This window comes from Drosophila kikkawai, chromosome 2R (genome assembly GCF_030179895.1).
Source record: "Drosophila kikkawai strain 14028-0561.14 chromosome 2R, DkikHiC1v2, whole genome shotgun sequence".
Classification (NCBI taxonomy): Eukaryota; Metazoa; Arthropoda; class Insecta; order Diptera; family Drosophilidae; genus Drosophila; species Drosophila kikkawai.
The window spans coordinates 5,905,672-5,977,404 of record NC_091729.1 but is presented as its reverse complement, the minus strand read 5'-3'; the positions used below and the strand labels follow the sequence as shown (position 1 = coordinate 5,977,404).

At 50.2% G+C, this 71,733-nt stretch overlaps 3 protein-coding genes across 3 annotated transcripts; all 3 read left to right on the top strand.

Annotated features, from left to right (window-relative positions):
- Positions 1-31,004: 31,004 nt before the first annotated feature.
- Gpb5 (Glycoprotein hormone beta 5) lies at positions 31,005-31,981 on the top strand. Its single transcript, XM_017180939.3, has 2 exons — positions 31,005-31,302; positions 31,368-31,981. Exons 1-2 carry the CDS (start codon positions 31,280-31,282, stop codon positions 31,852-31,854), a joined length of 510 nt encoding a protein of 169 aa, XP_017036428.1. The 5' UTR covers positions 31,005-31,279; the 3' UTR covers positions 31,855-31,981.
- A 17,445-nt stretch (positions 31,982-49,426) lies between these two features.
- LOC138928084 (nucleolar protein dao-5-like) lies at positions 49,427-51,487 on the top strand. Its single transcript, XM_070284368.1, has one exon. The coding sequence runs from the start codon at positions 49,427-49,429 to the stop codon at positions 51,485-51,487; it is 2,061 nt and encodes a 686-aa protein (XP_070140469.1).
- A 15,210-nt stretch (positions 51,488-66,697) lies between these two features.
- On the top strand, positions 66,698-69,139 carry LOC138928083 (uncharacterized). The gene has a single exon (XM_070284367.1). It carries the CDS (start codon positions 66,698-66,700, stop codon positions 69,137-69,139), a length of 2,442 nt encoding a protein of 813 aa, XP_070140468.1.
- Positions 69,140-71,733: the final 2,594 nt, after the last annotated feature.

Sequence of the window (71,733 nt, the reverse complement as noted above, 5' to 3'; positions counted from 1 at the left end):
GGGGCGGCAGCGTGTGTCGAAGTGTCCCTAATCTAGGAGTGGACTCGGGCGCGGATGCCCTCGTAGTCGTGGCGGTACACGGTACGCGGGAAACCAGCGTTAGTGTGGCGCGGTGACTACGGGCACAAGAAGGGGGGGTCCCTAGTGGGGCGAACGCGGAGGAGCACGTATTCTCTAGTCGCGGCGGCACGTTGAGCACGGAAGGAGCCTGTGCAGGCGTGGCGCTGCGGCTGTAGGTATGACCGAGGGTCCTAAACTGTGGGTGGACGGAGGAGTATGTGTACTCCAGTCGCGGCGGCACGCTGGGCACGGAATAAGCCTGCGCTGGCGTGACGCTGCGGCCGTGGGCACGGGAAAGGATCCCTAAGCTGGGCGTGGGCGGAGGAGCAGGTATCCTCCAGTCGCGGCGGCACGCTGGGCGCGGAAAGAGCCTGCGCTGACGTGACGCTGCGGCTGGGGACACGGGAAAGGATTCCTGAGCTGGGCGTGGGCGGAGGAGTAGGTGGCCTCCAGTCGCGGCGGCACGCTGGGCACGGAAAGAGCCTGTGCTGGCGTGACGCTGCGGCGAGGAGCACGGGAAAGGATTCTTAGCGGCGCGGGGCAGAGGAGTAGGTGACCTCCAGTCACGGCGGCACGCTGGGCGCGGAAAGAGCCTGCGCTGACGTGACGCTGCGGCTGTGGGCACGGGAAAGGATCCCTAAGCTGGGCGTGGGCGGAGGAGTAGGCGACCTCCAGTCGCGGCGGCACGCTGGGCGCGGAAAGAGCCTGCGCTGACGTGACGCTGCGGCTGTGGGCACGGGAAAGGGTCGATGGGAGGCTGGATGGCCGTAAAACACGTGCGAATGGTAAGGCCGAAACGCAGTAATTTTGGGGCCGCCAGCGGAGCAGAGATCGGGGAACCTGAAAACAAATACTACCAAGGAGATACTACGACGGGTCAGTTCAATTGTTAATTTATTGGTTATTTGGTTATCTAGGGGGTGTAGCCTACTACTGCCTTACAGAATTGACTCCTGTAAACTTACGAAACTAGCCCACGTGTCGGCGGGCGTGGGGGCTGTCGATCGTGGTGGTTCTCTTGCCACTCTGTTGGTTTGTTTCACTTCGTTGATATCGCGGTGCGGGCGTCTTCGTCGCGGGATGGGGCGAGGACGCGATATACTTTGACTGTTTGACTCGATCGCGGAGGCGCGGCGATGGGCACGTCTGCCTCGGTGCACAGTTGTCGACGGAAGAGAGCGAATGCCGGAAGACGCGAGCTGTCATAGCTTTTGAGTGAACCGGAGCCTCGAACCGGTTTCACCGAGAACGGGTCTGGTTCGACTAGTTCGACTAGTCGATAGTTTTCCCGGTTCGGCGACTTCTAAGGTGCCGAACTTAGCTTAATATTTAAAAATTAACTATTTCTACTTTTAGTATACTCCAGGTGTGCGTCTGTTACGGCTTCAATGCCAACTAAAGAAGTTTTAATGATAATGTATTGGCTTCAGTGCCGACTTACTCCCTAAACTTAGACTATGGCTATAATATGGGGGGGAATATCTGTATACTTAATCGCTAATTCTTAAATTATAGCAAGTTGTTGTGCGCCTGTAGGATAGAGGCGTCACACTCCCTCCTTAATCCGCCCGGCCGAAACGGATCTGCACTTCTCCTGTCGTCTTCATCGTTATCTGGTATGGTCCTTCCGGCGTGCGGACGCGGAAGCGCTGACGGGAGTACTGCGCTGCATGGCTCCGGCGCTCTACCTCTTGCCAAACCGCCAGCGGAACTCGCTGGTCATGCGTGTTCGTCCACCAAGCGGATGGTATGGCAACTCGCTCGGGCGCTGGGTCGTCGGTGGTGAAATCCTCCGCCGGAGGGGCTCGACGAGCGAAGCGTGGCGCCGGAGGTGGAACCTCGTCGGCGGTAGGGTCCACAGGGGCTGGACGCGGGAAGCGCGGCGCCGGAGGGGGGACCTCGTCGGCGATGGTGGCCGTAGTAACTGGGCGCGGGAAGCGCGGTGCCGGAGGTGGGACCTCGTCGACGGTGGCGGTCGTAGGAATTGGCGCGGTTGAAGGTACGCCCGGGTCCCAATCTGGGATTAATCCTTGGACCAGACCCTCCACTCCCGGCTCGAGCTCCTCCATGAGTATGTCCATGGTGCCTGGGGAGAGATCGAACCCGCGATCTCCTAAGCCGACACGTGGGGTGGCTGGGGGAGTGACCTCCTCGTGGGTAGTGGAGCGGCGAGGGTTGGCGGCCCGGCGGTTGGTCTCGGCAGCGTGGTGTAGCGCGTTCATGGCCGTGGCTATCCCGCGGCGGTGGGCCGAGGATCGCTGGTCAGGCCTAACGAGGTTCGGCGCTGGTCGTGGTTGCGTCTCCTTACGACGGAATTTTTGCTCCGTCTCTGTCTCGCTGTCGCTGCTCTCCGACTCCCATAGCATTGCCTTCCCGGTGGGCTGGTAGGCATGCTCGGTGGTCTCGTCGGCGATGGGGATCGAGCCTTGGCTGGATGAGGTTAGCGGCGCGTTGTCATCGATCTGGTCATTGATGTTGTGGAACGCTTGTCGGCTTGTGGATGCTCGTGGGGCGTTATCGTAGGCTTTGTCCGTGATGTGGCGGAGCGCTTGTTGGCTCGTGGATGCCCGTGGTGCGTGGTCGTCGGCCCGGTCGCCGGGGAAGATGGGCAGGACCGCATCCTCCCCCAGTGCTGGCGACGGCGGGCGGACCCCGGGGTTGTCTCCCAAGTCCATCTCCCAATCTTCATCCGGGGCCATTATACACAGCCTCTCCGGTGACGGGGGAAAGGTAACGATTGGGTCCGGGGTTGGCCGGAAGGGTGCCTCAATGAGGATGGAGGTGTAGCGGGCGTGGATCAACTGGATCCATGATCCCCGCCAGCACCCGTACCGCTCCTCTCCTTCCCATTGATAGTGGGCGGCCCTCGGGACACCATCGTCGGGCTCGCTGTCGCTACTGATGGTTTGCGCGTCGTCGTTGCTCTGTTCGCCGGCTTCCTCCCCGTGGTGTCCGGGGTACAGAGGGGTGGCGTCGCTGTCGGTGGCATCCTCCAGTACATAGTCCTCGTCGCGTGTCGGGGCAGCTGGACTGGAGGATCGGGAGTCTCCCTCCTCGTCGTCGTCCTCGTCCGACTCCGGGTCCTGCTGGCGAGGGCTGCATGGACTGTAGTGCCCTGCAGGTGGTGGAGCAGCAGCGGTCGGGTCAGGGTGTCCTGGAGCGGGGCGCGGGTTGTGGAACCAACGCGAGTGGCCCGGCGCGTCCGGATTTGGCGGGCCCGGGTTGTAGGAACCTTGGTAGGGTCCCGACGGCGGAGCTTGGGAGCAGGGGATCCTGCGTCCCGTTCTGTCCGTGTAAAACGGAGAGATTGAGCGGCCCGAGGGTCGTGGAGGCGTTGGTGGCGCGGCGCGCCGTGGTGGCGAGGTTGACGGAGACTCGTCCGACGACTCGGACATTGGGTGCGGCGTGGCCCGGCGCGGTGGCGCTCTGGACATACTTGGGCGCATCGGGGGCGACGGGGCTCGGGAGCGGCCCGAGGGTCGTGGCGGCGTTGGTGGCGCGGCGCGCCGTGTTGGCGAGGCTGAAGGCGACTCGTCCGACGACTCGAACGTTGGGTGCGGCGTGGCTCGGCGCGGTGGCGCTCTGGGCATGGTTGGCTGCCTCGGGGGCGACGGGGCTCGGGTAGGGCCTCGAGCCTGTCGGATCCCGGTTGGGCAGGCTCTCGTGGGTCTGCCGGCGTAGTATGCGCCAGGGCGTAGCCGGGGGTCGCGGCCGGTCGTTGGCCTGTCGTATGCTCCATTGGGAGCCGTGTTCTCCTCGTCGCTGGAGTCGATTGTGATGGGCTCCATCCTGATTCGCTCGTGGCACGGGCGTAGATACGTGAATGAATGAATGAAACTATGGGAGAAAGAGAACTATCCAAACTTAAACTAACCAGTACTTAAATGTTAATGTCCTAACGGGCAGTAGTAGGCAAAAGTTCTAATGTTAATCTAATTGCTAACAATGGTCTTAGGGTTAGAAAACTTAGTGGGCTGCTTAAATTCACCCCTCGCTGATATCGTGGTCGGGTGACCGTGGCTTGTCGGACCCGGGTTGAACGCCGGTGTTGTCCTCCGACATGGCGTCGTCGTCAGTGTCTGCATCACCTGTGGGAAGAGAAGAATGGAATTCTTTTAAGTCGGCGATATTGGCAAGGCGGCCCTTTCGTTTCCCGGGCAAGCGGATTCGGGCTATGTTTGGGGACGGAAGGGCGACCACTTTATATGGCCCGTCGAACTTGGGCGCGAGTTTGGCAGCGAATCCATCCACGGCCTTGGATAGGTGATGCTGGCGCACGAGGACCAGGGAGCCGATGGTGGGCCTCCATGCCCGACGCCTGAGGTCGTACTGCCGTCCTTGGTCGCGGCTTGCCTTCTGGATGTTTGTCTGGACGATCTGGAAAATTTCCTTCAGTCGCCCAGCTCGGTCAGCAGGGGTCTCCGGAGCGACGCCTGCTCCCGGTGTCACTTGATCGTACCATGAGCCTGGTAACCGTGGCTCTCGCGCCTGTAGTAGGTAAGCCGGGCTGTATCCTGTGGTCTCCGAAACGCTGGTATTGATGGCGAGGCTCAGCTCAGGTATTAGCTGATCCCACGTACTCTGATCGCTGCCGACGTACTGAGAGATCATGGTCTTGACTGTGCGGTTCGCTCGCTCCGTGGGGTTCTCGCGTGGGCAATAGGGGGCCGTGTATTGCAGTTCTACGCCCATCTCCTTAAGGAATCCTCTGAAGGCCTTGCTGGTGAATTGGGTGCCATTGTCGCACACCAGTTTCTTTGGGGCTCCAAACCTCCCAATGATTCTTTCCCGGAACGCCTGTATCAGCGTGGTGGTAGTGGCTTTTCGCAATGGGACCAGTTCCACCCACTTGGTGAAACTATCGAAGAAGACCAGCAGCATTGTGTTTCCGGCCTTGGAGCGCGGTAGTGGTCCCACGAAATCTGCACATACGATGCCAAAGGGTTCGTCGACCTGCCTCGTCAGCATCCTTCCTGCTTGTGCCTTTTGCTCTGCTTTATATTTCTGGCAGGGGACGCATTGACGGACGTATTGTTTCACGTCGCGGAACATTCCGGGCCAGTAATATTTTTGTGAGATCCGCAGAATCGTCTTCCGGGTGCCAAAGTGGCCAGCCGTGGGCGCGTCGTGGCACTCTTGGAGAATCCGTGCTCGATGCTCAGCCGCAACGCAGAGTTTCCAAGGAATATAATCTTGGTCGTCTGGGCGGTGTCCGAGGTGTCGATACAGCTCTCCGTTTTCGATCACGTAATCTGGAAATCGCTGGGGATCGTCCTGAACTTCAGTCAGTTTTCGTTTCAGCCATTTGCACAAGCGTTCGTCTGGCATTAGTCGTTGGAGGTGCTCCAGTGGTTGCCGGGATAGGGCATCGGCGACCACGTTATATTTCCCGCGGCGATAGTGGACATCGTATTGGTACTGTTGAAGTTCCAAGGCCCACCTGGCGATCCTTCCGGTCGGGTTCTCAATTTGATCTAACCATTTCAGGGCCAAGTGGTCTGTGATCACGTCGAAGCGATAGCCCTCGAGGTAGCATCGTAGTTTACGAATTCCCCAGACGATGGCTAGGCATTCCTTTTCCGTAGGAGAATAATTGAGTTCGGCAGCGTCTAGCTTCCGACTCACGTAGGCGATGACCCGTTCTTGCCCCTCTATTTCTTGCGTCAGCACACCTCCGAGTCCATAGTTACTCGCGTCGGTCTGGAGCGTCATCTTGACGGAAAAGTCTGGACATGCCAGCACCGGAGCATCTGTTAGTAAACTTTTGAGGAGCTCGAAGGCTGTCTGTTGTTCTTGCTCCCACTTCCACCGCTGGTTTTTGCGCAGCAAGTTCGTCATGGGCTGAACAACAGACGCGAAGTTCGGTACGAACCTCCTATACCATGAGGCCATGCCTAGGCATCTGCGTAACTCTCGAAGACTCGTGGGTGGACTGAGGTTCCGCACGGCGGCTATCTTTTCAGGGTCCGTGTGAATGCCCTGGTCGCTAATGACGTGGCCGAGATAAACCAACTTCCGTTTGAAGAAGGAACATTTATCTTGGTTTATCCGCAAGTTCGCCCTCCTGAGGCGCTTGAAAACTCTCCGCAGATTCTCCATATGCTCTTCGAGGCTGGCACCGATGACGATTATGTCGTCTAGATAAGCGAAGGCATATGGGTCCAAGTCTGGCCCGATCACGCTGTCGAGCGCTCGTTGGAAGGTGGCTGGAGCCGAATGGAGCCCAAAAGGCATGACCCGCCACTGGAAAAGGCCGCGGCCAGGGACCGTAAAGGCGGTACACGCCCGACTGCCTGCTTCCATTGGGATCTGCCAATAGCCATTGCGCAAATCCAGGGTGGAAATATATTTTGCGTTTCGAAGCCGCTCAAGGATATGGTTGATACGCGGCAGTGGGTACGCGTCGGGGATCGATTTGGCATTTAGCTGGCGATAATCTACGCACATGCGCCATTGTCCAGTCTTTTTCCTGACCAGGACCAAGGGAGCGCTGTGCGGACTGCGCGATGGCTCGATACAATGCTGATCAAGGAGGGCGTCCACCTGCTCGTCGATGATCTTCTGCATCGCTGGGTTCTTTGGGAAATACCGCTGCTTGATGGGCCGATCGTCTCGCATGGTAATCCTATGCTCGGCGATGTTGGCCACTCCGGTCATTCCCTCGAACTGGACCAGCTGCTCGTATAAAAACTCCTGGATACGAGGGTCTTGTTCCTCGTTGGTGGCCTCGGGGGCGCCCTCAAGATTCTCCTCGGGTGTCTCGTGGTGTGTGTCGATGTGTGCCTCGGTGTGCTTGTCCTCGGTGTTTACCATCTCATGTAGGTTCATGAGATTACTCTCAGAGGTTCCTATGCTTGGGTTCCTGTGTGCCTCTGTGTACTTCCCTTGTGTGCCCGCGCTGGGGCTCTCGTGTGTCTCTGCGTGTCTTCCTTGTATGCCCGCGTCGGGGCTCCCGTGTGTCTCTGTGTGTCTTCCTTGTGTGCCCGCGTCGGGGCTCCCGTGTGTCTCTGTGTGTCTTCCTTGTATGCCCGCGTCGGGGCTCCCGTGTGTCTCTGTGTGTTCATTGTATTGCTCTCCGGCGCTAGTATTCTCGTGTATATTGTGTTGCTCTCCGGCGTGTGTTTCCGTGAAATGGTCGGCGATGCCCAGGCGGGGGTCTTCCGGGCGAGTAGGCGGTGCTTCCTCCGTTGGATGTATGCTGCGTCTCGCGTCTCTGGGTGGTCTCATGTCCCGCTCTTCCGGCTGTCGTCTCGACAGGATGAGTTTGGCCGTCCCACACTGGATGGTGGTGCCGATCGTGGCCAGGAAATCCATGCCCAGGATCAGGGGTTCCAGCATGGCCGGCATAACGAAGAGGGGCACCTGGATAGTCTTCCGAGCGAGGGTGATATCGGCGCGCAGGAGTTGTCGGACCTCGACTCGCGAGGTGTCGGCCAAGTTAATTTGGGTGCGGATCTCCTGAAACTGGTGTCGTTGGCCAACTAGGTTGGCGACTTCCTGGCTGATGAAGCTCTTCGATGCGCCAGTGTCGATGGTGGCCAGACGTCGATGGCCACCGATCTCGACTTCTGCGGCGATCCTCCCTCTCTCGATTCTTAGCGGCGCGTTTACAAGGTGTTCGTTGCGGGATTGGTCCCCAACGGACTCCGCCGGTCGTGGGGACCCGCTCCGTTTCCCGGCTGGGGTCGGCGACAGCACTCTACGGTGCGAACATCGCGTCGCCCGCAGTCCCAGCAAAAGTATAGCCGAGGGTTCCGGCATTCGCGACTGAAATGCCCGGAATCCCCGCAATTTCGGCACGCATCCTGCACGTTGATGCGGCGATCTGGTGTCGCTACCCGGTTTACTCGCACGGGCGCGGGTGGCCGTGCCTGGCCTGGCGTCCGCGGGACGTCGTTTGACCTGGTGCACCCGGGAGAAAATGTTTGACCCCCGCTGTGGGGAGGCGGACGGAAGGAGGGGCTACTCGGAGGCGTTGACATGGCTTGGGATCGCCCTAGGCTGCGACGGCTTCGAATTCGGTCGCCAGTTGAGCCAGCTCTCCAATTGTTTGGAACTCGCTGCGCCGAATGTACATCTGATAGTCGGGTGCGATATTCTCGTACAGGCGGTCGAGCTCCTGAGTCTCGTTATAGCCCGCGTGGCGCATGAGAACGCGAAGGCCGAGCATGTAATCTTTAAAAGTTTCTTCTCCTAGCTGCTCTCGACTCCGGATTCGGTCGTCCAAGCGCTGGAGGTATCTGGGCGGGAGGAAAAACTCGAGGAATTCCCGTCGGAATGTAGCCCAATCAGCCTCTTGGAGGCGGCTGGTTTGAAACCACTTGTCGGCCCTGCTCGTCAGCAGTTCCGCCATGGCTCGAGGGAGGAGTCCTAGGTCGATTCCATAAGACAAGGCCCGACTTTCGACCTGTTCGATGAAGGCCAATGGGTCGGAGTACCCATCAAATTGCAAACCCCATTTGCGGATCCGCTCTGGGACGCACACAAAGTCGCGGCGGGGCCGGTCGTAGCTCGGTTCAGCGTAGGTTTCTCGAGCGGTAGTGAAAGTAGGAGGGGCGGCGACGGCGAGGCTTGGGGCGGTAACAGTAAAGCTGGGAGTGGTAACAACGAAGCTAGTTAGAGGAACTGGAGTAGCGGAGCCGGGGGCGCTACGTGGGCGTCCAGAATTGGCATTTTTGCCGGCGGAGAGACCACTGGGTCCCGGCCGCTCTTCTCCCTGAGGCACAGGGCTCGGGCCCCGAGTGGTATATCGACGCTCCAGGTCGGCGAGTCGAGTCCACACTTCCTGTGGTTGCTCGGATTCCTTGATCAAGGTGACGAAGCTCCGTCGTAGGTCATCGACGACCCCGTCGGCAGAGAACCCAAATTCCTCCGCGAATGCTAATAATTCGGCCTTCGGGCGGGAATAGATCCACCGCGAGGAGACCCCAGGGTTTTTAAGTAAACGTGGAACGAACTCACCGGCAGGTTTCTGGTCCGAATCCATGGTTTCGTTTGGTCCCGCTTGGCTGTCTTCTCGTGGGTCGGTGATATCAGGAAGCCTTGGCCGCTGGGGCACTTTGCGTGAATTAACTGTTTGTTGGCACTAACACTCGTTCGCGTTGACTTGGCGGAGACGCGGATGAGCTCGTGGGCTCCTGCACGCGGCTACTGGTGGACACGGTTGTCGCTTGTCGCGGTTACTGAGCGAGGCGGTTTTAATTTCGCGGTCGCGGGCACTTTTCGGTGGATTTTCACTCGCGGAATTCGGCGGAAGTTATTTTCCGGCTTCGGCCCGGGGCCACACGGCTGTTATATAGGTGTTATTTTTCCTGGTTTTTAACCCAATCCCGTCCCTGTTCGGGCGCCACTTGTAACGAATCTCTCCGGCCGGGATAGACCTCAGCCGTGACCAGGGATCCTCTTCAAGAAATTTTATTTAGAGGGGACGGAAATATTTATAGGAATTTATTACAGCAGCGTGCGGGGCCCGGGTGGCGAATTTACGCGCACTAAAATCCGATCACCGAGGGTTGGCACCGTGGCTGCCGGGTGCGGTGGTCACTGGGTGCTCTAGAAGCAGGCGGGGCACACGCACTGCTTATCAATGACTGGCTATCGCGCTGCTTGTATCGACCCGTCGATCTGCTTGATCGGTCGGTCCCTGACACAAAGCTGCTTGTCGCGAACTGCTTTTAGGCACTGCTTGCGCCCACTGCTTGTCTGCACTGCTCTCGCAGATGCGCGGGGTGGCAACTCCGGCGGACTCCTGGCGGAATTGGCGTGCTCTCGCCCAGAATTCGGGCGACGTGGGTCGAGGGAATGGCCAGGGCGTCAGGGAGGTGTTAGTCAACTCCGGTTAGGCACGGAGGCTGGCTACGGGTCGGGCAGGCAGAGGTTCTGGTGTCACCGCGGTGATGTACGGCGTGGGGGAATGGCCCTTGCAGGCGGGGCGGCAGCGTGTGTCGAAGTGTCCCTAATCTAGGAGTGGACTCGGGCGCGGATGCCCTCGTAGTCGTGGCGGTACACGGTACGCGGGAAACCAGCGTTAGTGTGGCGCGGTGACTACGGGCACAAGAAGGGGGGGTCCCTAGTGGGGCGAACGCGGAGGAGCACGTATTCTCTAGTCGCGGCGGCACGTTGAGCACGGAAGGAGCCTGTGCAGGCGTGGCGCTGCGGCTGTAGGTATGACCGAGGGTCCTAAACTGTGGGTGGACGGAGGAGTATGTGTACTCCAGTCGCGGCGGCACGCTGGGCACGGAATAAGCCTGCGCTGGCGTGACGCTGCGGCCGTGGGCACGGGAAAGGATCCCTAAGCTGGGCGTGGGCGGAGGAGCAGGTATCCTCCAGTCGCGGCGGCACGCTGGGCGCGGAAAGAGCCTGCGCTGACGTGACGCTGCGGCTGGGGACACGGGAAAGGATTCCTGAGCTGGGCGTGGGCGGAGGAGTAGGTGGCCTCCAGTCGCGGCGGCACGCTGGGCACGGAAAGAGCCTGTGCTGGCGTGACGCTGCGGCGAGGAGCACGGGAAAGGATTCTTAGCGGCGCGGGGCAGAGGAGTAGGTGACCTCCAGTCACGGCGGCACGCTGGGCGCGGAAAGAGCCTGCGCTGACGTGACGCTGCGGCTGTGGGCACGGGAAAGGATCCCTAAGCTGGGCGTGGGCGGAGGAGTAGGCGACCTCCAGTCGCGGCGGCACGCTGGGCGCGGAAAGAGCCTGCGCTGACGTGACGCTGCGGCTGTGGGCACGGGAAAGGGTCGATGGGAGGCTGGATGGCCGTAAAACACGTGCGAATGGTAAGGCCGAAACGCAGTAATTTTGGGGCCGCCAGCGGAGCAGAGATCGGGGAACCTGAAAACCAATACTACCAAGGAGATACTACGACGGGTCAGTTCAATTGTTAATTTATTGGTTATTTGGTTATCTAGGGGGTGTAGCCTACTACTGCCTTACGGAATTGACTCCTGTAAACTTACGAAACTAGCCCACGTGTCGGCGGGCGTGGGGGCTGTCGATCGTGGTGGTTCTCTTGCCACTCTGTTGGTTTGTTTCACTTCGTTGATATCGCGGTGCGGGCGTCTTCGTCGCGGGATGGGGCGAGGACGCGATATACTTTGACTGTTTGACTCGATCGCGGAGGCGCGGCGATGGACACGTCTGCCTCGGTGCACAGTTGTCGACGGAAGAGAGCGAATGCCGGAAGACGCGAGCTGTCATAGCTTTTGAGTGAACCGGAGCCTCGAACCGGTTTCACCGAGAACGGGTCTGGTTCGACTAGTTCGACTAGTCGATAGTTTTCCCGGTTCGGCGACTTCTAAGGTGCCGAACTTAGCTTAATATTTAAAAATTAACTATTTCTACTTTTAGTATACTCCAGGTGTGCGTCTGTTACGGCTTCAATGCCAACTAAAGAAGTTTTAATGATAATGTATTGGCTTCAGTGCCGACTTACTCCCTAAACTTAGACTATGGCTATAATATGGGGGGGAATATCTGTATACTTAATCGCTAATTCTTAAATTATAGCAAGTTGTTGTGCGCCTGTAGGATAGAGGCGTCACAAAACAATAATCTATTCTTAAAAAAAAACTAATTAAATTTCTTATTTTCCTTCTTCCGGGTTTCTATTTCAAAGTTCAATGCCCTCAAACGCACAACCACCTGTTTTATTTATTTTATATCAGCTTGAACTAAAAGCGAATCAAGATTCTAAGCGCTGAAGAGAACTACTAAAAACAAAACAAACGCTTAAAACAAAATCGAAAACAAAATTCAGAAAAAATAGTTTGCCTCTAGCGAGACTGATTCCCCTGCAAAAAACCAAACTGAGACGTCGACCAGACAAGTGTATAAAGGAATTGATAAAAAATATGTTTGACAAAGGGCATGCATATGGGCTGCCCTTATCTCTAAAAAACAACAACAACATAACTAGTCGAATTGCACATCGTGGTCCGCGAGCGGTCTGCTCGAGCGGCGTTCCAAACGACTTTGCCCTTATTACCTTTTATTGATTTTATCAGCTGGCCTTAGAACGTGGTCACTTAACTTAAATAATTTAACCATTTTTTTGTAGGTTTTTTTTTTGTTTAAACGCTCACAAAATTTTTTATCACCTGAAACTTGCTGCGAAAGGTTTTATGGGGACATGGGGATTTTTATTTCTGATTAATTTCTTTTAACCTTTAACTTTTTTTTTTTGGTTTGGGGTAAGTCGCCTGCTAAGATGTAAATATATGCGGGCTCACTTATTAAAATTGTAGCTTTAGAAATTTTCGCAGAACTCAAACACATTTCACAAAATTACACGTTAAAAAAAACATCAAACCAAATTAATTTGCAATATATAAAACAATTAAATTAATACGGCGAAAAAATAAAAAAAAAAATCTACATCTTTTTTTTCTTCTCCCTTTTATGTTTTCTATCCTCTTTTTTTTTCTCTTTTCTCTTTAATCCTCTTCACCAGTTATGTTAGGTTAAATTTTCTTTTGCGGCCGACACTTTATCCCGCTTTTTTTTCCACTTAATACTCTGCTTATTTTTCCCTTTTCTTGGGCGGATTTTCACGATTTACATATGGAATTTTTAGCGCGAGAAAACCGAGATCAGGGGCAGGGACACAACCAAAAAAATAACGCCCGCAGCGGTTGCCCTTTATTTATCCAAGCTAGGACGATCCCTCGACGTTGTTTGACGACTGTAAGTTCCGTAGGCACTGGTCCCCCTCTCCGCCGCCAAATCGCTCCAATGCGAACTTTGTAGGTTCTCGGCTAGTCGGTCTTCAATATCGTACTTCGAGTTATTCTTTTTTTTCCGCTGCCGAACCCCTACAAATTGCACAGATCTTCGCTGATCGGACTACCTTTATTTTTTTCCTTTTCCGACTCACCTAATCCATAGGAATCGGCCACAAAAAAAAAAAAAAAATTAAATTCGATGGCCTCTTCCGTTTGAACGCCAGCAATTAAATCTTTCACTTTTTCCGGATCAGCACAACTTTTACTGCGAAACGTTCAAAGGGAATAGAACGCTACTGCCGCTTGCCCATGGCGCCAAACCCCTTAACAGCCGATCTGGAACCCACTCTCACTAGAACTCATCTGACAATTCGCCCTGTTGACCTATGCTGCTTTCTCTTAGCCAGCGAATAGAGTTTATCAACCGACCCACAGATGGCGCTTGCTCTGCCTATTCTACATTGTCTTCCAGCGCTACAAAATCCCCCCCCCCCCCCCCCCCCCCCCTTAAGATCTGGAATGGGGTTTGACATCCCAAAACGGATCCCAACAAAGCTGGTAGCTAAACCTGATCACTGCTGTAAGTCCTTTGCGTGATAGCGTCCCAAGGATCGACCTTGCAGATCCTCTAGTTCGTAGCATGAGTTTCCAAGCCTTTTCTGAATCCTGGCTTTAAGATATAACGGGTCTAATTTAGCACTATAGCCTCCTGAAAAATTACTTTGCCTGAAGTTTTTGCGTTAGACCTCCTGACCGTCGTGATACACTACATCTCGAGCTCTAAGATTATACTGACGTTCATTTTTTTCATTTTGTTTTTTTTCATAACATCTCGAGCCTTAGAACGCATTAATTCCAACGAATCCTCCTGAGTGAACCTGGCTGTTCTGTCTTCAAGCATACCTAGAGCTCTCAATAACTTACAAGTCGAACCAGACGAAATAAAATGCTGGCCAAAAGCCATGTAATAGGGCGTTGCTCCAACTCCCGAATGTACGGATGTACGCAAGGCACAGCAGATACTGCTTAGGTATTCGTCCCAATCCTTCTGGTCCTCTCTAATATATGACCGTATTGCGCTTATTACCGACCTATTCACCCTTTCGGATGCATTTGCCTGTGGAGCATGGACGGCAGTTAAGCTGTGGGCAATTTGGTACTGTTTCATCAACTTTTGAAATGGCTCGGACTTAAATTGGGAGCCATTGTCAGATACCACTGTTTCCGGCACCCCAAAAGTATGAAACAATTCTTGCTGCAAATACTTAACAACCGAATCCGCTGTAATTTTCTTCACAGCTTTCAGAAAGACAAACTTTGAATAGTGGTCCAAAACTATAAATATCCCCACATTTCCCGAACGGGATCGAGGATGTGGGCCAATAAAATCTATGTAGAGTCTCTGGAAAAATCTTTGCGACTCTGGAGCAATTCCTATTGGTGGCCGCTGCACTCTGTTTGGTGCCTTTGTTTTTCTACAGATATCACATTTGCCTATGTATTCCTTGACATCCGCCACTAATCCTGGCCAAAAATAATATCTGCGAATACGTTCTAGAGTCTTGTGCACTCCACCATGAGACGCAAGCGGATCATCATGAGCTTTATTTAAAATATCAGGCACTAATTCACTTGGAATCCACAACTTCCATTCGAAAGTATCGTCTAGTAAGTACCCAGTTGCATGATCAGTCCTGCGATACAATAAACCATCAGCAATCCTTAGATCCGGAAACTTATCGCTATTTGCACTAACTTTTTCCTGTAGTTCCGTATATTCGCTTCCCTTAAACGCTGCAGATTGCATATCGACCAAGAGACCATGACTGGCATCTGTTGCTGCCAATTCCTCCTCATTCACACGCGATAACGCATCGGGAACCACATTAAGCCTGCCACTTCTGTGCTCAATTTTAAAGCTAAACCCTTGCAACTTTAATGACCACCGCGCTAGACGACTGTGCAAATCGGTCTGAGACATGAGTCATTTCAGAGACGCGTGATCCGTAATCACAGTGAAATCATGGCCTTCAATATACGCTCGGAACCATTTTATGCTAATTATGGCTGCCAAACATTCTTGTTCTGTCACTGAGTAATTCCTTTGGGCCTTATTCAACTTTTTCGAAACGAATGCGATGGGATATTCATCGCCTTCGTCTGTTTTCTGAACAAGGACACCACCGACACCAGATTTACTTGCATCACATTGGCCAAAGAAAAGTCTAGAAAAATCAGGGCTTCGAAGGACTGGCGCTGAGCAAAGCATATCTTTTAGCGCTTCCAAGGATTTTTTGCCTTCAGGTGTCATTTTAAACTTTTTCTTCGGCTTTAACAAATCTGTGAGTGGAGCTGCCACCGAAGCGAAATTTTTGATAAATTTTCTATACCATCCGACCATGCCAAGAAAACTTCGAATAGCCTTTAACGATTTCGGCAGTGGAAAGTCCTTCATGGCTGATATTTTTTCAGGGTCTGTACGAATGACTCCTTCTCCAACAATCTGGCCCAAATACTTAACCGACTTCATGCAAAACTTGCTTTTGCCAACTAAGCGTTAAGCCAGCGGCTCGTATTTGGTCAGCAACCAAACTTAAAGCCCTCATATGGCCTTCGAAGGTATCTGATACCACCAGCAGGTCATCCAGATATACGAATACCTCATTTCTCAAGGACGCTGGAATAACTTTGTCCATAAGACGGGTCATAGTTTGGGACGCATTCGTTAGTCCAAACGGCATCACCTTGTACTGGTAGAGTGGTTTCCCGGGAATAGTGAATGCAGTCTTTTCGCGAGAACTGGGTTCCAAAGAAATCTGCCAATAAGCGTCCTTTAAATCCAAACTCGAAATATAGACTGCTTTAGGAAGTCTACTTAATATTCCATCGATTTGCGGAAGTGGATAAGCGTCTTTCTTAGTGACAGCGTTGACTTTTCTGCTGTCGAAGCAGAGTCGAACCTTTCCAGGCTTCTGTACCAACACCACAGGAGACGACCAAGGACTATCCGATTCCTCTATAACCCCAAGTTTAAGCATTCGCTCTATCTCCGCATATAACAATTTTTCAATGGCCAGGGACACCGGAAAATGCCGCTGTTTGACTGGCTTAGCATCTCCTGTGTCTATTGAATGAGATATAAGAGTTGTTTTTCCAAGTCCTGACACCGCAAATGAGGGAAACTTAGCAATTACTTTCTCCAAAACCGAATTCTGCTCGCCAGATAGTTCGTGTGAATCTGACGCAATTTCACTAATTTGCATTGCAGACGGTAGCAACTCAAATTTGGACCAAAAGTCAATCCCTAAGTAGAGGTCTTGGCTCAGCGATGGTATTATATTAAGATCCAAATCTTTGACGACTCCCTTATATTGGATTGGAGTACTAAAACGTCCAAGAACTTCTTGTCTTTTACCATCAGCTGTGCCCGCTGCAGTCGCTACTGGTTTAAACGGATGATTGCTTAGAATTAACTGCTTTGCCAAATTTCCTCCTAAGACACTGATTGCTGCCCCTGTATCCAAAAGTCCTATAACTATTCTATCTAAAAGTCGAACCTCAGCATAGGGTCGCTTATCATTTCCTTCAAATCGAATTGTATTTATTGTTTTTATGGATTTTCAATAAGATCTCATGCGTTTTGCGTTTCTTGATATAGGTCTACATGGAGCCTTAGGAATATTACTGGGAAACTGCCAATATTTGTTGGTTTCTATAAGAGAATATAATAAAAAAATATTTAAGCAAATATAAAATAAAATACAAAAATACAAAAAAACATATAAAATATATAAAATGTAGGCAACAAAAAAATATAACAAACAAAAAACCACATTTACATTAAGTACAAAAAAATATATAAAAAGATTAAAAAAATTAACTAAGGAATGACAATTAACAGAAATATAAAGTAAAGGAATCTTACTTCGGCACGCCGAAATTTCTATACCCGTGCAGATTGCAATTTGATTATTAAGAATCGAACCTTTCTGGTGAAGTAATTAGACAAAAATATAAGAAAATATATAAAAGGTGTATACATAGCATATAATAATTTGGTTTTAATATATATGACGGGGATGGGGGGTCAATGTTGTCGGCCATTGTCGTTTCCTTAAATTTTGTACCAAGCGCAGTGAGTCGCAATGACTGAGTAGTCCGTCCGCTTTCCCTGACAGTCTCGCTGGAACTGACTTGCACTTTTCCCTTTCTCTACTTTCCTCGTCCTTCTCTACTCGTCATAGCGCCACACTCGGTAGGGAATACTCTCTTCATCCCCACCACGCTCTTTCTTAATAAGTTCTCTTCCTATTCTCTCGTTGTTACTTATTTTACTCTTCATTTATTTCCATATTCGATACACTTGGAAGCTTACAAATAGTAATTACATCTAACATTTCAGGGTAATCTCCGACACGGCCTTCCTGACTATAACACGACCTCGTGTTGCTTAGTTCTACATAAAATTGGCCTCAACCTTCATTGCCATAACTTCGCAATAATCATCACTTAGCTTCTTTACTCATACTGCTCTACAAACTCTTCAATATCAATTAGCTTACACTGCAAGTGTCTTCAAACTTTGGTTTGGCGGGATAATCTTTCACGACCATAGAGTACACGCTCTCTTCCGCACAAACCCAACAGTTTGGATATCAATTTTGCATTCCATCAGACATTAACTTAGCAGGATATTCCTTAACACACCGTTTAGAGTACACGCTCTCTTCCGCTCAAGTTCAATCGTCTGGTTACCACTGTACCAAACTCTTGGCATGCTCTTGCTGCACACTTTGCAACGCTCACACGCACCTTTTGCGTCACGGTCTCTCTGGACCCTCATAGCCTTATATTCCACCAACGAGTGCCTCAATCGGCGATCTCTCGCTTACACTTCCAGTGTCTTCAAATGTTAGTTTGGCGGGATAATCTTTCACGACCATAGAGTACATGCTCTCTTCCGCACAAACCCAACAGTTTGGATATCCATCAGACATTAACTTAGCAGGCTATTCCTTAACACATCAATTAGAGTGCACGCTCTCTTCCGCTCAAGTTCAATCGTCTGGCTACCACACACACATACCACAGTACCGGACTCTTGCCGCACCTTAGCGACGCTTCACACAATCATTCAAATTTAGTCCCTGTGTATGGCACCACCTCAACCATCTTAAAATACAGATCTCTTGCTTTGATTTTATGGTACCTACGAGTGCCTCAGTCGGCGATCTCTCGCATTCATCTGCATCTACCTCAACAGGCATCGCAGGCAACTACTTAAAATTTCGCTTACTCGACAAATATCTCAAAACATATCGGCCACCATCAAGCTTTTCTATAATGACAAAGGGTCCTCTTCGGATCCAGCTCTGTTTGGTGCCGTTCTTCATCTTAATTTTCCATCTTCATTCCTTTATCCTTTTCTTTCTTTCCTTTCTTATTCTTAACAGCTCTTCCATTTTAAATTGATCTTGCTTTCAATCTTAGTGCTCTTCCTTTTGCACCATTTTACCGACAGCTCAGCATAACACAACTTTAAACTTTTCTTTGTCTATACTTTTCTCTGTCATGTGTATCAAGCCCAGAGGATGGGTCCGATTGGCATCTCTTAAGGACTTGCATTGATTGCACTACTAACTGTGCAGTTCGCCGCAAGTTGCACCCTGCCAAGAGCATCTTGCCATTACCTCTGATGTCCTGGTATCCAGCCAGATGACTACTTTAGACCTTTACACATTATACAACTTTCAACAATCTTTAAACTTAGTCATTTCCAACAACATTGATTAATCTTACTGAGTCTATTTTTTTTCAACCCAAATACATAACGGATTTATAACTTTGATTAATAATCAACCAACAAAATTTAAGTGACACTACTGGCACACAACACTACCTCACACCTCTCTGTATTTTTTTTTTTAAAACCTCTCTTCGTAACTCAATTTAATTTCAGTTATCTTTAGTTGTTTATAAACTATATCAATAAATCCTGAAATCAGTCACGTGAATTCTGGACACAAAAATAAATCCACATACTCTATTTTAAAATCATGCGATTTTAAGTATGGCCACCGATGATGCACTTAATTTCAATATTATCCGCAATGATTACATTTGCAGTCAGTATAGACTACGAACTCTCATCTGAGCAAATAATGTCAAAAATGTTAGAATAATAGTACGCCAACCAATGTTTCCAATTCATATGAAGGCTACTCAAGGACTCCACAAGACACATAGTTCTACCAATATACTGCACCAACATAAGGATCTCCATTAATTAATTAATTATTACTATTGAAACATATACACAAGAGCATACACATGTCAACCAAATAACGATTACAGGTTCACTTGCAATAGCACTAAAAAACGTTCGTTATAATTTCTGAAAATCGTAATTTCACGTAAAGGTACTTGAAGTAAAAGAATCGGTTTCCCGATTTGAGAAAATCGAGGCACAAATTTTTGAAAATATGACGCCAATTCAATAAATGGTCTTACGCCTAATTACACCGATTGAAAGGACGAATTTTTAACGTAAGAATTTTCTAGGAATTGGGTCTGATTTCTGATTTCCGCGCACCTCATAGCCCAGACTGTGTAGTAGGTTCGAGAAACCCACATTTGGCAACTAGTGATGCTAGTTCGACAGAAAACATCTATGTCGATGCCCATCGATGTATAACTTAACATCGGTATCAAAAAAACATCGAAAAACATCGGAAAAGAGCGCTAAAAATAACATCGATGTTCGATGCATCGATGAATTTTGTAATAAATTACAAAGGGCTTATTTTTATTATCTTATGTGTGATTAAAAACTGAAAATAAGCTACCGTAGTAATTATATATATTTTTCTTATTTTTTAGATATGAAATGACATAATTAAAAATTATATCAATATTGATGCTTCCATAGCACTCTTTCATTTTGTTTAAAATTATAAAAAGGGCAAAAAAAAAATATAACAAATCTTTTATAGCAGTCGTTCAATTTGTAAGTAGTTATCCATAGGCACAAAAAATTAAAAATAAATAAATAATAAATATTGTGGAATCAGAGACCGATGTTTTGTCAAACATCGATGCATCGGTTAACATCGACATCAACAAAAACATCGAAAATCATCGGAAAACATCGCTAAAAAAAACATCGATGCTCGATGCATCGATGTTTTTAGCATCACTATTGGCAACGTTAAATGAAAACCCTGGTACAGTCAACATATAATACCATTTTCAGTCCTCGGGAAGCCTAATCTTCGGAGCCTGCCATGACCAACACGTCATCAATGCAAACCATCGCAAACAATTATGCTAAACACCAAATGCTTTAACAATTACATCATAAATATAGGAGACGCATTCTTCAGTTCAAGCTGCACTGCTAAAGATTCATATTGACCCTCCGTGGTCACAAACGCAGTTCTTTCTATCGAATCCGAAATCAATGGCAAGGGACATCTATCAGATACTGTATTTGTGTGTATTTCTTTATAATCAATGCACAATCTCTCACTACCATCCTTTTATTTTTATACCCTTGCAGGGTATTATAATTTCAGTCAGAAGTTTGCAACGCAGTGAAGGAGACCTTTCCGACCCTATAAAGTATATATATTCTTGATCAGCATCAACAGCCGAGTCGATCTAGCCATGTCCGTCTGTCCGTCCGTCTGTCCGTCTGTCCGTTTCTACGCAAACTAGTCCCTCAGTTTTAAAGCTATCTGAATGAAACTTTGCACATACAGGCCTGCTCCGGTAATCGAAAACGGCAAGATTTTTTCGTTTTCGTTTTTGAAAACGAGAAATTGGTGCTCCGGTAATCGAAAACGAAAGATTTTTTCGATTTGAAAAACAGGCACCTTTTTCTGGCCGGAATGAAAAGTAAATGGTTTTTTTTGTATGAAATCAGATCTTATTTACAAAAGGAAAAAAATAGTTTACTCAGTGGTCTATTGATGTTTATTCCACACCACCACAAGATCATTCTGACAGGTAATTATTTTATAAAAAATTTATTTCTGACCCCACCTCAGATTTGACAACAAAATTTTTGCCGTGTTCAACCAGTTTTCTCGTTTTGGCGATAGGTCGATAAGTTCACCCCAAAAAGTTATCGCCAAGTGTTTACGCCAGGAGGCCCCTGCTCCCCCTCTAGCCACCGAGCGTCCAAAAGCTTAAGCGCTCCCAGCTTAGCAACGCTCGCCCGCTCTCCGCTCCTCGGTATTACCGATCGCACGCTCCGTGTTCCCGATCGTCGCTCGCTTCTAGGGACGGCTACGCCGCTCTAGTTCACGGTTCTCCCGCTCTCTCGCCGTTAAGCTGGGCTTCTCGGCCGGCAGCGGGCCCTTAGGCTAAGCTAAGTTTAGTACCGAATCGACTGCGAAAATATATGTATGCTACGGGCACTCCGCCGATGTCATTTTTCGACCCCCGAATTTCTGGACCTTTTTTCTGCGTTTTTCTACTTCGTGGGATAAACTTTTATTGATCCTTTAGCGGAGGATTTACCAGCCACCCCACTCCTAAACATGGTCCTTCGAGCCGGATAAGGATATCGTCCTGGAATCCTTTTTTCCCAGCAGCTTTGGTGGTGCCGCCGCAGAAAAGATAAGTAAAAAGTTTCCGCCCGTCTCTAATTGCCGGTCGTCAACAGTTGTTCGAAATTTAAATTTCGCTCAACCTGCGGACGATTTTTTGTCAACTCCTCGTCCGAGATTTCCGACACCACGGCAATTAGACAACTTAAAAATCATTTCCAAAGCCAATTTTCTCCACTTCCATTTGCCTGCACTTCGTTCTGCAACGGCATAATTATCGCCGCTTTTTACTCCACTTCTTCGGCCCGTTGTACATTTCTCCGTACATACACACATACGTCCCTATATTCGGCCGTACATCAACGAATAAAACGGTCTTGACATACGGACATACATACGTATGTAAATCGGCGCGCATTACTCCGCGAGTTGGTTGGTCACTTACTTAGAGTGGTAATTGGCATCCTCAACCTTCAGCCGAACAATATATAAAAAAAATTATAATAATAAAATAAGTGAACGTGTGTTTCAAGTCGAGCGCCGCGGCAGTGAAAATTCTACAGTGAATATTTCGTGTTGCCGAATTCGGCCCCCTACCCGAGATTTTATTCTCATATGTATATTCGGTCACTGTGTGTTTCCCGCTGCCTCGATATTTTCTTGAACACAATTCCTTCAACTTCAAATAATACAGTCCACTTCTCGACGCTCTACTGTACTTATGCCAATATATAAATATATTTTCGGCCTCCAATATTTTCGTACGCCCTCACAACTCCAGTCCAGTTATCGGGTTTCCACTGTACAAAATATATTTTCTGCCTCCAATACTTTTCGTACGCCCTTACAACCACAGTCCGGTTATCGGGTTTCCACTGTCCAAAATAAAGACAACTCATCCATACATATTCTGCATGCCTATCAAACTACATACATACATATGTATTTATATTCGCTGCCCGTCTATACAGGAATTAAATTACAATAACAAACAAAATAACCAAGATTAAATATTCAAGTGCAAGTGTTTATTTCTCCAAATCTGCACAACCGCCCAGCAGACGTGTTGTTTTTGTCGCGGTTCTTTGGGTTACGTTTTTGTTCTCTCTCCTGAGCCTCACTTATGCACTGCTTTGCCGACGGTATAGCCCAGTGAGGTTTTCCCAAGTCAAAGCCAAGGTTTATTTTTAATTCCGCCTTTCCGGCTCCGTATTAATTACGTGCAAATACTTAAATAATTCACATTAATTATTTCCGACATTAATAATTAATTAATAATTTTTGTTATCACGGATTATAATTAATAAATTAATTTTCCAATATAGACATCTCTGCTTCCTACTCCACCACGATCACGGACAGTACGGTCTACGTTCTGGTTCCCGACTCTGCTTTCCACTTCGAATCAGGCATCCTTCGCTCAGGTCAGTCGACAACCGCTGATCCGCCGAGTCCCAAATTGAGTTTGTCTACGGGAAACAACAAAAAGCCACTGCCAACCCAAGGGCAAAAAGCGACAAGTCCGTCGATTCTGGTCCCGTTCCTTCGCCAAGACTCACTCAGTCGGTTTCCAAAATGGCTCAAAACGCCCTAGACATCGCCCTGCGAAAGTTCATTTCGACGACAGCCCGTGTTAGCCAATTCGAAGCTAACATTCACATTCCGAGCGCTCCTGACACGGAGAGATTTTCCCCTGCCATGTGCAGAGTCCATCGGGACCAAATCCGTGCCCTGTGGGACAAGGTGGAGAAAAGCTATGAAAGCTGCTCCGATCTTCTTTCCGTGTCCTCCGACAGTACAGCCACTGCCACTGAGCTTGAATCCAAGTACAGTGAGTGCTACTCCGTATATTCGAGATGTCTTGTACAGCTGCAGGAAATTATCGACAAGGCCGCCTCCCAGTCCATTCAGGCTTCCGCCCCTGCGCCCACACCCCCGTCCATGGGTTGTCGATTGCCACCAGTGGACACCGAGGTCTTCACAGGCGATTATCTTCGGTGGCCCACCTTCCGGGACCTCTTCACGGCGATTTACATTAATAATTCCCGACTTACGCCTGTGGAGAGGTTATTCCACCTACTTTCGAAGACAAGCGGCGATGCTCATGCCATCGTTTCAAAGGCCCCTCTGACCAACGAGGGTTTCGTCTCAGCATGGAGCAGCCTTTCCGACCGCTTCGAAAATAAGCGCTTGTTAGTCAACAGTCAGTTAAAGATTCTTTTTAACATCCAGGCTGTTCCTCAAGAATCCGGAGTCGCTCTAAAAGAGCTCCAAGGCACAATTTAAAGCTGTTTGACCGCGTTACAAATGTCCTCCATTGAAGTCGAGGCGTGGGACTGCCTTCTTGTGTATATGGTCTCCTCGAAGCTTCCCAAGATTACGCTCTCCTTGTGGGAGCAATCAATTCACAATAAGGCCGAAATTCAAACCTGGCGTGAGTTGGACGCGTTTCTGACCGAGCGCCATCGCACTTTGGAGGCCATCGACGACGTCAGGCCTAGCGGCTCTGGGCATCTTCCGCCAAAGTCAACAAATGCCAATCCCCCGGTGCGCAGGCTCAATTCATACGAAGCTAGGGTGGCTCCAACACCGAGAAGGTGTAATCTATGTTCCAGAGAGGACCACCCTATCCGTATATGTCCGCTTTTCCTAGACATGAATGTCAATGAGCGGACAGACTTCATCCGAAGAAAGCAACTCTGCTTGAATTGTTTTTCGCGAGGGCACCAGCAACGGGACTGTACTAGTGCCCATTCCTGCTTTACGTGTCACAGCCGGCATCATACTCTGCTGCACCGCGACAACCCTGCGGCTACCGTTCCAAGACCCTCCGCTCCATCTAGTCCTCGACCTGCACCCATCCAAAGGGTTTCCTCGTTCTCCACACGAGTGACCACTTCTGCCGATTCCTCCAATTACTGGGTTCCGTACGACGACAGCAAGAGCAGGCGTTCCCGAGGTATTTAGTCCTACCATTGCCGAGTCTGCCAACGTTCGTCCGCTACGGAAAGTTCGACGTCTTCTAGCGCACAGTGATGCGTCCTGGTCACGGCACTCGACGCCTCCGCCTTGTTCAGCAAGCTCCTTGCGACAAGCTCCCGCCTCTCCATGGCAATCATCCGCCTCTCCTTGGCACTCATCCGTCCTTCATCGCTCCTCGTCGCTCCAGCATCAACGATCTACGCGGCGCTCTGACGGCCCTCCATACCATCGTCTGGCCACTTCTGCCGATTCCTCCAATTACTGGGTTCCGTACGACGACAGCAAGAGCAGGCGTTCCCGAGGTATTTAGTCCTACCATTGCCGAGTCTGCCAACGTTCGTCCGCTACGGAAAGTTCGACGTCTTCTAGCGCACAGTGATGCGTCCTGGTCACGGCACTCGACGCCTCCGCCTTGTTCAGCAAGCTCCTTGCGACAAGCTCCCGCCTCTCCATGGCAATCATCCGCCTCTCCTTGGCACTCATCCGTCCTTCATCGCTCCTCGTCGCTCCAGCATCAACGATCTACGCGGCGCTCTGACGGCCCTCCATACCATCGTCCTGTACGGGTTTATTGCAACCCGAGTGATTGCAAGGGGGGGGGGAGAATGTTTACGCCAGGAGGCCCCTGCTCCCCCTCTGGCCACCGAGCGTCCAAAAGCTTAAGCGCTCCCAGCTTAGCAACGCTCGCCCGCTCTCCGCTCCTCGGTATTACCGATCGCACGCTCCGTGTTCCCGATCGTCGCTCGCTTCTAGGGACGGCTACGCCGCTCTAGTTCACGGTTCTCCCGCTCTCTCGCCGTTAAGCTGGGCTTCTCGGCCGGCAGCGGGCCCTTAGGCTAAGCTAAGTTTAGTACCGAATCGACTGCGAAAATATATGTATGCTACGGGCACTCCGCCGATGTCATTTTTCGACCCCCGAATTTCTGGACCTTTTTTCTGCGTTTTTCTACTTCGTGGGATAAACTTTTATTGATCCTTTTGCGGAGGATTTACCAGCCACCCCACTCCTAAACACCAAGGTTGCCATATTGTTGGTGGAACGAAACAGCCAGTTAAAAATACTTATAAAATATAAATGAATACATTAATAACTTTAAAGGACCGCCAAAATGGTTGTTTATAATTAATGCTATTTAATGTGATTACTTAAATGGTCCAAATTAACCAAATAATTATTTGAGACCACCGGAATTAAAACTGTGAAAAGTGTGGCAGCATCTTAGGTGCCTGGATTTGCTTAATTCTACCATTTTTTGCCTTTTTCTGGCTTAGAAAAAGGGCAATTGTAAATATAATAGGCAATACTTTACGTTGTTTGCTTATTACCAACAACACAAGTTAGCTGCTTGAGCAGAGAGAAACGATGAGAAAACGAAACATCCGATAGCAGAAATTTGCCGAAAACCGGAGCAGCTAAAAACGAAAACGGTTCGTTTTAGCCCAAAACGAAATCGAAAAATTTTTACGATTACCGGAGCAGGCCTGATAGTCTTCTATATATTCTCACTGCTATATATGTCGGAACGGGCCGGATCGGACGACTATATCGTATAGCTGCCATACAAATGTTCGATAAATTTTTAGAAAAAAAATTATAACTTGGCTGTTTTTCAACATTTTTGCACCATTTTTTAGATATGGCCATTTTATATTATTTCAGAATTTTGGTAAAAATTTCATGAAAATCGGACTACTATATCTTATAGCTGCCATAGGAACGATCGGGAAATTAATAGGAAAAAAATTATAACTTCGTTGTTTTTCAACGTATTTTCATTTACTCTGAGATATAAGCTTATTTTATTATTCTAGAATTTTGGTATAAATTTTATAAAAATCGGACAGCCATATCATATAGCTGCCATAGAAACTATCGGTAGATGTTTGGGAATGCAAAACTGTAACTTTCAAACTGTAAACATAATAAGTATAGGTAAAATGTAATGAAATAATATTTGCAAGGGTATACAAACTTCGGCGTGCCGAAGTTAGCTTCCTTTCTTGTTTTTATTTATTTATTTTTTTTTGTTAACCATTAACATTGGGCTAGTGAAAGGAGAACAACTAGGTCTTATTAATTTTGCTTCGAACATTTGCTGAATTTTCTCCCTTACTATTTGCTTCTCGTTCTCACTAAAGCGATACATTGTCTCTGAACCGATTTATTTATTTACAGTTTGAGTTCTATAAATATCGAATTTGCTACTTTCTAAAATAACTCCAAAACCACGTTGAAAAATATCTTGTCCAATTATCATGTCATATTTAAGGCAATTTTCATCAACTACGTGAAACAACAATTCAAATTTAAATCCTGAAATTTGTACGGTGGACAGAATTTGCTTATTGCTTTTGACAACATTGTCACCTATGCCTCTCAACACTACCAGATTATGGCATCTCTTTCCGGCAAGGTTCTCGCTGATGCTTTCTTTCACCAACGAGCATTCGGAACCCGAATCGAAGAAAAATGGAAACCGCTCACCAGATTGTATTGCAGTTTCCTTAGGCTGAAGTACCGCACACATGTCCACTCTCTTCTCGATGTTTATATTCGCTGTTGCTGTCCCCTTAGTACACACTGATGCAATGTGACCAATGTTGCCACACCTATAACATGTCACGGCTTGTCTGCTGTTGCTAAGGGCTGTTCTCGTCTCGTTTCTTTCCTCTGCTTTGCTCTTGCGGCACTCCATTGCTTTGTGTCCAAGTTTTCCACAACTATGGCATTTTATCGGCGTTTGCGTCTTGAACCTCTTCTTTTCCGGGCCTTGCTCCATTCCAGAGTATTCAGATTTTTTTGCGAACGTATGAGCTTTCAGTTGTTGTTGTAGCTCCGCACGTGTTTTTAGATTTGTTGTAAACACTAATCTCTGCAGTCTGGAATCAATTTGGGATGTATGAGCTAGGACCAACGATACAGCAATTTCTTCGTGCGTCATTCCTTTCCACTTGGTCAAGAGTGATGTAACCAACCGGCTGGAGTACACGGAGAGGCATTCTTCAGGACTTGGGCGTCCCTTCAGCATGTCTAGCAACAATGCTGCAGGCGTCTCTTTGCCTTCGTAGCGTTCCATGAACAATTCCTTGAATTGTGTCCAGCTCATCCCAGGGTAGCAAATTTGCGACAGCCACTGCGATGCGCTACCGTGAAGTGACTTGCTGAGCGTCATTACCAAGGATGCACCTTCTTGCGGATGTTCAGATAAAATCATGTTTGCCGTTTTGCACCATGCTGCTGCGTCTGCGTCGGCAGCTTCAGGGTCGAAAGATGGTAGTACTGCAGAAACGGCACGTGTGCCAGGCGTCGACGTGGACTGTGCAGCTTTCAAAAGTTCTGCAATCACTTTGCTTTGCGCTTCCAGAAGTGTGCGCCAGCCATTATCCGGGTTGTCTTGTAGGGGTGGTGATCCCACTTCTGATGTCGGGGATGGGGGGTCAATGTTGTCGGCCATTGTCGTTTCCTTAAATTTTGTACCAAGCGCAGTGAGTCGCAATGACTGAGTAGTCCGTCCGCTTTCCCTGACAGTCTCGCTGGAACTGACTTTCACTTTTCCCTTTCTCTACTTTCCTCGTCCTTCTCTACTCGTCATTGCGCAACACTCGGTAGGGAATACTCTCTTCATCCCCACCACGCTCTTTCTTAATAAGTTCTCTTCCTATTCTCTCGTTGTTACTTATTTTACTCTTCATTTATTTCCATATTCGATACACTTGGAAGCTTACAAATAGTAATTACATCTAACATTTCAGTGTAATCTCCGACATATATTATATAAAAATATGTCGGGTTTTCCATAGGGATCCTACTACTCCAGAACGCACGAACAGATTTCCACGGTTTTGCATTCGTTGGAAAGGTCTCGAAATTCTTGATTTTAGCAGTAAAGAAAATGCAGAAAAAATTACAACAGAAAAGCGGGAAAGTCATTTTTGCGCCATCACTGATACATAGCATGCCATAATTCTCTACTCAGTTTATTTTATGAGACAAACCGAAATTGTTTTCAATTTTGTTTTGCGTTTCCAAATATTTCAATTGGAAGCCAGCATTTGTCTTTAAGGTGGTAAGTTGAACTGTGTAAATTATGTGGACTTGTGGTTAAATTAACCATTCTGCCTATAGTACTTGATCAAGACCAATCTAGAATTCCCCGGATAGTGATACATAGCATGCCCATATTCTCTACTCAGTTTATTTTATGAGACAAACCGAAATTGTGTTCAATTTTGTGAAATTGTGAAGAAAAAGTAAAAAAATAAGTTATTAATTTCCTAACATTGCAATTGGAATCCAGCTTTTGTCTTTAAGGTGGTAAGTTGAACTGTGTAAATATGTGGACATGAGGTTAAATTAAACGTTCTGCCCATAGTCCTTAATCAAGACCAGAATTCCCCGGATGGAATTGGAAGACGTAGGAAGCGCATTAGTCAAATCGGGCCTAGGAAGAGTAATTCCGACTGTCCTTTTTTTCTCTTTCTTTGCTTCGAATTCCTTGACAATCACATGCTTTGGTCAGATTTGGACAGAGCATAGTTTGTCAAAGAATTCCTCAGGAACATATATTTTGAAAGATGAAACTGTCTCGTTGGTGGTATTGCCATAAGGGGTTTTTTCAAGGCAGGCTGATTATCCGCCTTACCAATTTTGGCCGGTAGTCCGGGCCTGACACCCTGGTAGGGATCTGGGGCTCTGAGAAGACAACTGTTGGGACCCCTCTCCCGAGACACATTCGGATACGGAATCTTTTCTAGCATTCGATCTCCGGATTCTTTAAATTTGTCCTGAGGTCGAGGGAGGCTGCTGTTGAGAGCCTGCCACGCTGGTTGGAATCCGCCTAGATGCTGCATACCAGTTGATCTTCGTGTGCTCACGTGCTTCACTTACTACATTTCGTCTTTCCTGGCTTAAGTTCTGTGAATAAACTTGTTGCTGGCTTGCATGCCTTGTGCGTAGGCCGATGTTCAAACGTCGTGCTCTAGGCATTTTGGAATATAGGCAGAGCGGTTAATTTAACCTCAAGTCCACATAATTTACACAGTTTAACTTACCACCTTAAAGACAAAAGCTGGATTCTAATTGTAATGTTAGGAAATGAATAACTTATTTTTCTACTTTTTCCTCACCATTTCACAAAATTGAACACAATTTCGGTTTGTCTCATAAAATAAACTGAGTAGAGAATATGGGTATGCTATGAATCAGTGATGGCGCTTTATGCAAAAATTACTTTCCCGCTTTTCTGTTGCAATTTTTCTTGAATTTTCTTTACTGCAAAAATCACGAATTCCGAGACCTTTCCAACGAATGCCAAACCGTTGAAATTAGTTCGTGCGTTCTGGAGTAGTAGGATCCCGACTTATTTTTATATAATAGATAGCGAAGAAACATTTTTGTTTAATAAAAGTTTTTAAGATTCAAAACATTTTTAAATAATGTAATAAATAAAATAATATAAAATATTATTAATAACAAAAAAACACGATACTATAAAACCGTCATTGTCAGGTATCGATCCACTTATCTAAATTGCCGACCAACGCGTAAACCGGCACGACCATAGGACCGATTTAAAGTGTAATGCACAAAAACCAATATGAATTTGAAAGCCTTTTGATTATCGCCCTAGCAAAGCCAAAATGAAATTTCGTCTCAAAATGTGTTGCCGCGTTCACGCACACATACACACAAAACTCACTTACACCTATGCATTGTGTGCGTAATAAAAGAAATCTAAAAATAGAACAAGCAAATTATTCCCGCAAAGCATGCCAGATGCCCTCCCTATACATATTGTTCTATACTCTTTGTTACCACGAAAATTATTTTACTAATATTTGTAGTTTATTTATTTTTTTTTAATTGCGAATCAGGATTTGTATATTATTAAACTTGTTTGTTTAACTTAAACTGTTTATTTACGATGAGAGGTAAATAAAAAAAAATATATATAAAATTTTGTAATAATATATCAAATTTTGTAACAATGGTAACAAAATAAAAAAATATATATATTAAAAATAGTTTATATAGTTTCATTTTGCGCACTAGTGTGCAAAATATTTAAGCATTACAAAATTATGCCGCCACCATATAACTTATTAACCACTTAACTATTTGGATACTTCTCGTTCGAAGTCAGAGCAAAACAATTGATGAGTACACTTAAGTTAACTCGCTAACATAGTTAGAGACTCGGCTAACACCACCTGAGTATAGTCTGAGTGCGGTGAGAGCGGGATGCAAATAAAAGAATTTTAATATTTGCAAATCATCGGACTTTACACTAAATTTGACAGAACCTCCATACTAATATTTACATTTTTTATACCCTTGCAGGTTATGTTTTTCATTTTTGCAGAATTAAGAATGTAAAAGTGTTATAAGTTTTTCATTATGTGCGAGGGCGGTGGTTGGCGTGGCCAAACATTAAAACAAAGCTTGATTTACTTGAAACAGATTGAAATGTTATAAAATTTGGTAGCGCTAGCTATTATAGTCTGGGATCTGTTTTTCTTACGAACAGGCGGACATGGATAAATCCACTCGTCGGGTGATGCCATTCATGAATATATGTATACCTGAGTGGTCATAATTATACTACCGTGAATAATGAAACGAAACTATTATTACTGTTTTATTTCATAATGTCGAGTTGGATGAGAGGTATAATATTCCTGACTGGTACTCAGCCAACTTTAAGGATGCAGCCCCATTATCAAATTAAATCAAATTATTAACGCTCCAAATGAAACTAATTGGAGGAATATGCAAATTTAAGGCTTAAATCCATACACTTTTTTTCACTGGGGGTGGCAAGACAGAAAGTTGCAGGTATAGTGCAAGGCGCAGACGCAATCTACTGTTTACAAGGAGGTATATAAATAGGCGACAGCACGTTTGTGGCATCGCAGTTAAAAACAGAGACCACAGGAAAGAAGTAACACCCAAACACCGATTTCCAATAATGATGGCCGGATACGCAGCTGTGTAAGGCGATCTAACAATATTTATTTGATTGGTACTGTACCCTGGCACTCCTTTCATATTTGCAGCACTTTATCTTACCTATTCGCTGGTGTACTAATCATGTTCGGCGTTTCAGGTTCGAAGTTGGTGGAGCTCGAACCTATTAACAGCGGACCAACTGTGGCTCCGTTAGGTTGCCATCGTCGCTTGTATACGTACAAAGTGACGCAAACCGATATTCAAGGGAACGAGTGCTGGGACTATGTCAGTGTTTGGTCGTGCTGGGGACGATGTGACTCTAGCGAGATTTCAGACTGGAAGTTCCCATACAAGCGCTCGTTTCATCCGGTCTGTGTTCATGCTAAGCGGCAGCCGGCTGTGGCTATCCTTAAGAACTGTCATTCCGAAGCAGACGAGAGCATCAGCAAGTACCACTACATGGAGGCGGTGAACTGCCATTGCCAGACGTGTTCCACACAGGACACCAGCTGTGAGGCACCGGCAAATACCGTGATGGATGGTGGCAGCAAAGCCATCATCATAGGTGCGCACTCAGAGGACTTGGACTATTAGACACATATACTATTTGATGTGAGCACTGGGTGGCGCTTTGTGTTTTCTTACTCAGTTAAAATAAATATATTTTAATTTAATTTTACAGCTTATGCGACGTAATGAACATTTACCACTAAAATAAAACATTAGCAACTATAATCGCTTTTGTTTTCATTTCATTTTAATTAAGAGTTCGTATATCGAAAAAATACTATTGATTTTAAAGTATTGATGGTATGCTTTTGAAATGTTGATACTAATGTTTGATTTTGAAAAATACCGAAATATATATATAATCACCTTTTCCAACCTTTAATGTTTGTATTAAAAAAACCGTAAAAGTTATTTTTTTAATATGGATGAACAGAAAATTATTTATGAAAAAAAAATTAATTTTACGGTTATTTTTAATACAAACCTTAAAGTTAGAAAAAGATGATTACATAGTGCACCTGAAAATGTTGAAAATAATTCATCCAAATCCTAATTCAGAATATTCGTTTTTCACATTTTCTACAGTTCTTTAAAATGTCTGTGCCGAAGTCAAAAAGTGTATGTTTAAATAAATGTTATAGCCACAGTGAGAGTTCCATTCCGAAAACTTCCCAATTTCTTTTCGTTTACTGTGTTCCCGCCAGCATTTATTTACATTTACATGCATACTACAAATACAATCCACTCCACTCATCTACAATCGCTGCCATCAAAATTACTCCACAAAGCTTTCATAAATATATCCACATATTTCAAACAAAAATTAAAAAAAGAACTACAATATACTACAAATACAGTCCACTTCATTCCGAATAACATATTTACAACAAATATATAAATTAAGATGAGATTAACTGAACTTTTTTATTTTAATGGTAAATTATTTCTATTATATTTATTCTGATTTTGCAAGTTTTCCGTCTTTTCTGCTTGCTTCTTTTTCAGATTTTGTTTCGTTCTTTTTTCCTTCGTCTCCTGCTAATTAACCTTTTTTCACTCCCCTACTGCTTTTCTCCCTGTCCCTTGTCATTCTCGTCTCTGCTGTTAGCCTCCTAAGTTCCACTACCCTTTTTCCCAGCCAACTTCTTCCAGCTACAAACTGTGTCCGGCGTATAGCCACTAAGTCTCCAAGTTTATAATTGACTCCCTGTTTTAGCTTTCGGTCAAAGTTCTTTTTATACGATTCTTGTGCTCGTTGAATCTATATCTTTGCATCTGTTCTCTGACGCTGCCGTTGCTCGTCAAAATTTAAGTACATCTTCTCCTCCAGAAGCTGAAGCATACGATCCGTTGGCTTATTGTTCATCTTAATTTACCATTTCCACGGGTAACTCCGGTTGTGCCCCAAACATGCTCGATTCCATTTTCCTTCATGTGCTCTGAAAACAAGTTGGCCGTGAAAGCGATGCCTGTATCCGTAACTACCCGCACTGGGTTGCCAAAAATTTCGGATTAAATCGTCAGCGTTTCCTCGCAGCTTGTCGTCTTTGTTGGGAAGAGCCATATAAACTTTGTAAATGAATCCATCATCGCAAATATTCACTTATAATGTTTTCTCCATCCATTGGCATCCATTGGGCCAAGATGATCAACGTTGTGACGAAGTCACAAGTCCCTACAAATGTAAATATTACGACAGAGGCGAGAGAGGAGCAGAGGATGAGTGCAACGCTGCCCGCCAATTTCTGGGCAGAACTAGGTCACTAGGGCTCTGCCCGAAATTGGCAAAGAACAATTACCTGGAGTCAGCAAGCGCGATCAAAACGTATATTTTTCGCCGGGGAAGAAAAGTTCCCAGCAGGACACGTGGTCACCCCGACATATATATCATGGCCGTCGGACACTTGTCCAGGCCCATCACAGCGACGCAGGATCTTCAAGGCGCCGCGAACGGCACGGATTACGACGGACGAACGCCGCCGACGGGTGAGATGGCCAAGGGCCAAGTCGGAGTACGACTCTGGAGTGTGGCGTAGGGTTTAGTTACGGCCAAAATTCATACACCCGTAGCTAGTTATAATGATATAAAGAATACAATAAAATGTCAACTCGAAGTCTTCGTTCTCCCTTGAACACGCACAAACCCGCATTTGCCACCTTCCACTGACATTTTCCTGCCTCTAGATAAAAAATATAAAATATGCGTCTATGCCCTGGCCGTTTCTTAAAATTATAAATATTCCTGGAGGGGAACTCTGAGCCGCTGAGGCTTACCCCGGCCCTAGAAACATCCTTACAAGGTGCAGCGTATGAAGGGGTTGATCACCTTTATCAATACAGCTTTAAAATCCTTATTTCTTGCCAAGTTTCTTGTTAAAAATTATGCATCTCACACAGTTGTTCACCACCTACTAAACCTTCTGTTTTAAGTGAAAAATCCAATACGAATGTTGAACAGCGTGAACAGTTTTCTGTAGTGCCAAATGACCTGCACTGTGGGCGTCAACAATAACTTTTTTTTCCATCGTTTTCGGGATCACGAGGAGGTCATTGCCATTCACCTCCTTATAAACAAGACCAGCATCCATCTTCTAGCCCTCATATAGACGGCTGGCCAGAATTTCGGAGCAGTCCGTGACCAACTTAAATAGGGATCCCAGCAGATAATGTCTGAATTTCATTACCGCTTTTTACCGGCTTTTGCTTCTAAGATATTACTGTGCTGACGGGACTCAGCTTTTGATGTCTTTGTGCTCCAATATTGTATTGGATGGAGTCTGCCATCAAACTACTGCCTTAAGACCGCAAATCCATCTTTTGATGCAACCGTGTGTTACTCAGTTTTTTAAAACGGGTACTTTTGCCAATGCATCTGGAATTTCTAATTAGTTTATTAGAATAAACAAAAACCGAGAACTTGGTGGCAAGAAATTATTTTTAATATTTGGCAAACGACGAAAACGAGAGGCGATGAGGTGGGTTCGGTTTCAATTCAATTTCGATTATAATTTAACTTCAAACAATTCTATGCTTAGAGCCTAGCTTAAGGAAAGGGGGGCGAAGACGGGGCGAATTCGAAAAGAGCGAGAGAGAGCTTTATTATGCTCCCGCCTTCGCCCTTACACTCTACTACAAACTCCAAAATCAGTCCCAACTGAGCCAACACCGGCCCCGTTGAACGCCTTCACGGCTTCAAGACACTGGCAGCGGCGCCAGCTTGTAAATGGCTCTCCGGAACACTGCTCCATCGCTCCTCCTAAGGTCGACGACCCTGACCATACCGTACTCTCCTGCGTGCGTCGCGACGATCCTTCCCAGGAGCCACTGTTGAGGTGGGAGGTTGTCCTCTGCCACGATCACCAGATGTCTCTCCTCGACGTTGTTCTGCTGTTGGTGCCACTTGCCGCGGATTTGGAGGCCCAGGACGAGTTCATGAGGGCCTCGATCCCGACGAGGACTGTCTCCAGCTCTTCCGCGTTTAGGAGCGCGCTGCCCACCGCTCGTAGGAGTAGGTTCTTGGCGGTTTTGACACCTGCCTCCCATAGTCCCCCCATGTGCGGAGCCCGAGGGGGTGTGAACGCAAATGCCTGCTCCTTGATCCGTTCGCGAAGAGCCTTGAAGTGGCGACTCGCTCCGACGAAGTTCGTCGCGTTGTCGCAATGAATTGTCTGTCTGAACCTTTGAAGAGCCAATAAAAAGGAGTCAGTACTAAGGTCTGAGAAAATCTCTAAGTGAACCGCCGAACAAATAAGGCGACGTAGGACTTATAAGGTGGCTTTCCTCTAATCTTTAATGTCGTATAGACAGGGCCACAAAAATCGACGCCACATATAGCAAATGGGCGGAGAGCACGGAGCCTATCTGCGGGCAAATTTCCCATAATTTGTGTCATCAGTCGGGGCTTGCATTTGAAGCAGCGCACACATGACCGAACTGTCTGACTGCAGAGTTCCTGAGCATTTACAGTCCATATACGCTGTCGTAGGATGCTCACAAGTGCTCGAGGGCCAACATGAAAGTTTCAGTGGTGCAGATGCTGGACGTAGCTCCGCACAAATTGGGAGCGTTTCGTCATCAGCAAGGAAACTTGGCATCGTAGCATATAGGAGCATTAGCTAGTCGCCCCCCCACTCGCAACAACGAAAAATTACACCAGGTGCCCGTATCCTCATGAATGAATGGGTTCAATCGTTGAAGACTTGTGCCAACCTTGGAGCCTTTACGAATTTTTCCTATTTCGATTTGATACTCGTGTTTTTGGATTATTTCGACAATTTAATCAAAAGCTTCATTATATTCAGAGTCTTTTCGAAAACTATACTCTTGTCTTTGCATTTTCTTATAAAGCGGAAAATATAAGCGAACACTCTAAGCAGCTTGAGGTATGACGAAAATCCCCCGATGACTTCTGACAAATCGGAAGTTTGCACCGCAGCGGTCAGTCCGACCGCAGTTTTCCTTGCTTCCTGAAGCAAGACTTCCTCATCCAGTTCGAAATGCGCATTTTTGGGCCAGTTCTCCTCTTCGTCCTTCAGAAACGTCACAACCTCTCGAAACTATATCTGCTGGGTTCTGCTTTGTTGGTACATGCCGCCATGTAGCTTCTCCTGACCATTCTTGAATCTCCGCTACCCTGTTCGAAACGAATGTCAACAACGAAGATGGATGAGATCGAATCCAGTGAAGAGTAACTTCAGAATCCGACCAGTACACAATTCGTTTCGATAGGGACTTTTAATAAGGGTTTAATTCTATGGCAGAGATCTGCGAGAAGGTGAGCGACACATAACTCAAGCCTAGGGAGCGTTTTGGTCTTGAGCGGCGCTACTTTAGACTTTGAAGTCAACAACGATAATTTAAAAACCTTCGGCAGTTTTGCTACGAATATAGACACTAGCTCCATAAGCTCTCATGGATGCGTCAGCAAAGGCATGTAACTGTACCGGTGACATCGGGTCCGTATGCACGAACCGGGGAATAGATAGGTATATCATCAATTTGAGACAGGGTGCTTTTTAGCACATTCCTTGCTGTTTCCAAATGCAACGGAATCGACTCATCCCAATCTAGCTTATTAAGCCAAAAGTTCCTGCAATAGGATCTTTCCTTTAATTACAATGGGACTTAATAAGCCAAGGGGGTCAAACAGCTTCAATGTCACTGATAGTATGTTCCGTTTTGTCGCTCGGAGACCCATGACAGAAGTGTCAATTTTAAACTTGAAGACATCTTCACTAGGCCACCACGAGATTCCTAATGCCTTATATAATCTCAAGGATTCAGAGGGGTCTCTTCTCCACACTATGAGTTGAAACTGCCTATCCGCGTCATGAACCATTACTTGTCGATACATCTTCTTCACATCGCCAGTCAGGGCGTACCTATGCAGCCGGAAACGGAGTAGAGTGGAATACAACTCTTCTTAAATTGTCGGCCCAACCATCAAAATGCCATTTAAGGCCACCTGAGACGAAGTCTTGCACGACGCATCGAAAATGACGCGTAGGTTTGTAGACGTACTCTGGAGCCTTAGCACACATTGATGAGGGATGACATAATGTGGAGTGGAAGGGATTTTATTGTCTGTAGGCCACATATGACCTAAGGCGAGATATTCTTCCATGAATTCCATGTACATGGTCTTCATGTTGGGGTCTCGAGACAACCTTCGCTCAAGCGACAAAAACCGCCGTTTTGCAACCTCAAAGGAGTTGCCCAACCCATTTGGATTAGATTTAAACGGCAGCCTTACTTCAAACCGACCGGATGGCAATACCTGAGTGGTCTTCCTGTAATGATCTTCAGATAACTTGTGTTCAGGCGATAGAATTTTCTTTGGGGATGTCATTTCCTCTAGTGACCAAAACTTTTGTAGTGTGCTGTCAATCGATACTAACGGTTCTTCACTACAACTGAAACTATTCACAACTTGTTTCGGGACAGATGATTTGTATCTGCCCGAGACAACCCAACCAAGAAGGGTCTTTTGAAGAGTTGGATAGTCACGACCTTGTCTAATTTGACCAACAGCTAGCAATTCGAAAAATGATTCTGCTCCTATTAACATATCAATTTTGTGGGACTTGTAGAAATAGTGGTCTGCTAATGGGCGGTTCTTTGGGATCTTCCAATCACTCACGTTTACCGATTGATCAGGATGATAACCGGAGATCGATTTCAATATCCAGAAATCGAAAGAGAACTCATTACCATTAATTCGCGACTTCACCACTGGTACACACAGTTTTCTTGACTTGAGAATTGGACTCTCCAATACCAAGTAAGTTGATACACGACTCCTCTCTACGGATCTGTAAGCGGTTAGCCAGTTCTTCCGTTATGAAATTTGTTTGGGACCCAGAGTCCAGCAGTGCTCGGGCTAAAATATAATCACCGCTTTTTGTGCGGACACTTACCATCGACGTAGCCGAAATCACCCTGTCCAATGATGTGGCATGCATAACATGTGACGTGGAAGGCTGATCTTGGTTAAAAGGAGGAGACATACTCTCTTGGGGGGGTGGCAACGCTAAACTGTTATCAGGCACTGTGTATTTATGAAGTAGAATGTGGTGTGAGCGGTCGCATGCTAGACACTTTTTGTCTTTGCACTGTTTCAACTTTGTACTGTTTCAACAGTATGGCCCTTTCGCAGACAATTGATGCTTAAGTTTGCTGAGGCTTGCTGATGGATGAGGAACAAGAAAATGAGCTACGATTATGGGATTTACTCGACAGTAATTTATCCTGCTTCGGCTTGGTCGATTCTTCAGCTGACAAGTGCTGATATCGGCGATTTAACATTTTTTCGAAATCGGACCAAAGCGGCAAAGTCTCATAATCGAGCTGTTCCTCCCATTTTTGTTTGGTCACTGAGTCGACTCGATTTAATACCAAATAAATCAACATTGCATTCGAAATTTGTTTATCATTTCCTATCGATAACAGTTAACCGTAAATCGACGAAACAGTATCGACAGGGTTTCTCAAGGAGGATGCGGACTGATGCGAGATTTTTGGAAGACTAAACAATGTTGAGATATTATTCATAAAGATTAGGCATTCGTTATCGTATACCTTTTATAAACTGGCCAGTGCCTTTTCGTAATTGCTCTCGGTGACTTGGTAAGCTTTAATCGTTCCTAAAGCTTCACCAGAGAGGCATGAAATAAGCTGGTTAAATTTTTCGATACCTGGAATGCTGGCGTCTTTATGAACCAAAGTTTCGAACAGGCTGATGAAATTTTTGACAGTAGCTGATCCAGGAGTTTCGTTGGTATTCGCTGCCTTCAAGGCAGATAACAGCGACATTATCTTTGCCTTGGTTACGATACTCAGTTCCTCCAACTCGTCGCCAAATTCATCTTCACTATCTATGTCTTCTATCTGCTCTTGCAATTGATTTGCCTTGTTTATTTAAGCATTTAAGTTTTCAGGTCGGCATTTTAATTCTTCCTCTAAAATCGGAATCTTTCCTTCTTCTAGCCGCTCGTCGAATGGTTCTGACCCGACTATTGAGCTTGCTTTTCAGCTCTTCCAAACCCGATTTATTTTTTGTTTCTAGGCTCATTTTATTTTATTAATTTATTTCAATAGGAACCAAAATAAATTATAAATTTTTCCAATCAGACAACGACGACAAATGTTTAATAACTTTCGAATCAATTAATAAAATAATTTTTATTAAATCAAAAATATATTATTTTTAATTTAATAAAATAATTAACTTTTTGTTCGAACAGTGTATTAAAATATTTTTCTGATGAGAACGACAACGAAAAAGTTATTTAAATTGAATATCGGATCACGCAGTATTTAGTAGTGGGTGCAAATGACGCCGAAAAGGGTATACCCGCCGAATATAGGGTAGCGCGTCACTTGGCGGTCAGCTAATCTAAGCGCGCCCAACAACAACAACTTTTGCACCGGTGCAAAAGCGAAAGCGAAAACGAAAAAGTTCACCGCTGCAGCTGCTTGTATATAGGGGCCTATATGTATTGGTGCGCAAGCTTGGATTAACTTCCCAACTATTAATGCGAGTTCCAACGAGAGGGGGGAGGGGCGACAGTGATTGCAGTAATACAGTACAAATATAATAATAATAAGTGTTGCGTCCAAGGGCGGTTTCGTAGAGATATATGTATATATGTATGTATTAATTTTTGAACAGTATATAAATTTATAAATTGTATAAATATTAACATGCAATCTAGCTCTACTATGTATCGATACGTATGTGCCAAGAATTGAAAGCGTGGTGCAATATTTCAGCGCAAGACAATAAACATAAATTTGTCTCCAACTCTAGCTTTAAATTTTTTGCATAAATACCTCTGAACTCCGTAGGGTATATATATGTATACAGTATACTGCTCCAGCAGCAACTTTCCTTTTCCAAAAAAATCCCTCGGTGATGGCAGCAATTTGGCTCCGGAACAGGGTATTTCGCGACCGACACGAATAATTGTGGATCACACTACACAAAGAAACGCGACGAATTTTTAATTTTCAAGCACAGAAAAAAAAAAACTTTTTTGTTGCACTTTTTATGTTATATATACATATGTATTATTTATGTGTCACTGTCAATTTTAATTTGTTGCCTTTTTTATTTAATTACTCTTGTCCACCCGGGGGCGCCATGGATTTTCTAATTAGTTTATTAGAAGGAAAAAACGAGAACTTGGTGGCAAGAAATAGTCTTTAATAACACAGGTACACAGCCAAAAATTTCCACGAACCATTTCAAGTTTTCCATGATATTTGGGTGCTCCTGAGTAAAAGTCCCATACAAAATTATTTTCCATCACCTACAGGTTCCGCGGTATACCTAAAAATACAAAAAACCGATGTTTGCCGACATTTTGAATTACATGGCCTATATAATTGGACTTACCTTTATTATTCTCGGTAGGACCTACTCTCAATACATCACGGCACTACTAAAAAATAGTCCCAATCGTGCGTTCGGTTTCAATTCAATTTCGATTATAATTTAACTTCAAACAATTCTATGCTTAGAGCCTAGCTTAAGGAAAGGGGGGCGAAGACGGGGCGAATTCGCAAAGAGCGAGAGAGAGCTTTATTATGCTCCCGCCTTCGCCCTTACACTCTAATTCAAACTCCAAAATCAGTCACAACTGAGCCAACAACGAACATATTAAAAGAGCAAACAAATAAGGAAATTCTCTCTTCGCAGCCAAAAACTATCAACCTGCGCAAGGGTTAAAATTCCGCAAAGACTCAGCAATGCAAAAACAAATCAGCTGCTTGCCCTTGAACTTGAAAACATCTTTATTCTAGCTTCATGCTCTCGAATTTCTGATCTTACACTTTGGCCGCGGCGGACAGTGGGGCACGAATCAAAATTTTGGGAGCGTACAAATTGAAGCCCAATAATTCCGCTTACGTTCATTTATTTATTAATTTTCATCTCTCACCAGAATTTCCGGATTTCCCTCGACGAAAGCGCTTCCCTTGGGTTCCGCTCCTGTGGAAAAACACAAAACAAAAAAACCGCAAAAAAATTCTTCACAAGCTTTTTCCCGCTATTTCTATGACGCTGGCCCACTGTGTCCTCTCGGAATCTCTCTCTCTCTCTCGCTTTATACCTTGCGGTGGCAAACCGAAAGAAAAATATGACCAATTTACTTTTTTTTATTTTCACTCACTTTAGCTCCTTTTTCTCTTCCAGATTTTCTAGTTTTCTCCACTATAAATTTAAAATCACTTGTGACGCCTCTATCCTATAGGCGCACAACAACTCGCTATAACTTAAGAATTAGTTACTAAACATATATCTATTTCCCCCATAGCATAACCATAGGCTAAGTTTAGGAAGTAAGCCGGCACTGAAGCCAATATATTATCATTAAAACTCATTTAAGTTGGCATTGAAGCCGTAACAGACGCACACCTGGAGTATATTAAAAGTAGAAATAGTTAATTTTAAAACATTAAGCTAAGTTCGGCACCTTAGAAGTCGCCGAACCGGGAAAGCTATCGACTAGTCGAACTATTCGAACCAGACCCGTTCTCGGTGAACCGGTTCGAGGCTCCGGTTCACTCAAAAAGCTATGACAGCTCGCGTCTTCCGGCATTCAGTCTCTTCCGTCGACAGCTTTGCACCGAGGCAGACGTGCCCATCACCGCGCCTCCGCGATCGAATCAAAAAGTCAAAGTATATCGCGTCCTCGCCTCATCCCGCGACGAAGACGCCCGCACCGCGATATCGACGAAGTGAAACAAACCAACGGAGTGAAAAGAGAACCACCGCGATCGACAGTCCCCACGCCCGCCGACACGTGGGCTGGTTTCGTAAGTTTGCAGGAGTCAATTCTGTAAGGCAGTAGTAGGCTACACCCCTAGATAACCAAATAACCAATAAAACTAACAATTGAACTGACCCGTCGTAGTATTTCCTTGGTAGTATTGGTTTTCAGGTTCCCCGATCTCTGCCCCGCTGGCGGCCCCAAAAATTACTGCGTTTCGGCATTACCATTCGCACGTGTTTTACGGCCACCCAGCCTCCCATCGATCCTTTCCCGTGTCCACAGCCGCAGCGTCACGTCAGCGCAGGCTCTTTCCGCGCCCAGCGTGCCGCCGCGACTGGAGGTCATCTGCTCCTCCGCCCACGCCCAGCTTAGGGATCCTTTCCCGTGTCCACCGCCGCAGCGTCACGTCAGCGCAGGCTCCTTCCGCGCCCAGCGTGCCGCCGCGACTGGAGGTCATCTGCTCCTCCGCCCACGCCCAGCTTCGGGATCCTTTCCCGTGTCCGCAGCCGCAGCGTCACGTCAGCGCAGGCTCTTTCCGCGCCCAGCGTGCCGCCGCGACTGGAGGTCATCTGCTCCTCCGCCCACGCCCAGCTTAGGGATCCTTTCTCGTGCCCGCAGCCGCAGCGTCACGTCAGCGCAGGCTCTTTCCGCGCCCAGCGTGCCGCCGCGACTGGAGGTCATCTGCTCCTCCGCCCACGCCCAGCTTAGGGATCCTTTCCCGTGCCCGCAACCGCAGCGTCACGTCAGCGCAGGCTCTTTCCGCGCCCAGCGTGCCGCCGCGACTGGAGGTCACCTGCTCCTCTGCCCCGCGCCGCTAAGAATTCTTTCCCGTGCTCCTCGCCGCAGCGTCACGCCAGCACAGGCTCTTTCCGTGCCCAGCGTGCCGCCGCGACTAGAGAATACGTGCTCCTCCGCGTTCGCCCCACTAGGGACTCCCTTCTTGTGCCCGTAGTCGCCGCGCCACACTAACGCTGGTTTCCCGCGTACCGTGTACCGCCACGACTACGAGGGCATCCGCGCCCGAGTCCACTCCCAGATTAGGGACACGTCGACACACGCTGCCGCCCCGCCTGCAAGGGCCATTCCCCACGCCGTGCATCACCGCGGTGGCACCAGAACCTCTGCCTGCCCGACCCGTAGCCAGCCTCCGTGCCTAACCGGAGTTGACTAACACCTCCCTGACGCCCTGGCCATTCCCTCGACCCACGTCGCCCGAATTCTGGGCGAGATCAAGTCAATTCCGCCAGGAGTCCGCCGGAGTTGCCACCCCGCGCATCTGCAAAAGCAGTGCCGACAAGCAGTGGGCGCAAGCAGTGCCCGAAAGCAGTTCGCGAGAAGCAGCTTTGTGTCAGAGACCGACCGATCAAGCAGATCGACGGGTCGGTATAAGCAGCGCGAGAGCCAGTCATTGATAAGCAGTGCGTGTGCCCCGCCTGCTTCTAGAGCAGTGCTCGGCACCATCACAATCAACCAAAAAGCGCATTTGTGTGAGTGAGGTACGGAGCAAAAATGACGTGAGTGTGTTCCGTGTGTGTGAAGTTTACGCTATCTGTGTGCTGGCAGCGCTGCCGGCAGAGCCTTTGCCTATCCCATGGGCTTGGGACGTGCCGACTACTGTTCTAGAGCACCCAGTGACCACCGCACCTGGCAGCCACGGTGCCAACCCTCGGTGATCGGATTTTAGTGCGCGTAAATTCGCAACCCGGGCCCCGCACGCTGCTGTAATAAATTCCTATAAATATTTCCGTCCCCTCTAAATAAAATTTCTTGAAGAGGATCCCTGGTCACGGCTGAGGTCTATCCCGGCCGGAGAGATTCGTTACAAGTGGCGCCCGAACAGGGACGGGATTGGGTTAAAAACCAGGAAAAATAACACCTATATAACAGCCGTGTGGCCCCGGGCCGAAGCCGGAAAATAACTTCCACCGGATTCCGCGAGTGAAAATCCACCGAAAAGTGCCCGTGACCGCGACAAGCGACAACCGTGTCCACCAGTAGCCGCGTCCAGGAGCCCACGAGCTCATCCGCGTCTCCGCCAAGTCAACGCGAACGAGTGTTAGTGCCAACAGACTGTTAATCCACACAAAGTGCCCCAGCGGCCAAGGCTTCCTGATATCACGGACACAGACACACGCGAAGACAGCCAAGCAACAGAAACCATGGAGTCGGACCAGAAACCTGCCGGTGAGTTCGTTCCACGTTTACTTAAAAACCCTGGGGTCTCCTCGCGGTGGATCTATTCCCGCCCGAAGGCCGAATTATTAGCATTCGCGGAGGAATTTGGGTTCTCTGCCGACGGAGTCGTCGATGACCTACGACGGAGCTTCGTAACCTTGATCAAGGAATCCGAGCAACCACAGGAAGTGTGGACTCGACTCGCCGACCTGGAGCGTCGGTATACCACTCGGGGCCCGAGCCCTGTGCCTCAGGGAGAAGAGCGGCCGGGACCCAGTGGTCTCTCCGCCGGCAAAAATGCCAATTCGGGACGCCCACGTAGCGCCCCCGGCTCCGCTACTCCAGTTCCTCTAACGAGCTCCGTTGTTACCCCTCCCAGCTTCACTGTTACCGCCCCAAGCCTCGCCGTCGCCGCCCCTCCTACTTTCACTACCGCTCGAGAAACCTACGCTGAGCCGAGCTACGACCGGCCCCGTCGCGACTTTGTGTGCGTCCCAGAGCGGATCCGCAAATGGGGTTTGCAATTTGATGGGTACTCCGACCCATTGGCCTTCATCGAACAGGTCGAAAGTCGGGCCTTGTCTTATGGAATCGACCTAGGACTCCTCCCTCGAGCCATGGCGGAACTGCTGACGAGCAGGGCCGACAAGTGGTTTCAAACCAGCCGTCTCCAAGAGGCTGATTGGGCTACATTCCGACGGGAATTCCTCGAGTTTTTCCTCCCGCCCAGATACCTCCAGCGCTTGGACGACCGAATCCGGAGTCGCGAGCAGCTAGGAGAAGAAACTTTTAAAGATTTCATGCTCGACCTTCGCGTTCTCATGCGCCACGCGGGCTATAACGAGACTCAGGAGCTCGACCGCCTGTACGAGAACATCGCACCCGACTATCAGATGTACATTCGGCGCAGCGAGTTCCAAACAATTGGGGAGCTGGCTCAACTGGCGACCGAATTCGAAGCCGTCAGGCGACGCAGCCTAGGGCGATCCCAAGCCATACCAACGCCTCCGAGTAGCCCCTCCTTCCGTCCGCCTCCCCACAGTGGGGGTCAAACATCTTCTCCCGGGTACACCAGATCAAACGACGTTCCGCGGACGCCAGGCCCGGCACGGCCACCCGCACCCGTGCGAGTAAACCGGGTAGCGACACCAGATCGCCGCATCAACGTGCAGGATGCGTGCCGAAATTGCGGGGATTCCGGGCATTTCAGCCGCGAATGCCGGAACCCTCGGCTATACTTTTGCTGGGACTGCGGGCGACGCGATGTTCGCACCGTAGAGTGCTGTCGCCGACCCCAGTCGGGAAACGGAGCGGGTCCCCACGACCGGCGGAGTCCGTTGGGGACCAATCCCGCAACGAACACCTTGTAAACGCGCCGCTAAGAATCGAGAGAGGGAGGATCGCCGCAGAAGTCGAGATCGGTGGCCATCGACGTCTGGCCACCATCGACACTGGCGCATCGAAGAGCTTCATCAGCCAAGAAGTCGCCAACCTAGTTGGCCAACGACACCAGTTCCAGGAGATCCGCACCCAAATTAACTTGGCCGACACCTCGCGAGTCGAGGTTCGACAACTCTTGCGCGCCGATATCACCCTCGCTCGGAAGACTATCCAGGTGCCCCTCTTCGTTATGCCGGCCATGCTGGAACCCCTGATCCTGGGCATGGATTTCCTGGCCACGATCGGCACCACCATCCAGTGTGGGACGGCCACACTTATCCTGTCGAGACGACAGCCGGAAGAGCGGGACATGAGGCCACCCAGAGGAGCGAGACGCAGCACACGCACGACGGACACCACGGACTCTCGAACCACCGAACCACCTAGCCCTCGGGGCTCAGTCGGATCCGAGCTGAGCGAGGAAGCACCGCCTACTCGCCAGGAAGATCCCCGCCTGGGCATCGCCGACCATTTCACGGAGACCCACGCCGGAGAGCAATACACTAGACACACAGAGACACACGGGAGCCCCGACGCGGGCATACAAGGAAGACACACAGAGACACACGGGAGCCCCGACGCGGGCATACAAGGAAGACACACAGAGACACACGAGAGCCCCAGCGCGGGCATACAAGGAAGACACACAGAGACACACGAGAGCCCCAGCGCGGGCACACAAGAGACACACACAGAGGCACATAGGAATCCAAGCACAGGAACCTCTGAGAGTAACCTCATGAACCTACATGAGATGGTAAACCCCGAGGACAAGCACACAGAGGCACACATCGACACACATCCCGAGACACCCGAGAAGAATCTTGAGGGCGCCCCCGAAGCCACCAACGAGGAACAAGACCCTCGCATCCAAGCATTCTTATACGAGCAGCTGGTCCAGTTCGAGGGAATGACCGGAGTGGCCAACATCGCCGAGCATAGGATTACCATGCGAGACGATCGGCCCATCAAGCAGCGGTATTTCCCAAAGAACCCAGCTATGCAGAAGATCATCGACGAGCAGGTGGACGCCCTCCTTGATCAGCAGTGTATCGAGCCATCGCGCAGCCCGCACAGCGCCCCCTTGGTCCTGGTCAGGAAAAAGACTGGGCAATGGCGCATGTGCGTAGATTATCGCCAGCTAAATGCCAAGTCGATCCCCGACGCGTATCCACTGCCGCGGATCAACCATATCCTCGAGCGGCTTCGAAACGCGAAGTATATTTCCACCTTGGATTTGCGCAATGGCTATTGGCAGATTCCAATGGAAGCAGGCAGTCGGGCGTGTACCGCCTTTACGGTCCCTGGCCGCGGCCTTTTCCAGTGGCGGGTCATGCCTTTTGGGCTCCATTCGGCTCCAGCCACCTTCCAGCGAGCGCTCGACAGCGTGATCGGGCCAGACCTGGACCCATATGCTTTCGCTTACCTCGACGACATAATCGTCATCGGGGCCAGCCTCGAAGAGCACATGGAGAATCTGCGGAGAGTCTTCAAGCGCCTCAGGAAGGCGAACTTGCGGATAAACCAAGATAAATGTTCCTTCTTCAAACGGAAGTTGGTTTATCTCGGCCACGTCATTAGCGACCAGGGCATCCACACGGACCCTGAAAAGGTAGCCGCGGTACGGAACCTAAGTCCACCCACGAGCCTGCGAGAATTACGCCGATGCCTAGGTATGGCCTCTTGGTATAGGAGGTTCGTACCGAACTTCGCGTCTGTCGTTCAGCCCATGACGAACTTGCTGCGCAAAAACCAGCGGTGGAAGTGGGAGCAAGAACAACAGACGGCCTTCGAGCTCCTCAAAAGTTTACTAACGGATGCTCCGGTGCTGGCATGTCCAGACTTTTCCGTCAAGATGACGCTCCAGACCGACGCAAGTAACTATGGGCTCGGAGGTGTACTGACGCAAGAAATAGAGGGGCAAGAACGGGTCATCGCCTACGTGAGTCGGAAGCTAGACGCTGCCGAACTCAATTATTCGCCTACGGAAAAGGAATGCCTAGCCATCGTCTGGGGAATTCGTAAACTACGATGCTACCTCGAGGGCTATCGCTTCGACGTGATCACAGACCACTTGGCCCTGAAATGGTTAGATCAAATTGAGAACCCGACTGGAAGGATCGCCAGGTGGGCCTTGGAACTTCAACAGTACCAATACGATGTCCACTATCGCCGCGGGAAATATAACGTGGTCGCCGATGCGCTATCCCGGCAACCACTGGAGCACCTCCAGCGGCTAATGCCAGACGAACGCTTGTGCAAATGGCTGAAACGAAAACTGACGGAAGTTCAAGACGATCCCCAGCGATTTCCAGATTACGTGATCGAAAACGGAGAGCTGTACCGACACCTCGGACATCGCCCAGACGACCAAGATTATATTCCTTGGAAGCTCTGCGTTGCGGCTGAGCATCGAGCACGGATTCTCCAAGAATGCCACGACGCACCCACGGCTGGCCACTTTGGCACCCGGAAGACGATTCTGCGGATTTCACAAAAGTATTACTGGCCCGGAATGTTCCGCGACGTGAAACAATACGTCCGTCAATGCGTCCCCTGCCAGAAATACAAAGCAGAGCAAAAGGCACAAGCAGGAAGAATGCTGACGAGGCAGGTCGACGAACCCTTTGGCATCGTATGTGCAGATTTCGTGGGACCACTACCGCGCTCCAAGGCCGGAAACACAATGCTGCTGGTCTTCTTCGATAGTTTCACCAAGTGGGTGGAATTAGCCCCCTTACGAAAAGCAACTACCACCACGCTGATACAGGCGTTCCGGGAAAGAATCCTTGGGAGGTTTGGAGCCCCAAAGAAACTGGTGTGCGACAATGGCACCCAATTCACCAGTAAGGCCTTCAGAGGATTCCTTAAGGAGATGGGCGTAGAATTGCAATACACGGCCCCCTATTGCCCCCGCGAGAACCCCACGGAGCGGGCGAACCGCACAGTCAAGACCATGATCTCTCAGTACGTCGGCAGCGATCAGAGTACGTGGGATCAGCTAATACCTGAGCTGAGCCTCGCCATCAATACCAGCGTTTCGGAGACCACAGGATACAGCCCGGCTTTCCTACTACAGGCACGAGAGCCGCGGTTACCAGGCTCATGGTACGATCAAGTGACACCGGGAGCAGGCGTCGCTCCGGAGACCCCTGCTGACCGAGCTGGGCGACTGAAGGAAATTTTCCAGATCGTCCAGACAAATATCCAGAAGGCAAGCCGCGACCAAGGACGACAGTACGACCTCAGGCGTCGGGCATGGAGGCCCACCATCGGCTCCCTGGTCCTCGTGCGCCAGCATCACCTATCCAAGGCCGTGGATGGGTTCGCTGCCAAACTCGCGCCCAAGTTCGACGGGCCATACAAAGTGGTCGCCCTTCCGTCCCCAAACATAGCCCGAATCCGCTTGCCCGGGAAACGAAAGGGCCGCCTTGCCAATATCGCCGACTTAAAAGAATTCCATTCTTCTCTTCCCACAGGTGATGCAGACACTGACGACGACGCCCTGTCGGAGGACAACGCCGGTGTTCAACCCGGGTCCGACAAGCCACGGTCACCCGACCACGATATCAGCGAGGGGTGAATTTAAGCAGCCCACTAAGTTTTCTAACCCTAAGACCATTGTTAGCAATTAGATTAACATTAGAACTTTTGCCTACTACTGCCCGTTAGGACATTAACATTTAAGTACTGGTTAGTTTAAGTTTGGATAGTTCTCTTTCTCCCATAGATTCATTCTTTCACACGCGTGCCACGAGCGAGTCAGGATGGAGCCCATCACCATCGACTCCAGCGACGAGGAAGACAAGGCTCCAAATGGAGCATATGACAGGCCAACGACCGGCCGCGATCCCCGGCTACGCCCTGGCGCCTACTACGCTGGTAGACCCACGAGAGCCTGCCCAACCGGGATCCGACCCTCGGGCCGCTCCCGAGCCCCGTCGCCCCCGATGCGCCCAAGTACGGCCAGAGCACCACCGCGCCGAGCCGCGTCTCACCCAATGTCGGAGTCGTCGGATGAGTCGCCTGCAGCCTCGCCAACCCGGCACGCCGCGCCACCAACGCCGCCACGACCCTCGGGCCGCTCAGTCTCTCCGTTTTATACGGACAGAACGGGACGCAGGATCCCCTGCTCCCAGGCTCCGCCGTCGGGACCGTACCACGGATCCTACAACCCGGGCCCGCCAAATCCAGACGCGCCGGACCACTCGCGTTGGTTTTTCAACCCGCACCCAGCTCCCGGATACCCTGACCCGACCGCTGCTGCTCCACCAACTGCAGGGCACTACAGCCCATGCAGCCCTCGCCAGCAGGATTCGGAGTCGGACGAGGACGACGACGAAGAGGGAGACTCCCGATCCTCCAGTCCAGCTGCCCCGGCATGCGCCGAGGACTATGTGCTGGAGGACGCTACCGACAGCGACGCCACCCCTCTGTACCCTGGGGAGGAAACCGGCGACCAAAGCAACGACGATGCACAGACCATCAGCAGCGACAGCGAGACCAACGATGGTGCCCCGAGGGCCGCCCACTATCAATGGGAAGGAGAGGAGCGATACGGGTTCTGGCGGGGATCATGGATCCAGTTGATCCACGCCCGTTACACCTCCATCCTCATTGAGGCACCCTTCCGACCAACCCCGGACCCGATTGTTACTTTTCCCCCATCACCGGAGAGGCTGTGTATCATGGCCCCGGATGAAGATTGGGAGATGGATTGGGGAAACAACCCCGAGGTCCGCCCGCCGTCGCCAGCACTGGGGGAGGATGCGGTCCTGCCCATCTTCCCCGGCGACCGGGCCGACGACAACGCACCACGGGCATCCACGAGCCAACAAGCGCTCCGCCACATCACGGGCAAAGCCTACGATGACGCCCCACGAGCGTCCACAAGCCGACAAGCGCTACACCACCTCAGTGACCAGATCGATGACAACGCGCCGCTAACCTCATCCAGCCAAGACTCGATTCCCATCGCCGACGAGACCACCGAGCACGCCTACCAGCCCACCGGGAAGGCAATGCTATGGGAGTCGGAGAGCAGCGACAGCGAGACAGAGACGGGGCAAAAATTCCGTCGTAAGGAGGCACAACCACGGCCAGCGCCGAATCCCGTTATGCCTGACCAGCGATCCTCGGCCCACCGCCGCGGGACAGCCACGGCCATGAACGCGCTACACCACGCTGCCGAGACCAACCGCCGGGCCGCCAACCCTAGTCGCTTCACTACCCACGAGGAGATCACTCCCCCAGCCACCCCACGTGCCGGCTTAGGAGATCGCGGGTTCGATCTCTCCCCAGGCACCATGGACATACTCATGGAGGAGCTCGAGCCGGGAGTGGAGGGTCTGGTCCAAGGATTAATCCCAGATTGGGACCCGGGCGTACCTTCAACCGCGCCAATTCCTACGACCGCCACCGTCGACGAGGTCCCACCTCCGGCACCGCGCTTCCCGCGCCCAGTTACTACGGCCACCATCGCCGACGAGGTCCCCCCTCCGGCGCCGCGCTTCCCGCGTCCAGCCCCTGTGGACCTTACCGCCGACGAGGTTCCGCCTCCGGCGCCACGCTTCGCTCGTCGAGCCCCTCCGGCGGAGGATTTCACCACCGACGACCCAGCGCCCGAGCGAGTTGCCATACCATCCGCTTGGTGGACGAACACGCATGACCAGCGAGTTCCACTGGCGGTTTGGCAAGAGGTAGAGCGCCGGAGCCATGCAGCGCAGTACTCCCGTCAGCGCTTCCGCGTCCGCACGCCGGAAGGGCCGTACCAGATAACCATGAAGACGACAGGAGACGTGCAGATCCGTTTCGGCCGGGCGGATTAAGGAGGGAGTGTGACGCCTCTATCCTATAGGCGCACAACAACTCGCTATAACTTAAGAATTAGTTACTAAACATATATCTATTTCCCCCATAGCATAACCATAGGCTAAGTTTAGGAAGTAAGCCGGCACTGAAGCCAATATATTATCATTAAAACTCATTTAAGTTGGCATTGAAGCCGTAACAGACGCACACCTGGAGTATATTAAAAGTAGAAATAGTTAATTTTAAAACATTAAGCTAAGTTCGGCACCTTAGAAGTCGCCGAACCGGGAAAGCTATCGACTAGTCGAACTATTCGAACCAGACCCGTTCTCGGTGAACCGGTTCGAGGCTCCGGTTCACTCAAAAAGCTATGACAGCTCGCGTCTTCCGGCATTCAGTCTCTTCCGTCGACAGCTTTGCACCGAGGCAGACGTGCCCATCACCGCGCCTCCGCGATCGAATCAAAAAGTCAAAGTATATCGCGTCCTCGCCTCATCCCGCGACGAAGACGCCCGCACCGCGATATCGACGAAGTGAAACAAACCAACGGAGTGAAAAGAGAACCACCGCGATCGACAGTCCCCACGCCCGCCGACACGTGGGCTGGTTTCGTAAGTTTGCAGGAGTCAATTCTGTAAGGCAGTAGTAGGCTACACCCCTAGATAACCAAATAACCAATAAAACTAACAATTGAACTGACCCGTCGTAGTATTTCCTTGGTAGTATTGGTTTTCAGGTTCCCCGATCTCTGCCCCGCTGGCGGCCCCAAAAATTACTGCGTTTCGGCATTACCATTCGCACGTGTTTTACGGCCACCCAGCCTCCCATCGATCCTTTCCCGTGTCCACAGCCGCAGCGTCACGTCAGCGCAGGCTCTTTCCGCGCCCAGCGTGCCGCCGCGACTGGAGGTCATCTGCTCCTCCGCCCACGCCCAGCTTAGGGATCCTTTCCCGTGTCCACCGCCGCAGCGTCACGTCAGCGCAGGCTCCTTCCGCGCCCAGCGTGCCGCCGCGACTGGAGGTCATCTGCTCCTCCGCCCACGCCCAGCTTCGGGATCCTTTCCCGTGTCCACCGCCGCAGCGTCACGTCAGCGCAGGCTCCTTCCGCGCCCAGCGTGCCGCCGCGACTGGAGGTCATCTGCTCCTCCGCCCACGCCCAGCTTCGGGATCCTTTCCCGTGTCCGCAGCCGCAGCGTCACGTCAGCGCAGGCTCTTTCCGCGCCCAGCGTGCCGCCGCGACTGGAGGTCACCTGCTCCTCTGCCCCGCGCCGCTAAGAATTCTTTCCCGTGCTCCTCGCCGCAGCGTCACGCCAGCACAGGCTCTTTCCGTGCCCAGCGTGCCGCCGCGACTAGAGAATACGTGCTCCTCCGCGTTCGCCCCACTAGGGACTCCCTTCTTGTGCCCGTAGTCGCCGCGCCACACTAACGCTGGTTTCCCGCGTACCGTGTACCGCCACGACCACGAGGGCATCCGCGCCCGAGTCCACTCCCAGATTAGGGACACGTCGACACACGCTGCCGCCCCGCCTGCAAGGGCCATTCCCCACGCCGTGCATCACCGCGGTGGCACCAGAACCTCTGCCTGCCCGACCCGTAGCCAGCCTCCGTGCCTAACCGGAGTTGACTAACACCTCCCTGACGCCCTGGCCATTCCCTCGACCCACGTCGCCCGAATTCTGGGCGAGATCAAGTCAATTCCGCCAGGAGTCCGCCGGAGTTGCCACCCCGCGCATCTGCAAAAGCAGTGCAGACAAGCAGTGGGCGCAAGCAGTGCCCGAAAGCAGTTCGCGACAAGCAGCTTTGTGTCAGAGACCGACCGATCAAGCAGATCGACGGGTCGGTATAAGCAGCGCGAGAGCCAGTCATTGATAAGCAGTGCGTGTGCCCCGCCTGCTTCTAGAGCACCCAGTGACCACCGCACCTGGCAGCCACGGTGCCAACCCTCGGTGATCGGATTTTAGTGCGCGTAAATTCGCAACCCGGGCCCCGCACGCTGCTGTAATAAATTCCTATAAATATTTCCGTCCCCTCTAAATAAAATTTCTTGAAGAGGATCCCTGGTCACGGCTGAGGTCTATCCCGGCCGGAGAGATTCGTTACACACTAAATATATACTAATACTAAAAATGTCGCGACGGTCGGCAGTATCTTCATGGCCTTTTCGCGGACCGCCGTCTCCGGTTTCTCTTTCTCCTTCTCCTTCTTTTTCGCTGCAACGACCGATGACGCGCCAAACTCCGCTATGCGCGCCCGACGAACATGAAGGCAAATCGCGAACTGCCGATCAAAGGCTTTGCCTTCTTCACAGCTGGACTCAAATTCAGCAGCGTTCTGAAGAGAATCCTCCCTTTGCTTTAAAGAGATTTTTTTTTTCCTTTGCAAAGAGCTCCAAGTTCTCTCTTATGCGACCGTGGCCGCTCACGCTGACTAAGCCCTAAGATTCCATGTATGTATGTCTGTTAATAAATTGATTTGGGGAAATTCAATAAACGCCGGCACTTTCTGGATGGCGCATCCGGGCTCTGCTCGCTTCTTCTCCTTTTTGCCTTAGCTAAGATGGGCTCCAACATAAAGCCTCGATCCGCCGATTTGGCTCGTTATTAAGCGCTAAATCTAAATTAAAAAACAACACTTGCACTTGCCCGCCGACACTGAATCCCTGCATTTCCCGCTTACCCTGCATTTGGATTTAGCGCTTCTTGATCAGGGCTTGCTTTTCCGATATTTGGTTGATTTTTTTGCACTTAACACTTTTGGAGGTATTTATGGCCTATTTTTCCCCTTTTTATGAACTGCTTATTCGGACCGCCAAATCGGAAAAGCACTATGGTGACGCCTCGATCTGATCGGGAACCGCTATCGCTCTCTCCCTGAAGAGCCCACCGTCATCGGCCCTAAACTGACAGATGCCTCTGTTGCCTCTTTCCCTGTGAAAGCTACACCCTTACTTTTTTCTTCTGTCCCCTGCATTTAATGCGGGGAACGAACTGTAGATGGCAGCACCTAATTTTTCCCTTGCCAGCTATTCTACCTGCCACAAGCGGTACAAATTTCCCCCTCCACAAAATCAGACTTGGGGGGATACTCCAAAAGCTGATAACACCAAGCTTGAGGCAGTTATCTATTGCCTCAGGTCTTTGGCATGGTATCGTCCAATCAACTGTCCCTGCAGATTCTCTAGCTCGTAATATACATTGCACAGTTTTTTCCGCACCCCGGCTTTGAGGTAGCTTGGACATAACTTGGCATTATACCCAGCTTGGAAGTTGCTCTGTTTGTGGTTCTTGTAAAACACTTCCTGGCCAACCTTGTAGGCAATTTCTTTGGATCGTAGATTGTAATTTCGTTCGTTCTTTTCATTCAGCTTCCTCATTACCTCGACAGCCTTGCTGCGCACCAAATCTAAAGAATCTTCCCTAGAGAACGGTGCCGAACGGTCTTGCAACAAACCCAACACTTTCAACAGCTTATGGGTGAACCCAGATCCAACATAATGCTGGCCGAACACCATATAATATGGTGTATTACCCAAACTGGAATGCACTGTTGACCGTAACGCACAACAAATCTTTCTCAACTCCTCATCCCAATCCTTTTGATCAGGCCGAACATACGATCTGATAGCTGCTATCACCGATCTATTTACCCGTTCCGACGCATTTGATTTCAGAGAGTATACAAAGAGTATAAACTGTGTAACGAATCTCTCCGGCCGGGATAGATCCCAGTCGTGACCAGGGATCCTCTTTAAGAAATTTGTATAGAGGGGACGAGAATATCTTTAGGAAATTATTATAACAGCGTATGGGGCCCGGGTTGCGAGTCTTTGCGCACTAAATTTGGTCGCCGAGGGTCGGCTGACTGGTGCCGGCCGGCATCGTCAACTGGATGTACCAGGATCTGGCGGGGCACACGCGCTGCTTGTCGATGTCTGGCTGCCGCGCTGCTTTGACCAACTCGTTGATCTGCTTGATCGGTCGGTCTCTGACAAAAGCTGCTTGTCGCCCACTGCTTCTAGGCACTGCTTGCGCACACTGCTTCCTCGGACTGGCAGAGTAGCAACTCTGTCGGACTCCTGGCGGAATTGGCCCGATTTTGCCCAGAATTCGTCGGCGGGACTGAGAGGGGTGACCAGGGGATCAAGGAGGCTTTATCTAGCTACGGGTGGTTTCTCTGCTTGAAAGTTGGCCAGGAGATGCGGGATGGCCAGTGTAGGCGGGGCGCGGCGGCGATTCGGGCCGAAGTGTCCCTAACCTCGAAGTGGACAATGGAGCGGATGCACTCGTAGTCGCGGCGACACACTGTGCACGGAAAGAAACCAGTGCTGGCGTGGCGCTACGGCTGCGGGCACTAGAAGGATCCCTGATCTGGGCGTGGGCCGAGGAGTAGGTGTACTCCAGTCGCGGCGGCGCGCTGTGCACGGAAGAGCCAATGCTGGCGTGACGCTACGACTGTGGGCACGGAAGGATTCCTAAGCTGAGCGGGGCGGAGGAGTAGGTGTACTCCAGTCGCGGCGGCGCGCTGTGCACGGAAGAGCCGGTGCTGGCGTGACGCTACGACTGTGGGCACGGAAAGGATTCCTAAGCTGTGCGGGGGCGGAGGAGTAGGTGTACTTCGGTCGCGGCGGCGCGCTGTGCACGGAAGAGCCGGTGCTGGCGTGACGCTACGACTGTGGGCACGAAAAGGATCGAAGGGAGGCTGGACGGCAGCAAACACGTGCGAATAGAAGTTCCGAAACGCAGTATATGTGTCGTCAGCGACACTACTAGAGAAATACGACTACGGGCGGATTCTGTTGTTAGGTTTTATTGTTGGATTTCGACTATGTGTAAGTCCTACTACTGCCTTACAGAAAAGCCTGTTACTTACGTTTCTGGCCCGCGTGTCGAGGGTCGTGGAGCTGCGTATTGCGTTTTGTTTTCCCAGAATCGACGCGTGGGTTCGGGAACTCTTGCCGTTAGTTTCGCGGTTCGAAGGAGCACGCGGTCGTTAGCGTGGGCGCGTGGGTAGAACTTGATCGCGGAGCGCTGCGATAGATACGTCTGTTCAGGTCGAAAATTGCCAACGGAAGAGAGCGAATGGCGGAAGACGCGAGCTGTCATAGCTTTTGGGAACCAATTCGACGCGATTTGATTTAGTTCGACTAGTTCGACTAGTCGATCATTTTCCCGGTTCGGCGACTTCTAAGGTGCCGAACTTAGCTTAATATTTTTAAATTAACTATTTTTACTTTTAGTATACTTCAAGTCTGCGTCTGTTAAGGCTTCAATGCCAACTTAAACGTTTAATTAATGAGATTTTTGTGTGGCTCCAGTGCCGTCCTAATCCTAATGATTATATAATAGGGGGGAATATCGATATACTTATTATCTACTTCTTAATTTATAGCAAAATGTTGTGCGCCTGTAGAATAGAGGCGTCACACTCCCTCCCTACTCCGCCGAACCAAAACGGACGTGCACCTCGCCGGAAGTCTTCATCGTTACTTGATATTGTCCTCCCTCGGTGCGGACGCGGAAGCGCTGGCGACTGTAGCGGGCGGCGTGGCTCCGGCACGCAATGGCCTGCCAGAGAGGCAGTGGGACGCGTTGGTCGACGGTGTTCGTCTACCAGGAGGCCGGGATGGCCAGGGTTGGCGGCGGCGTATTGGGCTCCCGCAGGGACATGGCGAGGGATGCGCGGCGCTGGCGGTGGGATTTTATCGGTGGCGGCGGCAGGGGCCGGCGCTGTTGCGGGTGCGGCGGGATCCCAATCTGTGGTTAATTCATGCAGCAATCCCTCCACGGCAGGCTCTAACTCCTCCATCAGCACGTCCAGCGTGGCTGGGGAGAGGCTGATCCCACGGTCCCCTGGGCTGGCGCGTGGGGTTGCCGGCGGTCTCCTCGTTGGGCGTTGCCCGGCTGTTGGTCGACGATCGGCGGATCAGGACGGCAGCGTTAGGCGGTGGCAAGGCGTCGCATTTCGCGGCGGCGTCGACGAGGCGCGCTTGGATGGCAAAGCTGGCGGTGTTTCATCCGACGACTCCGATGCAGGGCGCGGCGCTGCCCGGTGGGAAGATGTCCTAGTAGCGGTCGAGCCGAGGATGTAGTCGCACGTGCAGGGCCCGGTGCCTGGCGTATTCCCGTCGGGCATGACCTGGTGGGCCTCCCAGCGTACGTCGTGCCAGGACGTAGCCGAGGGTCGCGAGTGGTCGCCGGCCTGCTATTATGCCCGTTTGGGGCCACATTCTCCTCATCACTAGAGTCCACGGTGATGGTCTCCATCCTGGTTGGTTGGTTGTTTCTATGGAGAAGAAAGAAAACTATCCGAACTTAGGCTAACCGGCACTTAATGTTAATATCCTAACGGGCAGTAGTAGGAATTTTTCTAAGGTTAATCTAATTTCTAACAATGTTCTTAGGGTTAGAGGGGAGCTAGTTGGTTACTTAAATTCACCCCTCGCTGATATCGTGGTCGGGTGACCGCGGTTTGTCGGACCCGGGTTGAACGCCGGTGTTGTCCTCCGACATATCGTCATCGTCTGTTTCTGCATCACCTGCGGGAAGAGATATTGGCAAGGTGGCCCTTTCGTTGCCCGGGTAGGCGGATTCGGGCTATTTTTGGGGACGGAAGGGCGACCACTTTATTTGGCCCGTCGAACTTGGGAGCGAGTTTGGCAGCGAATGCATCCGCGGCCTTGGATAGATGATGCTGGCGCACGAGGACCAGGGAATCGTTGGTAGGCTTCCATGCCCGACGCCTGAGGTCGTACTGCCGTCCTTGGTCGCGACTAGCCTTTTGGACATTCGTCCAGCTCGGTCGACGGGGGTCTCTGGTGCTACGCCTGCTCCTGGCGCCACCTGGTCATACCATGAGCCTGGTAGACGCTGCTCTCGTGCCTGCAGCAGTGGTCTCCGAGACGCTGGTATTGATGGCGAGGCTTTGTTCGGGTATCAGTTGGTCCTGCTTGTGGTTTTTGTTCGGCTTTATATTTCTGGCAGAGGACGCACTGGCGGACGTATCGCTTCACGTCGCGGAACATTCCTGGCCAGTAATATTTCTGGGAAATCCGCAGAATCGTTTTCCGGGTGCCAAGGTGACCGGCCGTGGGGGCGTCGTGGCATTCTCGAAGAATCCGTGATCGATGCTCAGCCGCAACGCAGAGCTTCCAAGGAATATAGTCCTGGTCGTCTGGGCGGTGTCCGAGGTGTCGGTACAGCTCTCCGTTTTCAATGACGTAGTCTGGAAATCTCTGGGGATCATCCTGAACATCCGCCAGTTTCCGTTTCAGCCATTTACACAAGCGTTCGTCCGGCATTAGTCGTTGTAGGTGCTCCAGTGGTTGCCGGGATAGCGCATCGGCGACCACGTTATATTTCCCGCGGCGATAGTGGACGTCGTATTGATATTGTTGCAGCTCTAAGGCCCACCTGGCGATCCTTCCAGTGGGATTCTCGATCTGGTCTAGCCATTTCAGGGCCAAGTGGTCTGTGATCACATCGAAGCGATAGCCCTCCAGATAACATCGTAGTTTGCGAATTCCCCAGACGATGGCTAAGCATTCCTTCTCCGTAGGGGAATAGTTGAGTTCGGCAGCGTCTAGTTTCCGACTCACGTACGCGATGACCCGTTCTTGTCCTTCTATTTCCTGGGTCAGCACGCCTCCGCGTCGGTCTGGAGCGTCATCTTGACTGAAAAGTCTGGACATGCCAGTACCGGAGCATCCGTTAGCAAACTTTTGAGGAGATCGAATGCCTTCTGTTGTTCCGGCTCCCACTTCCACCGTTGGTTCTTACGCAGCAAGTTCGTCATGGGCTGAACAACAGACGCGAAGTTCGGTACGAATCTCCTGTACCACGAGGCCATCCCTAGGCATCTGCGTAGTTCTCGGAGACTCGTGGGTGGACTCAGGTTCCGCACGGCGGCTACCTTTTCTGGGTCCGTGTGAATGCCCTGATCACTGATGACGTGGCCGAGGTAAACTAGCTTCTTTTTGAAGAAAAAGCATTTGTCCTGGTTTATCCGCAGGTTTGCCTTCCTTAGGCGCTTGAAAACTCTCCGTAAATTCTCCATATGCTCTTCGAGGCTGGCACCGATGACGATTATGTCGTCGAGATAGGCGAAGGCATGTGGATCCAAGTCTGCCCGATCACGCTGGCGAGCGCCCGCTGGAAGGTGGCCGGAGTCGAGTGGAGTCCAAAGGGCATGACTCGCCACTGGAAAAGGCCGCGGCCCGGGACCGTAAAGGCGGTGCACGCCCGGCTGTCTGCTTCCATGGGAATCTGCCGTAGCCGTTGCGAAAATCCAGAGTGGAGATGTACTTTGCGTTTCGCAGACGCTCGAGTAAATGGTTGATGCGGGGCAGTGGATACGCATCGGGGATCGACTTAGCGTTCAGCTGGCAATAATATACGCACATGCGCCACTGTCCAGTCTTTTTCCTAACCAGGACCAAGGGGACGCTGTGCGGGCTGCGCGATGGCTCGATTTAATCCTGGTCAAGGAGGGCATCCACCTGCTCGTCGATGATCTTCTGCATGGCCGGGTTCTATGGGAAATACCGCTGCTTAATTGGCCGATCGTCTCGCATGGTAATCCGATGCTCGGCGATGTTGGCCACGCCTGCCATTCCTTCAAACTGGGCCAGCTGCTCGCGTAAGAACGCTTGGACGCGGGGGTCTTGCTCCTCGTTGTCGGTTTTGGTATCCTCGTATGTGTTCAAGTAATTATCCTCCCGTGTGTCTCTGCGTAATTCTCCTGTGCGCCGGCGCTTGTGTTCCCGTGTGTCTCTGTGTGATGCTCCTCCTGCGCTCCGTCGTGTGTATTCCCGGGTGTCTCTGAGTAATGATTCTCCTGCGCTCCGGCGTGTGTATTCACGTGTGTCTCTGTGAAAGGATTCTCCTGTGCTCTTGCGTTTGGGTTTACGTGTGTCTCTGCGTCGTGCTCTGCGATGCCCAGGCGGTGCTCTTCCTGGATGGCATGGGGTGTCTCTCCGCTCGGCTCGGGTCCAGCTGAGCCTTGTTGGCGGAGGGGTTCATTGGTTCGAGGGTTCGTGGCATCCGTCGTCTGTATGCCGCGTCCTGCTTCACTGGGTGGCCTCATGTCCCGCTCTTCCGGCCGTCGTCTCGACGATGAGTTTGGCCGTCCCGCACTGAATGGTGGTGCCGATCGTGGCCAGGAAATCCATGCCCAGGATCAGGGGTTCCAACATAGCCGGCATGACGAAGAGGGGCACCTGGATGGTCTTCCGAGCGAGGGTGATATCGGCGCGCAGGAGTTGTCGAACCTCGACTCGCGAGGTGTCGGCCAAGTTAATTTGGGTGCGGATCTCCTGAAACTGGTGTCGTTGGCCAACTAGGTTGGCGACTTCCTGGCTGATGAAGCTCTTCGATGCGCCAGTGTCGATGGTGGCCAGACGTAGATGGCCACCGATCTCGACTTCTGCGGCGATCCTCCCCTCTCGATTCTTAGCGGCGCGTTTATAAGGTGTTCGTTGCGGGATTGGTCCCCAACGGACTCCGCCGGTCGTGGGGACCCACTCCGTTTCCCGGCTGGGGTCGACGACAGCACTCTACGGTGCGAACATCGCGTCGTCCGCAGTCCCAACAAAAGTATAGCTGAGGGTTCCGGCATTCGCGGCTGAAATGCCCGGACTCCCCGCAATTTCGGCACGGATCCCGCACGTTGATGCGGCGATCTGGTGTCGCTCCCCGGTTTACTCGCAGGGGCGCGGGCGGCCGCACCTGGCCTGGTGTCCGCGAAATATCGCTCGATCCGGTGCATCCGGGAGAAAATGCTTGTCCCCGCACCGTGCGGAGGCGGACGGAAGGAGGGGCTACTCGAAGGCGTTGGTATTGCTTGGGGTCGCCCTAGGCTGCGTCGTCTGACGGCTTCGAATTCGGTCGCCAGCTGGGCCAGCTCCCCAATTGTTTGGAACTCGCTGCGCCGAATGTACATCTGGTATTCGGGCGCGATATTCTCATACAGGCGGTCGAGCTCCTGAGTCTCGTTATAGCCCGCGTGGCGCATGAGGACGCGAAGGTCTAGCATGTAATCTTTAAAAGTCTTTTCTCCTAGCTGCTCGCGACTCCGGATTCGGTCGTCCAACCGCTGGAGGTACCTGGGCGGGAGGAAAAAGTCGAGGAATTCCCGTCGGAATGTGCCCCAATCAGCCCCTTGGAGGCGGCTTGTTTGGAACCACTTGTCGGCTCTGCGCGTCAGCAGTTCCGCCATGGCTCGAGGAAGGAGTCCTAGGTCGATTCCATAGGACAAGGCCCGACTCTCGACCTGTTCGATGAAGGCCAATGGGTCGGAATACCCATCAAATTGTAAGCCCCATTTGCGGATCCGCTCTGGGACGCACACAAAGTCGCGACGGGGCCGGTCGTAGCTCGGCTCAGAGTATATTTCTCGAGGGGTAGTGAAAGTAGGAGGGGCGGCGACGGCGAGACTTGGGGCGGTGACAGTGAAACTCGGAGTGGTACCAACGAAGCTAGCAAGAGGAACAGGAGTAGTGGAACCGGGGGCGCTACGTGGGCGTCCAGAATTTGCATTTTTGCCTGCAGAGAGACCACTGGGTCCCGGCCTCTCTTCTCCTTGAGGCACAGGGCTCGAGCCCGAGTGGTATACCGACGCTCCAGGTCGGCGAGTCGAGCCCACACTTCCTGTGGTTGTTCGGATTCCTTGATCAATGTGACAAAGCTCCGCCGTAGGTCGTCAACGACCCCGTCGGGAGAGAACCCAAATTCTTTAGCGAAGGCTTGTAAATCGGCCTTCGGGCGGGAGTAGATCCACCGCGAGGAGACCCCAGGGTTTTTAAGTAAATGTGGAAAGAACTCACCGGCAGGTTTCTGGTCAGAATCCATGGCTTCCATTGGTTCCGCTTGGCTGTCCTCTCGTATGATTGTTGTATCAGGATGCCGTGGCCACTGGGGCACTTTGCGTGAGTTAATTGTTCTTTTAGCACTAACACTCGTTCGCGTTGACTTTGCGGAAGCGCGGATGAGCTCGTGGGCTCCCGGACGCGGCTACACGCGGTGGACACGTTTGTCGCTTGTCGCGGTTACTGGGCGGTGCGATTGAATTTCGCGATCGCGGGCACTTTTCGGCGGATTTTCGTTTGCGGAATTCGGTGGAGGTTAATTTCCGACTTCGGCCCGGGGCCACACGGCTGTTATATAGGTGTTATTTTTCCTGGTTTTTAACCCAATCCCGTCCCTGTTCGGGCGCCACTTGTAACGAATCTCTCCGGCCGGGATAGATCCCAGTCGTGATCAGGGATCCTCTTCAAGAAATTTGTATAGAGGGGACGAGAATATCTTTAGGAAATTATTATAACAGCGTATGGGGCCCGGGTTGCGAGTCTACGCGCACTAAATTTGGTCGCCGAGGGTCGGCTGACTGGTGCCGGCCGGCATCGTCAACTGGATGTACCAGGATCTGGCGGGGCACACGCGCTGCTTGTCGATGTCTGGCTGCCGCGCTGCTTTGACCAACTCGTTGATCTGCTTGATCGGTTGGTCTCTGACAAAAGCTGCTTGTCGCCCACTGCTTCTAGGCACTGCTTGCGCACACTGCTTCCTCGGACTGGCAGAGTGGCAACTCTGTCGGACTCCTGGCGGAATTGGCCCGATCTTGCCCAGAATTCGTCGGCGGGACTGAGAGGGGTGACCAGGGGATCAAGGAGGCTTTATCTAGCTACGGGTGGTTTCTCTGCTTGAAAGTTGGCCAGGAGATGCGGGATGGGAGCGGATGCACTCGTAGTCGCGGCGACACACTGTGCACGGAAAGAAACCAGTGCTGGCGTGGCGCTACGGCTGCGGCACTAGAAGGATCCCTGATCTGGGCGTGGGCCGAGGAGTAGGTGTACTCCAGTCGCGGCGGCGCGCTGTGCACGGAAGAGCCGGTGCTGGCGTGACGCTACGACTGTGGGCACGGAAGGATTCCTAAGCTGAGCGGGGCGGAGGAGTAGGTGTACTCCAGTCGCGGCGGCGCGCTGTGCACGGAAGAGCCGGTGCTGGCGTGACGCTACGACTGTGGGCACGGAAAGGATTCCTAAGCTGTGCGGGGGCGGAGGAGTAGGTGTACTTCGGTCGCGGCGGCGCGCTGTGCACGGAAGAGCCGGTGCTGGCGTGACGCTACGACTGTGGGCACGAAAAGGATCGAAGGGAGGCTGGACGGCAGCAAACACGTGCGAATAGAAGTTCCGAAACGCAGTATATGTGTCGTCAGCGACACTACTAGAGAAATACGACTACGGGCGGATTCTGTTGTTAGGTTTTATTGTTGGATTTCGACTATGTGTAAGTCCTACTACTGCCTTACAGAAAAGCCTGTTACTTACGTTTCTGGCCCGCGTGTCGAGGGTCGTGGAGCTGCGTATTGCGTTTTGTTTTCCCAGAATCGAGGCGTGGGTTCGGGAACTCTTGCCGTTAGTTTCGCGGTTCGAAGGAGCACGCGGTCGTTAGCGTGGGCGCGTGAGTAGAACTTGATCGCGGAGCGCGGCGATAGATACGTCTGTTTAGGTCAAAAGCTGCCAACGGAAGAGAGAGAGAACGTTTAGTTAATGAGATTTTATTGTGGCTCCAGTGCCGTCTTAATCCTAATGATTATATAATAGGGGGAATATCGATATACTTATTATCTAATTCTTAATTTATAGCAAAATGTTGTGCGCCTGTAGAATAGAGGCGTCACAACTGTGTGCCGTTGTCAGAAATAATCATCTCCGTCTCCCATACGTGTGAAAGAGTTCCTGTGCAAGTATTTCACAACCACCTCGGCGGATAGCTTTTTGACTGCCTTTCGGAATACAAACTTTGAGTAATGGTCTAGCACGATGAAAATCGCTATATTTCCACCTCTAGAGCGCGGGTAAGAAATCGATATACAATCTTTGAAAGAATCTTTCTGATTCCGGTGGAACCGTCTCTGAACGGTATTAGGAGCTTTCGTCATTTTACATGTGTCACAAGCCAGAACATAAGATTTTACATCTTTTATTAACCCAGGCCAATAACAATGCTTCCGCACTCGCTCTAAAGTTTTGTGAATTCCGCCGTGTGAAGCCATAGGATCATCGGATCCTGGATTAAATCCTTTGGAATTCACAGCTTCCAGATAAACTGATCGTTCAGCGAGTCCCCAGTTGCATGCTCCGTTTTTTAAACGCTAAGCCATCGACTATTTTTACATCAGGTAATTTGTCCCTGTTTACGCCAGGAGGCTCTTGTTCCCCCTCTGCCCACCGAGCGTCTGAGCGTCCAAAAGCTCAAGCGCTCCCAGCGTAGCAACGCTCGCCCTCTTGCTCTCCCGCGCTCGCTCTCCCGCAGCGCTAAGCGCTTTCGCACTCTCGAGCGCGGGCCTCGGGCTTCGTTGCCGAACACTCGGATCGGCCGCTGCCGCTCTCGCTTAGCGGAGTAAGCGGGCCGTTTGCTTAAGCTTAGAGTTAGTACCATGTATGCAGCGAAATAAAGCTGATCGACTACGCTGAGATTACCCACGACGCCCCCGTTTTTTTATTTCTACTTCGCCACTACTTCGCTCGCGCCGTGGGAATTTTCCATCTTCTAAAACTCCACTTTTCCCGAAGGAAGGAAGCGCCGCCCCCAACACTTTGGTCCTTCGAGCCGGATTTTTTGGATTCCGGATTATTTTCAATTCCGCCCCACCAGCAGTTATCGGCGTTTTTTTCCAAAGATAAGTACGAGCATTCCGTCTCCCCCCCTCTCTGCCGATCTTTAGCAGTGGTCCGAACATTGAATTTCGTTCACTCTGCTGCAAGATTTTTTCCGTGTCGACTCCAAGTCCGAGTTTTCCTGACACAACGGCAGTTGAGGAATTTCCATTCCTCCATTCTCGTCGTTTCGTGGAAATTTTCTATCCGCCTCCGCTTTGTGTGTGTCGCCATATTCCTGGCTTTTTTCGATTCTCCGTTCCTCCGTTGCTCCGTTGTACATACATACATACTCGCGCGCCAAATATCGGCAGCTCCGCGAAAATCAAAAGGCAAAGTGAAATTGTGTGGTGAAGGAAAAAAAGGCATAATTAATATTAGGCAGCCGCAAAGTAATTGTTTCGAGAGTCCCCTGTCCGCCAAACAGTTCGCCGCTGCCGCGATATTTTTTTTGTGTGCAATTTTTTTTCTCCACATAATTTGTGCTCTCCGCCAATCCAAATACAGTCCACTTCTTGAAGCTCCACTGTGAAACACAAGCCTTACACATACACATATATTTCCATATGCATGCATGCCCATACAATATATTTTCCGCCTCCTACACAGGAACGACCAATAAATAAACATTTCAAAATTCAAATAAAATAAATTAAAATAAAATATAAAATATATTAAAATATATATATAAACCGCGACAAAACAACAAACGTTTAGGACAAAACGGCAAATCAATTCACGGGTGCGATTACGACTGTGTTTTTTTTTTCCGCCTTTTCCAAATTAACCTGTGTTTTTTATTGGGGTTGTTTTTGCCGGCGGCAGAACCCAGTGCCCGTGTTCTTCCAAACGAAAGCCAAGGTTTTAATTTCACCTTTCCGGCTCCGTAATAATTTTCCGAATTATTAATTAGTTATTTGCGGCCAATCATTTTTTCGAATTCTTAGTGGAGTATTTGCGGCCAGTAATTTTCCGAATTATTAACTAATTATTTGCGGCCAATAATTTTTTTCGAATTATTGGTGGATTAATTCATTTATTGCGGGAAGAAACCAAACATTCGTGGGTCGCTGTTTAGTCCTGTTCTGAGCCGACCAAAGCCGGATACAACTTTCTCATCCGAGACAGCTTAATACAGAATTTTTGTTCCTCGACATTCCGGTCGATGTTCGTTGCTTTATTTATTTCTGGTCCAAGTCGGCGCCCGACGCCCTTACTCGAGTGATTTCCTCCTTCCCGAGTTTTCGTCAATTCTTTTCTCGGTGGTGCCCGAGGCTCTCAGAACCTGAGCCCGGCATTTAATTCGTGAATTCACCCGCAGCATCCACTGATAGTGTGACCGTAAGCGAGCACATTGTCCTCCTCTCCGAGTGCGGAGAATTTTCTGGGATATTTTGTACTGCATAAGTTATACAATTCCGCGGCTTCTGGCAGTTCCTATTGCGCCCCTTTGCCAAAGTGACCCCAAGTTCCATTCCAAAACTTGTTTTCCGTCACGTTTTCGAACCATTGAGTTCGGGACTTGTCCGTTTCCTGCGGCGACCAACTGATTCGCGACCCATTCGACGTCAAGGATGCCCGCGGGAGACGAGGAACAGACTCCCCTGATTCCGGCAATTACTCTGGAGGGGTCCCAGTCCATATCTCCTCGGCCTGATCAAGTAAAGCCAAAGGCGACCACTGCCACTCCAAGGGCAAAAGGTCAAGAGGCACTCGACACTGCCCTCAGTACCTCATCCAGATCCACTCGGTCGGTAGCCAAGATGGCTCAATCCGCTCTCGATATCGCCCTCCGCAAGTTCATTTCCACAACGGACCGTGTGAGCCATTTCGAGGCTGACATCAACACTCCGAGCGCCCCTGGAACCGATAGATTTTCCCCCGCCATGTGCAAGGTTCATCGGGATCAGATTCGGGCCCTGTGGGATAAGGTGGAGAACAGCTATGACAACTGCTCCGACCTACTTTCAGTGTCCTCCGACCGTACAGCCACCGCCACTGAGCTTGAATCCAAGTACAGTGAGTGCTACTCCGTATATTCGAGGTGTCTTGTACAGCTGCAGGGAATTATCGACAGGGCCGCCGCCCAGTCCACTCCGGCTTCCGCCCCTATGCCCACACCCCCGTCCATGGGTTGTCGATTACCACCAGTGGACACAGAAGTTTTCGCTGGCGATTATCTTCGGTGGCCCACCTTCAGAGACCTTTTCACCGCGATATATATTCACAACTCGCGCCTCACACCGGTGGAAAAGTTGTTCCACTTGTTATCCAAAACAAGTGGCGATGCGCACGCCATCGTATCCAAGGCCCCTCTGACAAATGATGGCTTCATCTCCGCGTGGCAAAGCCTCACCGACCGCTTCGAGAATCGGCGGCTACTTGTCAACAGCCAGTTGAAAATCCTTTTCAACATTCAGGCTGTCCCCCAAGAGTCCGGAGCCGCCCTAAAAGAGCTGCAAGGCACCGTCCAAAGTTGTCTGACAGCCTTAGAGATGTCCTCCATTCAAATCGAGGCGTGGGATTGTCTCTTAGTGTATATGGTTTCCTTAAAGCTTCCCAAAATCACACTTTCGATGTGGGAGCAATCCATACACAACAAGGCTGAAATTCCGACCTGGAACGAGTTGGATTCGTTTCTGACAGAGCGGCATCGCACTCTGGAAGCGATCGACGACATCAGGCCTAGCAATTCAGGGCAAATTCCGCCAAGACCGACAGCTGCGAGCGCCCCAGTGCGCAGGCTGAATTCCTACGAGGCCAGAGTGGCTCCCGCCCCAAGAGGGTGCGATCTCTGTTTGAGGGAGAACCATCCTATTCGCCTATGTCCGCGTTTCCTTGAAATGGATGTAGATGGTCGCTCCGACTGCATTAGGAGAAAGCAGTTTTGCCTGAACTGCTTTGCAAGAGGGCACCAGCAGCGGGATTGCACTAGTGCCCATAGCTGCTTGACGTGCCGCAGCCGTCATCACACCCTTCTGCACCGCGATAATCCCTCCGCGACCGCACCAAGTCCGACGGCGCCACCCAGGCCTCGACCGGCGCCTACTCCTCAGGGCACGAGCTCCGCTCAAGATCACACTGATGTGCAAGTGTGCTTCGCTTCCAGCTCAAGAGCCGTTCTACTGGGCACAGCCCTCATTAACATTTGCCATTTAGGCCGCGATTTCCAAGCGCGAGCCTTAATCGACTCTGGTTCCGAGGCAACCTTCATCACGGAGAGGTTGTTCCGTCAAATTAGTCCAACATTTACGCCAGTTCAGACCAGAGTGTCTGGGCTCAACGAGACAGTTGCCGCCCAATCCACCAAGCTCTGCACTCTCGCCATCCGAGCGCCTTCCAGACCCGGGCTGCAGCTGGAAACTGCAGCGTATGTTCTTCCGCAGTTAGCCGGGAAGCTCCCCTCGTATCCGATTCCACAAAACCTACTGAAGGAACTTCCTGACGTGCCGCTTGCTGATCCAACGTTCTTCGAGAGCTCCGAAATCGACGTCCTGATTGGAGCTGACATTCTTCCGTCCGTGCTTCTAGGCGGCTCCAAGAATAACATTTTCGGCTCTCTCCTGGCGCAAGAGACGATTTTCGGATGGGTGCTCTCAGGTCCAGTGTCTTCAGAGGCCACGAGCGGCGTGTCTGTGTTCTCGACACGAATTTCCGTCCAGTCAAACCGCTCGGTGGACAAATTCCGTCCCATTCGCAGTGCCGAAAGCAGGCGGACCCAAAGCGCGCAGTCCTACCGTTGCCGAATCTGCAACGGGTTCCACCCGCTCAGGAAATGCCAGCAGTTCCTGAAGCTCAGCGCTCATAAGAGGCTCCGTGCGGTTCTCGACAACCGCTATTGTTCAAACTGCTTGGCCCACGAACATTCTGAGGGAACCTGCCGCAGTGGTGACCAATGCAAGACGTGCAATCAGCACCACCACACACTCCTGCATAAGCATGACCATCCAGGGCATGCACCCCGTTCGCAGCAGCGGGCACCGTCATATGTCAAATTCGCACACCAACGACCATAGCAAAGGTCGTCCCTTTCCCGATGGAAGCGCCCGTCTGCCCGCAATAACCAGTCGCCTGTCACTCCGATGTTATATGTAACTGTGGTGTTGTAGCTCTATTCCGTGTTCCAAATCGCAAGGGTTCTATTACTAATTCCGATTTTTATCTCCGTCCTATTCCGCCAGTAATAGCCAACCGCATGTCTCCACATCCACGCAGCGCCATAGCGCTGGAGCGCAGATGTACTCGAGGTTCCAGTTCCTACCGATGCCGAGTCTGCAACAAGATCCATCCGCTCAAGATCCGTCGCCGATTTCTCCGACCAGCGAGGTGATTGCTGCACCTATCCGAACAGCCAATGGATCCGCGCCAGTCGCGTCAGGAGGCGCGACGGTCCCGGAGCGCCGGTGCCCGGCCTCGGAAGTCTACTGCTGCTCCTCGGACCTTGTCTCCACGGCAATCTTCAGCCGCTCCTCGGCCCTCGTCCGGCACTCCGCGGCGTTCTGCACAGTGATGCGTCCTGTTCGCGGCATTCGACGCCTCCGCCTTGTTCAGCAAGCTCCTTACGACAAGTTTTCGCCTCTCCATGGCAATCATCCGCCTCTCCTTGGCACTCATCCGTCCTTCATCGCTACTCGTCGCTCCAGCATCAACGATCTACGCAGCGCTCTGACGCCCCTCCATACCATCGTCCTGTACGGGTTTATTGCAACCCGAGTGATTGCAAGGGGGGGGAGAATGTTTACGTCAGGAGGCCCTTGTTCCCCCTCTGCCCACCGAGCGTCTGAGCGTCCAAAAGCTCAAGCGCTCCCAGCGTAGCAACGCTCGCCCTCTTGCTCTCCCGCGCTCGCTCTCCCGCAGCGCTAAGCGCTTTCGCACTCTCGAGCGCGGGCCTCGGGCTTCGTTGCCGAACACTCGGATCGGCCGCTGCCGCTCTCGCTTAGCGGAGTAAGCGGGCCGTTTGCTTAAGCTTAGAGTTAGTACCATGTATGCAGCGAAATAAAGCTGATCGACTACGCTGAGATTACCCACGACGCCCCCGTTTTTTTATTTCTACTTCGCCACTACTTCGCTCTTCTAAAACTCCACTTTTCCCGAAGGAAGGAAGCGCCGCCCCCAACAGTCCCCATTAGCTTTAAGCCGCTCAACAAAATCCACATATTCTGCCGATTTAAAAACTGATGAGTCCAAATCGACCAGTGAACCATTACTGGCTTCCAACGTCTCGATATTCTCATTCACCCTCGAGAGCGCGTCTGGCACGACATTTAGTCCAACGAGTCAACCGAGAGTGTAAATCCGGCTGCGACATCAACCATTTGAGGAAGGCATGGTCTGTGATGACCGTAAATTCGTGGCCTTCCACATACGCCCGAAATCTGTTGATGCAAACTATCGCTGCCAGACATTCCTGCTCCGTCACCGAGTAATTGCATTGAGCCTTGTTTAGCTTCTTCTTCGCCATCGGAGGTTTTCTGCACAAATACTCCGCCGACCCCAGTCTTGCTAGCGTCGCATTGCACAAAGAAAGGCTTTTCGAAGTCCGGACTCCGAAGAACCGGAGCTGAACATAGCATTGACTTCAACTTTTCAAATGCCTGCCTTCCTTCCGCGGTCATTACGAACTTCTGTCTGGGCTTTAAAAAATCGGTCAGAGGCGAAGCTACTGACGCGAAATTGTGAATGAACTTCCGATACCAGCCAACCATGCCCAAAAATCTTCGAAGGCTCTGGAGCGAATTTGGCACAGGAAAATCGGCCATGGCTGATACCTTTTTGTTATGGATCGGTTTTTATGACACCCTCTCCAACAATATATCCCAGGTATCTCACGGATTTCATGCAAAATTGTCTCTTCTCTACGTTTAAGGTGAGTCCAGCCGTCTTTACATGCCCCGCAACTACCTCCAACACCTTCAAATGTGACTCTAAACTATCTGACAAGTCGTCCAAATAGACAAAGACTTCATTTCGCAATTCTGCTGGAATAACTTTGTCCATCAGACGCGTCATTGTTTGAGATGCATTAGTCAATCCGAAAGGCATTACATTATATTGATAAAGCGGCTTTCCGGGTATCGTAAATGCCGTTTCATCTCGAGAATCTGGGTCGAGAGGTACTTGCCAATAGACGTCTATGAGATCTAAACTGGATACGTACATAGCTTCCGGGAGTCGGCCCAAAATTCTGTTTAGCTGCGGGAGCGGATACGCTTCCTTTTTGGTGACAGTATTAACCTTCCTGCTGTCTAAGCAGAGCCGAACCTTCCCTGGCTTTTGCACTAACACTACTGGGGAGGACCATGCGCTGTTCGACTCCTCAATGACTCCTAGCTTCAGCATGCGATCCACTTCTGCGTACAAGAGCTTTTCTACAGCCGGATACAGCGGGAAATGCCGCTGTTTCACCGGCTTTGCATCCCCTACATCGATTGAGTGCGACACAATGGAAGTGCTTCCTAAACCAGACTCAGAAAATGACGGAAACTTGCCTATAACCTTTTTTAAACTCTCGCTCTGCAGAACAGAAAGATCGTGAGTTGAGGATACAAGCTCGGAAACTTGCATTTCTGGCGGCAGTAACTCAAACTTAGACCAAAAATTAATACCTAAA

Coding starts and splice junctions, on each gene's coding strand:
- Gpb5 (XM_017180939.3), top strand. CDS start 31,280: ATGATGGCCGGATACGCAGCTGT. Junction 31,303..31,367: donor ATGGCCGGATACGCAGCTGT/GTAAGGCGATCT, acceptor TCATATTTGCAG/CACTTTATCTTACCTATTCG.
- LOC138928084 (XM_070284368.1), top strand. CDS start 49,427: ATGGAGCCCATCACCATCGACTCCAGCGACGAGGAAGACAAGGCTCCA.
- LOC138928083 (XM_070284367.1), top strand. CDS start 66,698: ATGCCCGCGGGAGACGAGGAACAGACTCCCCTGATTCCGGCAATTACT.